The 70,762-nt window shown below is 45.0% G+C and overlaps 4 protein-coding genes across 6 annotated transcripts in view; 1 reads left to right on the top strand and 3 right to left on the bottom strand.

Moving 5' to 3' along the window:
* The window catches only part of LOC105494459 (olfactory receptor 10H3-like), a 5,787-nt gene extending 2,101 nt beyond the window's left edge, over positions 1-3,686 (bottom strand). The window contains exon 1 of the mRNA XM_011762926.3: positions 3,377-3,686. Coding sequence (XP_011761228.2) covers positions 3,377-3,398 — 22 coding nt within the window. The 5' untranslated portion in view covers positions 3,399-3,686. The remainder of the gene's footprint in view (positions 1-3,376) is intronic.
* An 11,285-nt stretch (positions 3,687-14,971) lies between these two features.
* LOC105494514 (cytochrome P450 4F11-like) lies at positions 14,972-28,621 on the bottom strand. The gene is made up of 10 exons (XM_071085930.1): positions 28,580-28,621; positions 27,991-28,189; positions 24,952-25,090; positions 22,946-22,999; positions 22,727-22,854; positions 20,522-20,643; positions 19,494-19,764; positions 18,241-18,366; positions 18,008-18,102; positions 14,972-15,451 (listed from the first exon to the last, which is right to left on the bottom strand). Exons 2-10 carry the CDS (start codon positions 28,186-28,188, stop codon positions 15,418-15,420), a joined length of 1,167 nt encoding a protein of 388 aa, XP_070942031.1. The 5' UTR covers position 28,189; positions 28,580-28,621; the 3' UTR covers positions 14,972-15,417.
* Positions 28,622-45,257: 16,636 nt separating this feature from the next.
* On the top strand, positions 45,258-46,282 carry LOC105486795 (olfactory receptor 10H3-like). Its single transcript, XM_011749848.2, has one exon. It carries the CDS (start codon positions 45,258-45,260, stop codon positions 46,224-46,226), a length of 969 nt encoding a protein of 322 aa, XP_011748150.2. The 3' UTR covers positions 46,227-46,282.
* Positions 46,283-48,591: 2,309 nt separating this feature from the next.
* Positions 48,592-70,184, bottom strand: CYP4F12 (cytochrome P450 family 4 subfamily F member 12). Of its 3 annotated transcripts, XM_011763722.2 has the most exons (13): positions 70,116-70,184; positions 69,524-69,721; positions 66,041-66,185; positions 64,147-64,200; positions 63,925-64,052; positions 61,923-62,044; positions 60,686-60,956; positions 59,556-59,622; positions 59,242-59,371; positions 49,672-49,805; positions 49,516-49,580; positions 49,224-49,306; positions 48,592-48,831 (listed from the first exon to the last, which is right to left on the bottom strand). In XM_011763722.2, the coding sequence occupies exons 2-13, from the start codon at positions 69,719-69,721 to the stop codon at positions 48,654-48,656; spliced, it is 1,575 nt and encodes a 524-aa protein (XP_011762024.2). In that variant the 5' UTR covers positions 70,116-70,184; the 3' UTR covers positions 48,592-48,653. The 3 variants fall into 3 exon arrangements, with proteins under 3 accessions (XP_011762024.2, XP_011762101.2, XP_011762193.2); XM_011763799.3 differs by lacking the exon at positions 70,116-70,184 and having other exon boundaries at positions 69,524-70,085; XM_011763891.2 differs by lacking the exons at positions 48,592-48,831; positions 49,516-49,580 and having other exon boundaries at positions 49,639-49,805.
* Positions 70,185-70,762: the final 578 nt, after the last annotated feature.

Below are 70,762 nucleotides of genomic sequence, written 5' to 3'. Positions count from 1 at the left end.
AGGAGAGATTCCAGGACATAACCAGTGAATGCAACATAGGGGACTAGTTGAATCTTGATCTACGTAACCAGCTGTAAGTATTTTTAAGGCAATAGAGAACATTTTGATTATAGTATGAATGAATGATTAGGTATGAGTAATAGTAAAGCATTATTATTGATCAAGTTATGAATTTTTTTAGAGATAAGGTCTCACTATGTCCACCAGGTTAGAGTGCTGTAGTAGGATCATGACTCACTGCATCCTGGAACTCCTGGGCTCAAGTGATCCTTCTCCTCAGCCCCCTAAATAGTTGGGACTACAGGTGTGTGCCACCTAATCTGTTTAATTTAATGTGTTTTTTTGTTTTTTTTTTTTGTTTTGTTTTTTCATAGAGACAGGGCTTTGTTTTGTTGCCCAAACTGGTCTCTAACTCCTGGACTCAAGCGATCTTCCTGTCTCAGCCTCCCAAAGTGCTGGGATTATACACGTAAGCCACCATGCTCAGTTAATTATTTTTTTAAGTTTTATCTGGTTATTTTGACTATGAAGAAAAATGTTTACTTTTTCAATGTATACTAAGATTTTTAAATCACACACACACACATGCACACACACTAAGGGACAGAGAATAATATTTATACCCATTAAAAGAACATAGCAACTAGCATAAATACTATATATAACTATATATCCTGGAATATTAATAAATAATCAACAAAACTTCAGTGAGATAGATAGCAATAGCCAAATCAACATCAGATTGATTTTTTTTTTTTTTTTGAGACGGAGTCTTGCTCTGTCATCCAGGCTGGGGTGCAATGGTGCGATCTCGGCTCACTGCAACCTCCTCCTCCCAGGTTCAACTGATTCTCCTGCCTCAGTCTCCCTAGTAGCTGGGATTACAGGCGCATGCCACCACACCCAGCTAATTTTTGTAGTAGAGGCGGGGTTTCACCACGTTGGCCAGGCTGGTCTCAAACTCCTGACCTCAGGTGATCTGCCCTCCTTGGCCTCCCAAAGTGCTGAGATTACAGGTGTGAGCCACCACAATCTATATACAGGCAGATAGATTATTATAGTTAGAAATTGTAGCAGAGTTAGGAAATGCAATTTATTGATTATTAATTATAAGGCAATTAATAATATCCAGACATTATCTGTGGGAAAAGAAAGAGCGATCAGACTGTAACTGTGTCTATATAGAAAGAAGTAGACATAAGAGACTCCATTTTGTTCTGTATTTGAGATGCTATTAACCTGTGACCCTACCCCCAACCCTGTCCTTGCAAGAGACACGTGCTGTGGTGACTCAAGGTTTAAGGGATTTGGGGCTGTGCAGGGTGTGCTTTGTTAAACAAGTGCCTGAAGGCAGTATGCTGGTTAAAAGTCATCACCATTCTCTTAATCTCAAGTACCCAGGGACATATACACTGTGGAAGGTCGCAGGGACCTCTGCCTGGGAAAGCTAGGTATTGTCCAAGGTTTCGCCCCATGTGATAGTCTGAAATATGGCCTCGTGGGAAGGGAAAGACCTGATCGTCCCCCAGCCTGACACCCGTGAAGGGTCTGTGCTGAGGAGGACTAGTATAAGAGGAAAGAAGGCCTCTTGGCAGTTGAGATAGAGAAAAGCATCTGCCTCCTGCCTGTCCCTGGGCAACGGAACATCTCAGTGTAAAACCCGATTGTATGTTCTATTTACTGAGAAAGGAGAAAACCGCCTTAGGGCTGAAGGTGGGACTTGCTAGCGGCAATGCTGCTCTTCATGCACTAAAAAGATTTATGGAGATGTTTGCACATGCATATCAAGGCACAGCACTTTTCCTTAAACTTATTCATGTCACAGAGATCTTTATTCATATGCCTTACTGCTGACCTTCTCCCTACGATGATCCTATTATCCTGCCACTTCCCCTTTTCCAAGATGGTAAAGATAATAATCAATAAATACTGAGGGAACTCAGAGACCGGTGCTGGCGCGGGTCCTCTGTATGCTGAGCGCCAGTCCCCTGGGCCCACTTTTTCTTTCTCTATACTTTGTCTCTGTGTCTCATTTCTTTTCTCAAGTCTCTCGTTCCACCTAATGAGAAGTGCCCACAGGTGTGGAGGGTCAGGCCACCCTTTCAATTATCTATTAGATATATTAGACTCTTCACCAAAAAGAAAATTAACATTTTTTTCAACCACTAAGTGACTTTTACAAAAATTGACATTTAATTAGGATATAAACATTTATTTAATTCCAAAGCATAATAATGTGATATAGATTATAATGAATTAACATTAAAAATCAATAGGGGAGAAATAGCTTTACAAATCTCATGTATTTGGAAGATAACTGTATAATTAAATAATCTTCAGTTTCAACAGTAAATTATAAAATAGTGGAATATTTAGAATTAAATGATAATTTAAATATTGAATGACAATATTTTAACCTAAAATAGTACTTTGAAGGAAATACACAGTTCAAAATACCTTTATCAAGAAACTGCCTCAAGAAAAAAATCATGCTTAATAAAATCAAGATCAAGTTATTGGAAAAAATTAATAAGATAGAAATAAACAAGGAGAAGGTACCAATAACAGAACCCAAAATTACAAATGGGAAATAATGACAGAGACAATGGTTATTTTTAAATTAATAAAAACAGTAAAAGAAATAATAAATTTACATTGTAGATGAAATGAACAAGTACTTAGAAAAATATAAAATTCCAAAACTGGTGTAAGAAAAAAGGGATCCTATATGCTCAAATAAGCTTTAGAGAAATTGAAATGGTAGTCAAAGATCATCTCTCTCTAAAATCTTTGCCCCAGTGGATTTTATTAAAGTGTGGTAAGTACTATTAAACTATTAAGAAAACAGTTGGTTAGTATCTTATACATGATCTCCAAAAAAACAGAAGAGTTAGGAAATCTGACCAGCACACCTCCTCAGGTTAATACAATCTTGGTCTAAAATCAGGTAAGAATCTTTACCGAAAAAAGAGACAATTATACGCCTACTTCACCTATCCAGGCAGATTTAAAATTCCAGAATAAAACATAACCTGGTCAAATCTAATGGTGTATTAAAAATAATTTACCATGATCAAGTGGTATTGGTTTATTCCATAAATGACAAGATTGGTTAACATCAGAAAACCTATCATACAGTTTATCACAGGAATCGATTTAAAAGGAAAAATCACGACTATTTCAATCAAGGCATAAATACATTCTCTAAAACTCTATTCCTATTATGATTTTTTAAAAAACACTTCACAACACAAAATCCAGGGAGGCTTTCTTAGCTAGATATAGAATATACAGCACAAAATCAGCAAATACAACTCTAAAGAAGAAAGCTTTCAATGCATCACTTTAGGATCCAGAAAAAGCCAAGGATACTCACTAACTCTGCTGTTCTTTAACATGGAGCTGAACGTCGTGAGTGATGGTATAAGGCAAGAAAAAGAAACCAGGCATCTAAGGTATCTAAGGACTGGAAGGGAAGAGACGTGATCATCTACCTAGAAAAGATAAAAGAATGATGACATCATCTGTTAGAACAATAACAGAGCCCAGTGATGCAGAAGGCAAGGTCAGCTGGCAAAAATCACGGTGTTCCTCCTAGTACCACACCAGTAACAAGCATTTAAGAAGTAGAATTTGAATACAGAGAAAGAGAACATTCCCAATAGCAACACAAACAATTAATATAAAGAAACATCGCTCGGGATCCCTTTACACCTCAAAGTTACTAAGCACTCTAAAGGGCTTTTGTTTATGTGGTTTAGAACTATCCATTTTTACCATATTGGAAATGAAAATTGAAAATCATTAAAAATATTTAGTTATTAGTATATTTAAAAGAGCACTCCCAGGCATGACGGCTCATGCCTGTAATCCCGGCACTTTGGGAGGCTGAGGTGGGTGGATCATTTGAGGTCAGGAGTTTGAGACCAGCCTGGCCAACATGGTGAATCCACGTCTCTACAAAAAATACAAAAATTAGCTGGGTGTGGGAGCATGCGCCTGTAATCCCAGCCACTCGGGAGTCTGAGCCACGAGAATCACTTGAACCCTGGAGGAGGAGATTGCAGTGAGCGGAGATCACGCCACTGTACTCCAGCCTGGGCAACAGAGTGAGACTCCATCTCAAAAAAATTTTTTTAAAGAGCAGTAATAAATCTATTGCATACTAATATAAGAAACATTTTCAGGCAAATAACCACAGTAGGAAAAAAGCATTTCATGAGAAGAGTGGCCTTGTTTGACATTTTAGCAAATGCATCATATGTCCTGGCTTGACAGGAAACAGTTTGATGCTTTAATCTGCCTCTTCATTCAGTCTGCGTCAATATGTTGAGGCATATTATGAAAATATATTCTCACATGTAAATTTGAAAAATAAGGACTTCAGGGACCACCCTGCAGAGGTCCTCTTATCACACTTTGAAAAAATCTACTATAACATATCTAGGAATTAACCAAAAACATGCCATAACTCCAAAGAAAAAAATTTAAATACATACTAATAAAAATGTAGAAGATGATCTGAACACGTGGGGAGCAGTGTACAGTCTTGGCTGGGATGGCCTGACATGCTAATGATGTCAATTCAACCTCAAATTATAACCTCAATACTTAATCATACTCAATAATATAATATTGTATTATATTTACAATTCCAGTGAATCAACTCTAAATTTGATAAAACTATTTGAAAATTCCTTCAGAAAAATAAATGTCAAGCCAGGCACGGTGGCTCAAGCCTATAATCCCAGCACTTTGGGAGGCCAAGTTGGGCAGAACACTTGAGGTCAGGAATTCAAGACCAGCCTGAGCAACATGGCGAAACCCCGTCTCTACTAAATATAGGAAAATTAACCGGGCGTGATGGCCCACTTGTAATCCCAGCCACTTGGGAGGCTGAGGCACGAGAATTGCTTGAACCCGGGAGGTGGAGGTTGCAGTGTGCTCCCTGGGCAACAGAGTGAGACTCTGTCTTAAATAAATAAATAAATAAATAAATGTTAGTGCAAAGCCATACTAATATTATAAAAATGGAATCAAGAGAAGAGCTGTTCCCTCCCACATGCTGAGACACACAATAGAGTCATAGTCATTTTTAAAATTATGAAACGTGGAACAGACATAGATCTGAATAAGCTGACTGGAAATCTAAGAAAATAACCCTGCATTGTTCAAAACCTAATACAGTACATGATAAATGTGCTGGCACAAATCAAGAGGAAAAGGTAGATTGTTCACTCGTTGTGGTGAGAAAACTGCTCATTTTATGAAGCAAAGTAAATACTAATTTCTGCCTAACAGCACATACAAAGGAGGATCCAGATGCATTCAAGAAATAAATACCAAATATCAAAGTATAAATTTAATAGAAGAAAGTATAGGAGAATAACTTTGTGGTCTAGGCTTGAGGAAAGACTTCCTAAACAACATTTCCAAGGCACAAACATTAAGATGATTTTTTAAACATGAAAAAAAATCAACATTGAGGATTTCCACTTAACAAAGGATTTCTGGGATGAAGTTAACAGGTAGATGGGAAAGGGGGAAAAGATATTTGCATTGTCTGAAACCGACAGGAGCGCATCCAAGTCATGTGGGGAGTTTCTTAAAAACCGACAAGGGAATAATATCTAGAACAAACAAGAAACCAGTTATATCAAGAAGAAGTCGGTACCTTAATGCAAAAAGCAAAAGATGTGAGAAGATTATGCACAGGAGTTACTCAGGCAAATGAAAGGATGCTCACACACAGAAAAAATAAAACAAAAAGGAAGAAAAGAATGGAGGGAAGGGGAAAATGAAAGACAGCAGTGGAATTTCACTGTATGCCTATGCAATTCTCCAAATTATAAAATGTCCAATATTGGTTGGGCTATGAGGAGAAAGAAATAATTTACACACTATAGGCAGGGAATGGTGGCTCACGCCTGTAATCCCAGCACTTTGGGAGGCCGAAGCAGGAGGATTACATGAGGCCAGGAGTTTACGATCAGCTACGCCAACATGGCAAAACCCCATTTCTACCAAGAATACAGAAATCAGCCAGGCTGGGAGTACACATTTGTAATCCCAGCTACTTGGGAAGCTGAGGCATGACAATCGATTGAGCCACAGAAGGTGGAAGTTTCAGTGAGCTGAGATCCCACCCCTGCACTCCAGCCTTGGCCACAGAGTGAGACTCCATCTCAGTAATAATAATAATAATACTAATAATAATAATAATAATAAAGAGAAGAAGAAGGAGAAGGAGAAGAAAAAGAAGAGGAAGAGGAAGAGGAGGAAGAAGAAGGGAAAGGGGAGGGGGAGGTGAAGAAGAAGAAATACTTATGCACTATTAGTGGGCATGTAGAATGGTGGAAATTAAAATTTTTAATGGGATTCATGCTCTGTGTACCAGCAAACTTGCTACTGTGTGTCTATCTTGACTTCTGAAACCTGTTTACAGTGGGACATGTAAGAGAATGGTCCCTGCAGCAGTTATTTCAGTGGGGGTGTTGGATAACCCTGCTTGTTCCTAATTGGAGAGAAGGCAGGTAAAAGATATAGCGGCAAACAACGGATATGAAAGCAAAAGGATATAGTGCTTTTAGCAGGAGTTTGATGCCCACATAGTAATGTAAGTGAATCATTAAAATAATATTGAGTGAAAAAAAACAAAAAACAGAATGAACTCTTTAGCGTAATTCCATGTGGACACATTAAGAATATATGTACATGAAATGATTCTGAATGATATAGTGATAATGAACCCAGGTCATTTGTCAAAATCCATGTACACAATGCAAAGAGTATAACCTAATATAAACTATGGAATTTAGTTAATAATAATGCATCAATATTGGTTCATTGATTGTAACACAGGTGCTACAGAAATGCAAGATATCAATAATAGGAGAGATGACCACACATGCAGGGGTGAGACGTATGTGAGAGCTCTCTATACTTTCTGACCGATATTTCTATAAAGTTAAAACTTCTCCAATCAAATTAAGTCCATTAATTTACCATTTAAAAGCAGTCACATTAAATTTTGTGCAGACAGAAAGCAATGTGTATCTTATAAGAACACATACAAATCAAAAAATGCATGGTAAGTATATGAAAATGCCTGTCACACAAAGAATGGAAACAAAGTGAACCAAAGGAGATAAACAAATGAAATAAGAAAAGGATCTTGCATAAACCAGTGTCAATCAAAAGCCACAAACTGGAAATATCATGGCCTCAAACTTCTGCACCTGAATTCTGCCATAAAAGAAAACAGAAATATTTTTATGAATAATGTGAGCCACATTGCTACAAGAGTTTCTGAAATCCTTCGTTCTGGATGGGCCCATCCATCATTACACCCCCTACTAGTCTCACTAGGACATTGTCCCCAAGTATCCCCCCCACCAAAACAGGAGTCAGCCCAGTGCTTGGAAAACACAGAATCACCCGGACTGTGAGGAACTTTACTGGCGTGAGGATGACGTATCCCACATGAAAAGACCACACTTATGACATGGAAGGAAAGTCTTCTGACCACGCAGCCACCCTACCCGGAAACCATCCCCCAGCATCAGCCACCTTCCTTCCCCATCCCTCCCATTGCCGGGCATCCTCTCTCCTACTAAGCACTTCTCCATCTGCTCCGCTCCTCTCCATCCCCTCTCCTGGGCCACCGCCCCATCCTCCTCCTTATCTCCTCTCCTCTGCACGCACTCCACTCTGGCTTCCAGAGAGAAATTTCTGAAATGCTTACAAGTTGCAGAGACATCAGACCCAGGGTGGAAACCCCAGCTCTCACTGTGTGTCTTTGGAGAAAGGACTTTGCAGCTCTGAGGCTCCTCTCCCCAAGTGAAAAACAGGAGTAACCAGAGAACTGTGAGAGTCCACCTTGTAAAAGTCATTGTCATTGACTGATAATGATTTTGGTCTTCTGAGCTGGTTTGTTTGTGTCATTCTGTACCAGATGTCACTCATTGACCCCATTCTAGGCTAATTCTCTGACCCCAACAGAGTCCTCAGTATTTCTGGCAATGACACGAAACAGTGTCTGATCCAACCAAGAGTCTGATCTAACCTTCTCCCTCTCTCAAGCCCCTATCTCACCCCTGCAGTCCAACATCCCGACTACTGCTTGCTGGAGCAGCCACAGCTCTCAAGGCCAGGCTTCCCCATCTCCTCTGACAGGTGGCCAGAATTCTGCCTACTCTGGTATCATTGCAGATGGCTCACACATAGGCACTGAGCAAACATCTCACAGCACTAGAGTGTATCCTGACCTCCCACAGAGCCTTGCCCCCAGGTTAGCAGGGGCACAATAGTGAAGACAAAATATACCTAGAATAGGATTTCTCAATCTCAGCACTAGTGACATTTGGGGACCAGGTCATTCTTTGTGGTGGGAGCTGTCCTATGCATTGTCTGACATTTAGCGGCATGCTTGGCCTCAATCCCTTAGATGCTAGTAGGAAAATCCCCCCAAGCCCCATACACAAGTCCTGACAACCAAACTGTCTCCAGGCATGACCAACTGTCCCCTGGGGACCAGAATCATGTCCAGTTGAGAAGTGATATGGGTACCTGGGCTCACTAAACAACCAGGCATCTTGAGTGGGCAAACGAAGAAGGCCCCATGCAGTCACCTAAGGCTGAGATCTCTCTCTTTTCCCCATCTCCCCAGTTCTGCTCCCCAACTCTAGGCTGGGCAGCTCCATCCACAACTCTCTGACTCTGCCCTTGTACCCTCCTTTTCTTGGTCTCCCTCCACCTGGGGCTGCCTTCAGTGAAGTGGCTATAAAAAAAAGGCACAAAAAACATGCTTTTAAGTGTTTTCACAGGTCACCTGTAGGCAAGTGTAGGAGCCAGACCCAGGGCCTCCTTGAACTGGTGCTGTGAGCTTTATTCCTGCAGTGGCCTTCCCAGCAGGTCATTCCCATGGGCCTCTCCAGGAAACCACCCTGGAAGGGCTGTCCTCTAGGTCTGGAGAGGCCAGGAGGAGCCTCAGGGGGCGTTCAGGAACCTGCAGCCTCCACCTCTTCCTCCAGCACACAGGGCTCACTACTGCCTCTCTGCCCAGGGAGACTTTAGCTCGTGCAAAGGATGGGAAGATTCCAGTCTCAAAGGAGATAGGGATGGAGATAATTCTGGTTAAAGATTAATATGTAAGGGACATACTGAGGGATAGCTGACCTCTCCTTCCATCATAGCTGGGAACTTGATTTTTAAGATTTCTCTGGGGTTCCTACGTTCAAGAGGGTGTCTGTTCACTTGGTTGGAGGCCTTAGGATTTTATTTTTATTTCTCAAAATCCAACAGACCCAGTGGTGCTCTGAGCAACTGGAAGATGAAGATGTTGTGTAAAACCTTGCAGGGCTCAATGGGAGATCCAGAGTGGAAACGTTTAATATATTAGAGTGAGAAATCACTATTCTTTCCTGGGACAATAAGTCTTCACTCACTACTGAGCCCCATTAAGGACACAACCCAATATGCTTACCCTGGAGTAGGCATGTTCTGTTCACAAAGTCATAAAATTAGGTGCACAGTCCAACTTGTCACCAAGTACAAGTAGTATACAGCAAACTAGGCTTGAGGCAGTCTTTTTTTTTTTTTTTCTGAGACAGGATCTCACTCTGTCACTGAGGCTGGATTGCAGTGATGTTATCACAGCTCACTGCAGCCTCAATCTCTTTGGCTCAAGTAATCCTCCCGCCTCAGCCTCCTGAGTAAGTGGGACTAGAGGCTAGCGCAAGCCTGCCCAGCTAATTTTTTTTTGTAGAATTGGTGTTTCCCTGTGTTGCCAAGGCTGGTCTCAAACTCCTGAACTCAAGGTATCCTTCCACCTAAGCCTCTCAAATAGCTAAGATTGCAGGCATGAGCCACCATGCCCACTTTCCACAGCTTGCATAGAGAAATCTTTTTCTAGAGCTCAATCTCCCTCAAAGCCATTGAGAAATTATAAATAATAAGCAATTTTTGCTGGCACACTTGTCTTTTTACCTGTTACACAGTTTTAGAAGTGAAGAGATGATCTATGAAGGGTACTGAACATAGTATACAGCTCAACATGTAGTAGACACTCATACAGTGGCTACTATTATTATTTTACTATTGCTGTGCAGCAGCATGGGAAGCAACCTAATAGCTGGGAATGAAGCATCTGTTTACTAATAATTCAGTCTGAATGATGTATCTGCCTAGGGCTGTGTGTGTGTGTGTGTGTGTGTGTGTGTGTGTGTGTGTGTGATGATTTCCTCTTCCTTATAAACTTATATAATCACAGACATAGGTCACTGATGGAAGTTCACAGACAGGATTCGTTCAACCACACTGAACCCAGCCAAAACTAAGATTAGGCCCCTACCTCACACCACACACAAAGTTTGACACTCAAAATATATCAAAAACCCAAATGTAAGAGCTAAAACTACAAAACTCTTATGAGGTAACGTAGATGTTCATGACCTTATATAAAGCAATACAATGCTTTTTGAGATGTGACACCAAAAGCACAAGCAACAAAAGAAAACAATATGTACATTGATGTTATCAAAATGTAAATCTATTGTGCTATAGGAGGACACCGAAAAGACCATGAAAACACAACCCACAAACTGTGAGGAAATAACTGAAAATCACAAATCAGATAAAAGAGTCTTAACTAAAAATGTAAAGTTTTCTTAAAACTTAACAACAAAAATACAAACAACCCAGTTGGAAAATGGGTGGAGTATCTCAAGAGCTATTTCTCCAAGAAGATCTCTAAATGGCCAACAAGCACACGGTGAGATGGTCAACATCCTTACTCACTAAGGAAATACAAATCAAAACCACAGTGAGATACCACTTCACAACCACGAAGATGGCTATAATAAAAAAGACAGTAACAAGTATTGGTGAGGTTGCGGGGATCTAGACCCCTGCAGCATTGCTAGTGGGAATGTAAAATGATACACAGACTTTAGGAAACAGCTTGTACGTCCTAAAAAAATAAACATAGAAATACCATTTGACCCAGCAATTTCACTCTAGATCCTTGAGGAATCGCCACACTGTCTTCCACAATGGTTGAACTAGTTTACAGTCCCACCAACAGTGTAAAAGTGTTCCTATTTCTCCACATCCTCTCCAGCACCTATCGTTTCCTGACTTTTTAATGATTGCCATTCTAACTGGTGTGTGTGAGATGGTATCTCATTGTGGTTTTGATTTGCATTTCTCTGATGGTGAGTGATGATGAGCATTTTTTCATGTGTCTTTTGGCTGCATAAATGTCTTCTTTTGAGAAGTGTCTGTTCATATCCTTTGCCCACTTTTTGATGGGGTTGTTTTTTCTTGTAAATTTGTTTGAGTTCTTTGTAGGTTCTGGATATTAGCCCTTTGTCAGATGAGTAGATTGCAAAAATTTTCTCCCATTCTGTAGGTTGCCTGTTCACTCTGAGGGTAGTTTCTTTTGCTGTGCAGAAGCTCTTTAGTTTAATTAGATCTCATTTGTCAATTTTGGCTTTTGTTGCCATTGCTTTTGGTGTTTTAGACATGAAGTCCTTGTCCATGCCTATGTCCTTAATGGTATTGCCTAGGTTTTCTTTCAGGGATTTTATGGTTTTAGGTCTAACATTTAAATCTCTGGGCCAAAATGAGATGGGAGCATTTTCAGTATGTGGGGCTCTAGCTCACCCCATTTTCTCTTTTTAAAATTTTTAATTTTTAATTTTTTTTTGAGACTGAGTCTCTCTCTATTGCCCAGGCTGGAGTGCAGTGGCATGATCTCAGCTCACTGCAACCTCCACCTCCTAGGTTCAAGCAATTCTCTTACCTCAACCTCCCGAGTAGCTGGAACTACAGGCATGCGCCACCACACTGGCGTAATTTTTGTATTTTCAGTAAGGACGGGGTTCCACCATGTTGGCCAGGCTGGTCTTGAACTCCTGACCTCAGGTGATCCGCCCACCTCAACCTCCCAAAGTGCTGGGATTACAAGCGTGAGCCACTGTACCGGCCTGTAACTTTTTTTTGTTTTGTTTTTTGAGATGGAGTCTCTCTCTGTCACCCAGGCTGGAGTGTGGTGGCGTGATCACATCTCGCTACAAGCTCTGCCTCCTGGGTTCAAATGACTCTCCTGCCTCAGCCTCCCAACTAGCTGGGACTACAGGCACATGCCACCATCCCAGGCCAAGTTTTGATTGTTGTTGTATTTTTTAGTAGAGATGGGATTTTCGCCATGTTGCCCAGGCTGGTCTTGAACTCCTGACCTCAGGTGATCCACCCGCCTTAGCCTCCCAACGTGCTGGGATTACAGGCGTGAGCCACTACACTCGGCCTGTCACCACATTTTCCTGTGCCTCCCTCACTTCTCACTCCCATCTGCCTCAATCGAGTGATCTCAAGCCTCACATCGTCTCTCCCAGGAAGCCTCCCATGGCTCCACCACCCTGGGCTGAGTCACGTGGGCTGAGCTTCCCCCACCACACAGTGTGGTCACTGCCTGGTTACCACTCTGTGTCTCTTGCTAAACTGTAACATCCTGAGGGCAAGGACAGCATCTTATTGGGTCTGTGCTGTGTTTCCAACACCTAGAAAAGTCCTGGCATCTAGTAAATATTCAAGAAATGTACATTGAAGAAAATAATGAATGAAGGGCGTGTATGATGCCATGATACTCCATAAGGCAGGTGAGAAAATGGGAAAGGTGACATTTGCACTGAGCTTGAAGGATGAGGAAGGGTCCCTAGACACAGTGGCAAGCAGGGCATCCCAGCCCGAGGAATCAGCTTGAGTGCCCACAACAGGGTAGGGGAGCTGGAGAAGTCATATTGGGGCCAGACTGTGAAGGGCGTTGGAGGCATCTTAGAATCATTACTCTGGGCCCAAGGGGAGGAGGGTAGGCTGGAAGGAGAGGCCAGGAAGGGGCTGGGGCCTCGAGCTTGGCAGGGACAGATGCCAGCCTGGACTGAGGGTCCGGCCAACACTTTCCTCCAAGCCCAGCCTCCCAGGACAGCAGAAGACCCAGAATTTGGAGAAATTGGGCTGGACCTGCAGATATTTTCCCCTGAGACATTTCTTTGGCACAGCTCGAACCAGGAAGGGACATCAGAGGGACAGATGTTAAGCTGAGAGATGGAGCCAGGACTAGGAGAGAAGTGTTTTGTTGCTGCTTCTGGATGCCCAGAGAAATGAGGACGTGGGGCTGGGTTAACAGGAAACAAGGGGAGTTGTGAGCCAGGAGATGAGGTGGGAGGACCAAGGTCACAGTTCCAGCTGCATCTTGCGGCCCTGCCTGGTGGGGGCGCCGTGACTCTGGACCAGTGGCTTGGCCTCTCTGGATCTCATTTTCCGTTTTGTAAAATGGGGCTGGATTATTCCAGGAAGAGACACATTATGTGTAAGGATCTTGTCCCAGAGTAGGTGTTTGGTCGGGGTGAATGCCACTTCCTCTTCCCCCATTTCATTTTTTTTTTTTTTTTTTTTAGATGGAGTTCTGCTCTTGTTGCCCAGGTTGGAGTGCAATGGTATGATCTCAGCTCACCCCAACCTCCGCCTCCCGCATCCAAACGATTCTCCTGCCTCAGCCTCCTGAGTAGCTGGGACTACAGGCATGCGCCACCACACCCGGCTAATTCTGTATTTTTAGTAGAGACAGAGTTTCTCCATATTGGTCAGGCTGGTCTCGAACTCCTGACCTCAGGTGATCCACCCGTCTTGGCCTCCCAAAGTGTAGGGATAACAGGCATGAGCCACTGCACCCAGCCTTCATTTTTTTCTTAAACTGTGCGTGTTATTCCTTCATTCACCCCACAAATATTCGTTGAGCGCCTACTATGTGCCCAGCAGTGAGTGGCAAATAAGCAAAAAGTCTCTTTGACCTTCAACCTTGTGGCTCAACTCAGCTTTTCTGCCAGGCAGGGCCCTTGCATTTCTGAATGCTTCCACTGGGCTTCACCCAGGGATGACCAAAAAAATATGAGTTCCAGAAAATGCATTCCCCAAACGTGCATCAGCCCTTCCTGTGCACCAGAACCTGGGCTCACAACTGTGAGGAGGTGTGGATCAGAACCCATCCCTCCCTCAAGAAACATCTTCTTTCCAAAAAATACAAAAATTAGCTGGGAGTGGTGGTGGCTGCCTGTAATCCCAGCTACTTGGGAGGCTGAGGTGGGAGAATCAGTTGAACCAGGAGGTGGAGGTTGCAGTGAACTGGGATCAAATCACTGCACTCCAGCCTGGGTGACAGAGTGAGAATCCATCTCCAAAAAATAAAAAAATAATAATAATAAAATAAGAAAGAAGGAAAAGAAAAAGAAACATTTTCTCCATCTACTTCCCTTCACTGCATTCTGCCCTTGAGTAAGGGACTGTGAGACAATTTCCTCTGTTACTTCCATTTGATCCCAAATACATGAAATCTGGCAGATACTCATTTTTTTAATTGGCAAAATGTGTATATATTTATACTGTATGGCATGATGTTTGGATATCTGTATACACTGTGGAATGGTTTATTCAAGCCTGTTAACATACGCATTATCCCACATACTTATCATTCTTTTCTGTGATGGCAATATTCAAAATCAACTTTCAATAATTTTCAAATATACAATAGATTGTTATTAATTATAGTCATGCACAATAGATCTCATGGTCTTCCTGTCTAACTGAAATTTCATGTTCTTTGACCAACATCAAAAAGATGAAAGATAAAAAGAATGTTGGCAAGAATGTGAAGAAAAGGGAATTCTTGTAAACTGTGGGTGGGAATGTAGGTGAGTACAGCCATTATAGAAAACAGTAGAGAGGTTCCTCAGAAAATTAAAAATGGAATTATCGTGTAATCCAGCAATCTCACTTCTGGGTATGGCATATACCCAAAGGAAATGAAATCAGTATATTGAAGAAATATCTTCACTCCCACGTTCACTGCAGCACTATTCACAAAAGTCAAGGGATGGAATCAACCTAAGTGTCCATCAACGGATAAATGGATGAGGTAATGAATACACATGGAATACTACTCAGCCTTGAAAAAGAAGGAAATCCTCTCATTCATGACAACATGGATGAACCTAGAAGACACTGCATTAAGTGAAACAAGCCAGGCAGTTTCTCTTTAGTATTAATGGTAATTTATTCTAGATGAATTCCCTTTTTGGATCTTTTCACCTCAATGAGTTTCAGAGAAGGGAAAGGAGCTGTAAGCAGGAGTCTGCAGTCTGCAGCATTTTCATTGCATTTATCTTGGGGTATCTGAATGATTAATGCACTGGTCTGTCTCCCTTCTCTGTCCAGAAGCTCTTAGAGGTGGAATCCAAGTCACAGTCACCATTCTAGCACATTTTAGGTGTGTCATAAATATTCATAGGATAATATTTTCACTAAAGATTGGAAGGCTGAGTTGGGTTGAAGGGCTCTTCAATGCCTTGGTCAACTTCTTGCTCAAGAGGTCTCCTCCATCTGAGATGAGCACTGCCTGAAAATAAATATTAGTAGAAACAGGAAACCTCATGCTTGGTCTGCTCTTTGGTGACATGGAGAAATAGAAAGAGCCACACTGGCTGCTTAAGATGGTGACACTGACCAGCCTCAACCCCTAAAGACTGTGCATGAGGTAACCTTTATCTCCAGCTCAGAGGAACTTCAACCTCAGCTACCACCCATTTAACAGATGTATCCAGAGCAATGGAGCTCATCACTGAGCCAGGAGCTGGGGAGACTGCAATGGCCATTACAGATTTAGTGCCTGTTCTTGTGGACTTTACAGTGGAGGAGAGAAGGTGGATGATGAATAACTGAATGTCAGACAAGAGCAGGAGGAGCATAAGGAGGGGATGGCAGTGGCTATAGGAGTAGACAAATGAATCCTCAGAAAGCAAGGCAGGCTGATAGGAGAGGACTTCACGGAGGAGGTAGCATTTCATCTGAGTTATTCTGCAGAGGGAGAGGAAAGGTTGTGCACCAAGCAGAGAGAAGGGCATGTGCAAAGGACTTAGGGTGGGGAAGTAACTCTTCATCCAAGGAGCAGAAGGCCAATAGGAGAGGGACCTTGGGCAGAGGAGTGAGGAGTGTTTCATGGAGCCTAAAAGACAGGCAGAGGTTTGCATCCAGTGGACCTTTCCCCATAATCTATCAGACCTGAGATGACACTCATCTACACAGGGGATGTACACATAAGGGCAGGTGGGTTCAAATGATGTCAGCCACATCTACAAAATGAATTTCAGATTAACTAGAGAATAGCCACATTTTGGAAGGGTTTTGCAACTCACAGACATGGAATGGGGTTGCAATGAGAGAGTCATTTGCTTGTTTTCTCTGTGAATATTTACTGAGCATCTATTAGGTGCCAGGCAGTGAGGACACAAAGTTGAGCAAATACAGTGTGGTCTTATCCTCTTGTGGGGAGTGTTGAGTAGAGAAAGACAGTAAGTATGAATAAGTCATTTATATAATAAGGAGAGTGTGGTAAGTGTTAGGATGGAGGAAGCGGAAACCTGGCCCACCTCGGAGATCTGGAGACCTTCCCCTCCATCCCCTCCAGCAGTGCAAAATGTTCACAGGAGCCACTCTTGGCACCAAGTGCTTTGCATGCTTTGGTTCTGACAGCCAAGATGCTGTGGTGCTTTCTGTAACATTTGGCTACGTGGAGCTCTGGGACTATAGTGTCTTGGGGAAGAAAGAGCCACTTCCAATGCCTACCTACGTCTCTTGCTGCTAATCAGACACCTAAGTTTGGACCTAAGGCTAAGTGGAAAATTCCCTGGGACCATTTCCCCAGAGTGAGATGAGCCTGTGTTTCCGTCTCCACCTCATCCCTGAGCTATGCATTCAAACCTAATCTCCCTGCAGCTCTGTAGCTGATCCTTAGAGACTCTTTCATTTGCACAAAAAAAAAAAAAAAAAAAAATGAGGTGGAGATGGAAATTGTGTGTCAACTTTTAATGAGCCCCCAGGTGTCAGTGAAAGTCCCATGGCTTGTTCACTAATAAAACTTAGAATTGGCTTCCTGGGGATTGTTATGCAGTGGAGTTTGGCGAGTTGTGCAGACAGTTGTCCCACTGGGATCTTTAATACCAATCAAGGCTCTAACCATGTTCTTCTCTGTTGTGTCTACCAGAAAAGATACCTGGGGGCTTTGAGCGATGGGCACTGAGAGTCTTAGAGCAGGGCTGGAGGTGGCAGGTTCAGATACATTTTACTAATTGCTTGGTTTGGAGACCCCATGACATCACTTCAATTGTATGCTCCAGGGGCTTTTCTTCTTCTTAAAACAGAGACCAGCTGATCACCACTGTGAATTGTTCGTTTCTCTTCAGTCTTGTAAACACAGATTAATGATTAGGGGGAGACTTGTAGCGTAGTCTGGATAGTTCCTTGCTTCACAGCACTGACTCATATCAGACAGACTCAGGTTCAATTCCTGGCTTATCCACTCCCTGGCTGTGTGGCTTTGGTAAAGTGAATTGATCTCTCTGTACCTCCATCTGCCAATTGGGAGGCTAATGTTAACAGCACCTGCTTTCATTTCAGTGTGCAACTCTGGACTGGACTGTCGGATCACGGGTGCATCACCCCACACATGAGCAATCTTGCAGGGTCAAGGGCTTGATCTGACTCACCTTTGAGTCTATAGTGCCCAGGTCTTTCTGGCCCAAAAGCCTCCAAACCATCCCCTGCTGGTCAGGCTGGGTATTAAGCCCTGCGTCTGGGATTTGCACTGACTCCCACTAAGCAATAATGGAAGAATTGACAAAAAACAACTCCTCCCCCACTCCCCCACCTGAGGAGCGGGACCAATGGGAAAAGATCAGGAACAGGCCAGCACCTGCGCTCACCATTCAATCTCAATAGACTCACATTGGGAGTTATACCTGATGTAAATGACGAGTTGATGGGTGCTGACGAGTTGATGGGTGCAGCACACCAACATGGCACAAGTATACATATGTAACAAACCTGCACATTATGCACATGTACCCTAGAACTTATGTATAATAATAATAAATAAATTAAAAAAAAATAGACTCACGATCCTTCAGAAGCTCTCGCACTTCTTGCCGGCAGCGTTCCTGGTATTCTGGGTGCTTTGCGAGGTGGTATAGGACCCAGGAGAGACCATATGGCCTGAGGGGCAGCCAAGCAAAACTGGGTTTCTGGGCTGCTTCAGCACCAGAGGGTGGACAGCACCCATACACTGAGGCTCTCGGGAGAATGTAGGGAGGGGGAGGATGGGCAGAATGGAGTGACACAGGGTCCACTCACCACGTCGCTGGGATGGAGAGGCCCCTGTGCCCACTGTAGTCCCACACTGAGACCCTCACCCCCAAACATGAAGGTGTCAGCTTCTGCTCTTATGTCCTCATCAGACAACTCCTTCCCGTCTTCATCCTGGAGAGAAGGCAAGACAATACCCCTGCCCCAAATCACACCAGCTCTGGGGGCTCTTGAGTCAAACCTAAAACAATTTCTGAAGATCCATCCTCCTTCCAGAAAACCAAGCCCATCGTGCACTCCTAGATGTCTCTTGGTAACCACCTTCAGAGCCCACCAACCACGGGCTTTCCCGCTGAATTCTCCTATTTGGCCCTGCTGGGAAGAGTCAATGACCTATGAATATTATCTTGTCTCTGAATAATGAGGACTTTTGGAGTGAAACATTACTGGCAACCTGGGTTACAGCATATTTCAATGGCAGTTTGGCTTGGAAGTTAGAAATTGAGTATTGCTCTGAAGATATTTGCTCACATTCTAGAGTGGTAAACTCAGAGAATCCTTCTTATCTTTCCAGAAGGCATCTGGGTTATAAACCTATAACACCACCACCTACGTTATAAATCTATAACACCATGCACTTACGGGCATGGACATCTCCCTGGAGAGGAGTAGATTTTACTCCAGAACAAAGCAAACATTCTCTCTCTCTCTCTCTCTCTCTCTCTCTCTCTCTCTCTCTCTCTCTCTCTCTCTCCCCACCCCCCCCTCTCTCTCCCATTCTCACACTCACCATGGAAGGAAGAAGGGGCAGATGTGCTAGCTATCCTATGTAAGCTCCAAGATGTATAATGTGGGGCCCCCTCTCTGCAGTGCATTCTGGTGTATTTACAGGTAAAAACATTGTGCTACCCTAGGAGGAATATGGGAATGGAGAGCCAGCTCTACAATCCTACTCTGGTGGCTGCTATTGGCTGTGAATGATTAAAACAGGCTGCTATGATCCAGGGGTTTGGTGCATCTGTCATCATAGATATAGACATAGACACATAGATATGCATAAAAATGTGTCAGACTGACTTACTAACATGTAAGTAAAATCTCAGGCTCCTCACTATTTCAAACTTAGCGGTCCCCTGCCAGCTGAATTCCACAGAGTCATCTCTCAAACCTATCTCTGACCTGTCTTTTTCAAGCATGTTCCATGGCTCCCACTGCCCTCTGGATCAAGTCCAAGTTCTTTCATTTGACATTGGCATAAATCTCCACTCTGTGACTTGAATTCACATCCCAGAGAAGCCCACCTTGCTCAGCAGAAGCACATCAATGAAGTCCAAAGTCTTGGACTTTGCCTTGTTCTTGAGGAAATCATCAATACCCTGAGTGTGGAGGGTTCGGCGCCGCTCCTGGATGATGGCATCTGTGAAGTCATGTACCAGGCGGCAGGACCTGCAGAAGCGCTGCCCATCAGGAGTGAGATGATACAGGAAGTCCGTGTGCAAGAGAATCTGCTGGTTTCTTTTTTCTACAAATGCACTGAGCTCCAAGATAGTGGCAATATATTCACTGGGCTTCCTGCATGAGGGAGGTAACAACTTAACATATGCAAAGTCCCAGGAGCACCTCTCACCAGCAGCTAGAAGTTACTGTCCACCAGGAAATTGAGTATCCGGAAACAGCCAGGAGACTTGACTCTCCAAACTCCCTTCTCTCCAGGCATCCCATCTCTGAGAGCTGCTTCCATGCACCTAGGTACCCAGAGCATAGCTTGGACACCATGATTCTCTCCTGTCTCTGCCACCCAGTATCCAGTCAGGACTCTTTTCCTTCCAAAAACTGTTCACAAAACTCAGACCTCACTGTCTTCCAGCTCTTTCTGGCCCAGCCCCCACCATCACCGACTTGCATCCAATGTCAGCTCCGTGTCGTGTCCACATGACAGGCAGACCTCCACAGAGCTCAGTTGTGACTGCACCGGTCATCGGTCTAACTCCCTTCAAAAGATTCCTGGGAACCTCCTGATAAAGTTCATGCCACTTTTCCTGATTTTCAGTGTCCTGAAATCTATTCCCTGTCTACTTCCACAACCTGATCTCTACTGTCTGCTGCACACACTTGCCTCATCCTAGTCTTCTTGCCTATACTCAAATATTTCTACCTACTTGAAAGGACTGTACTTTCTCTCTCCCCTTCCCCATCCTTCAAAGCCCAGCTACGACACATAGAAAGTGCCTTCAGAAAGACACTTCTGGTTACCCCAGTCAGTCATCCTTTTCCAACCTACTCCCTTGGGTTCGTGGCCCAAGTTCTCAGGCGATAGGAAAGGACTCACTCCTGACAATTGCTTTCAAAGTTGAAGACACATTTCTGCAGACTGTCCAAGGTCATAAGGCTGAGGTGCTCAAATATGTCCAGTCTGGCGCTGCTCTCCGAGGCCAGGCGCTGCCACTTGTCCTGGCCAGAGTAAAAACAGAGTTGAAGCTGGGAACTGCCTCCTGTGAGTGCCTTCCCAGACCCAAACACCAAGATGGATCCCCTGCAATCATCCTCCTGGTCCTCTGCCCCAGGCACCCATCCCCAGGAAGGACCATCTTGGATAGGACTGGAAACTGTTACTATTAGGAGATAAAGACTCATGGCTGGGAGTCGAGAGACCTGGGTTCAAGTCCCAGCTCAGCCTCCTATGGTCTGTGTGCTCTTGGTCAACTTCCTGCACTCCTGTAGGTCCCATCGATCAAATCTTCAGTAACAATTAAGACAACATGCTATGGGGCCTGATAACTAGGGTGGAATCACTGCTCCACCACTCCTAGCTCACTTACTATCTGTTTCAATTTTGGTGAGCTCCCTAATCTCTCTGGCCCCCAGTTTTATCACCTGCAATAGGGCAAAACCAACCACAACCTCACACAGTTATTAAAATTAAATTAGAAAAAGTGTATCCTGGAGCTGGAAAATGGCACTGTTTCTGGCACATGGTGAGTGCTCAGTAAACGTTGGTTTTACTCATCTCCATTGCCACAGATTCATTTCAAAAATATCCCTGTTGTGGGAGAGGAACTTTACACACTGGGGCCTGTCAAGGGGTTGGGGGCGAGGGCAGGGAGTGCATTAGGAGAAATGCCTAATGCATACGGGGCTTACAACCTGGATGATGGGTTGGTGGGTGCAGCAACCTACCATGGCACATGTATACCTATGTAACAAGCCTGCATGTTCTGCACATGTATCCCAGAACGTAAACATATATATACACACATATATATTTATATAATTTATATAAATTATATATATATACATTTACACACACACACATCCCTGTTGTGAAAGGGACTCCTCCATCAGATCTGAGCATCTCTCTGGGTATGCCAAGAATGCCAGACCTGTTTTTCTTACTTGGGCCACTTCTCAGAGTTGTTTTGCAGACAAGGCAATGGCTCCCCCTGGACCAAAATCAGGCTTGCTTATGCTTGCTATAAAAGCAGATTCCCTAAGCCTAGTGCTCCTTTCCTCCCATGCAATGCACTGCATGAGCAGGCAACTACTGAAACCTCTCTGTGGCACCCCGTGGGATTTGGGTGGTTTGGAGAAATGATGCAAACCAAGAACATACTGCTTGCTATGCCATGAGTAATAAATAGCCATTGGTCTCTGACCCAGGACTCTCATATCTCCTGGCAGAATCCATGAAGTATTAACAAAGCTAGCTTATCAGCTTGCAAGTAAGTAAAACATCCTAAGCACTTCACAAAATACCGACTCCCAATTCTTCACTTCTCCCTGTATTCACACTTTGCACTATGATTTTCCAGCAACTTCTATTAAGACATGGAGCCTGTTTTATGTCCGTTTGAGTCTGTGCAGACCTAAGCCTGGTTGAACTTTGAAACATTGCAGAGAGAATGTCCAGAGACATTGTAGTGTCCTCACAGTCTCTCAGAACCCAGTCTATGCCATGTGAACAGCAGGTGCCTCCTGGAGGCAGAGAAACACATGGAGAAAAGTCCAGGTATCACAGCTGAGGCCATCCTAGATTAACCTGAAGCTAGTGAAGCTCCAAACAAACACGTGAATAAACTGAGCCAGGATCAGCAAAGCTGCCCACCTGACCCACCTGACTTGCTCATGTACCAAGAGTGATCCCATCCACATGCAGAAGAACCAGCCACCTGTCTCACACACTTGTTAGGTATCATAAACCCTTATTGCTCTAAACCAATGAGTTTTGAACCGGTTTGTACTCAGCAATTGTGACTACACAAACTTCACCTTTACTCTCTTGAGTTTGAAGGGTTTCTGTGAGAGAAACATGGAAACTCACACCTCTGAGACCTACCATGTGCCAGGGACACGATTCCATTATGTCATCTTACCACCTTTTAAGTAGAGATTATTATCCCCGTTTTACAGATAGGGAACCCAAGGCTCAGAAAGGAAGAGCATTGGCCCCAAAGCACAACCAAAATTCCAGACCAGATATGCCTGTAGTCCCTCTGCCCTGAGGCTCCAGCTGGGACTCAGAGTTCAAGGGACTCACGTGCATGATGTTCACACTCTTGTTGAAAATCTTCATATAAGGCTTCAGGATGTTGAAATGGAAGGCAGGAGTCAGCATGCGACGGTGGTGGCTCCACTTGCCACCACCACTCAGCAGGAGCCCATCCCCTAGCAGGGCAATCAAGAAGAGTGGTCGAGGGCAGCACCCTCCCTTATCCCTAAAGGATATCCCCAACCCCACTCACCTGCAATTACTCACCCAGCCAGGTCTTCATGAAGCCATAGAAAATCATATTTTTGGGTGCAACAGCAGCTGACATGATTGAGGGCCTTCAGGGGCCGTGGAGAGGGGTAAGAGAAAGACTTTGAGTATGGAGGAATGCTCCCAGCCAGGGGTGTGTACTTCCACTTTTCCCACCCAGCATAGCAGGAAGAAGTCCAAGGGTAGAGGAAGAAAGGAGGATGGTGGAGGAAGGAGAGACTAGACCAGGCTGCAGCAGCACAGCAATAACACAGTATGCTCCAGCACACAATGACATATCTCCTACATGGTCCAACATGTTCTGCAATACCTGAGCATAGCTCAGCACTCTACAGAATGCATTTACAGGGATCTAGGACACCCTGTATGTCCCCAGCACTCTCTGCTATCTTCTGAAATGGATCTGGGACCTGGGATATTGCCCTGATATGTCTTAACATTCGTGACATGGCCAAAATACACATGCCAAACCCTAAATGACACAACATGCTCTCCCATGAGCCTGAGATGGTGTAATGTGACCTCTGTGTACTCCAATGATGGGTCCAGATAACTTTTAAATATGATGCCATGAATGTCCTAAACATGGCCCAGGCGTAACCAAGCCTATTCTTCAGGCATAATTCAAATCTACCCTAAGACCTAACTCTACTAAGACTCAAATAATACCTCACACAGTTCTCAAAGAGACCCTGGGTCCTACACCTTGGACAAGCACCAAACATGGCCAAGACATGTGAAGCAGGATAAAAAGACAACCTCACACTACATCTCAGACAAGAACCAAAAAGACTCTGACATGCCCCAAATGTCCTCAGCCACAGCTGAGCCCCACACATGATGACTTCTCTATGTGATCAGGTGGAAGCATATACCAGATACAATCAAATATAATGTAGAAAACACAGGCTATCTCGGACCCTTGGGAGAAAGGTGGGCTTTCTGATAGGAATTGGGCTTCTGAGACTCATCATTGATACCATATGAAAAGGCAGAGTGACACAGAGAATGGTAAAACCAAGAGGAGACAGATTCCCAGTGATGTGGATTGACACCTGGATCCAACTATGCCTGAAAACCACTCTCTCCAGACTTTATGGCCCACTGATTCTCTTTATTTGCTTAGACCACATGGGCTTGAGTTTCCATCACTCGCAATTGAAAGAGACTTCAGCAGCCAGAGAGAGCTGAGGACCTGCCCAGAGTCACTCAGCATCTTGAGGTTACAGCCATAGTTTCTGTGGGATGCTGCCCCTGCCCCTGTTTGGCTTGGCCTGTTCAAAAACAGGATGAGCAAAGGGAAAGAAAGGGCCCCAGACTGGGGTGGGATCTCCTACTGGAGATTCCTGGGGCCTGGAGCAGGAGAGCCATGAATAGGTGGATGAGTGACAGAACAAGGTAGAAGGAATAAACTCACCAGAGGTGAACATCACATAAATCGCAGCCCAGATTCTCCACCAGCCTCGAATCCTCCTAGTGTAGTAACTTAGGGACAGCCAAGGCTGATGCCAGGTCTGGTAGGGGGATCTGGATACTAATGATGTCCACTGCATCACCCTTCCCTTGCTTTAAAATCTTTTTACTCATTTTTCCAGCAACCCCTCCTCCAGGAAGCCTTCCAGCCTGCCCCAGCAAAGACCTTGTTCTCTGGGTTGTTGCATCCATCTCCTTCTCTCGATTCCTGACTCCACAAAGTTTGAGCTGTCTCTGTCCGCATCCATTTCCTCAAGCATGGGGGGCTACTTCGAGGACAGTGCTCTCAATTGAGGCTTCTTGGGCCCCCAGTGGTGCCCAGCACAAAATGGCAGGGACAGATGGCAGTGGACGGAGGAGATGCTGACATGGGGGTTGGTGAATACACAAAGGAAAGAGGAACATGGCTGAGAGAGAAGCAGGAAGAGGGGCCTGGACCCTGCAGGGCCCACATGGAAGCTTGGGGGAAGAGAGGATAGAAGGCCTCGGATATTTTGCAGCCCTCATCATCCCAAGCTCTGCATGGGTACCTGAGGCACTGGTGATAGAACGGATGATTTCAGGGTTGCATAAAATGAGGAAGGGGAAGGTAGGACCCAGCCACAACTTAAAGCCTTGGGTGGCCACCAGCTGGACGAACTTCTTTATGCCCTCTTCCATGGGGGTGACCTGAAAGCAAGGCAGAGGCCGTCAGCCCTTGTGATGGTAATTCTAGGTGTCCTGAATTAACTATGAATTCCATGTGACTGAGCCAAGAGATGCCCAGATAAAACATGCTGGTAAAACATTATTTCTGGATGTGTCCATCGGTGTATTTCCAGAAGAGATTCACATTTGAATAGGTAAACTGAGGAAGGATGATCCACCTCCCCAGTGGGAGTGGGTGTCATCCAATCCTTTGATGGTGCGGATAGAACAAAGAGGCAGAGGAAAGGGTGGATGTGAGCTCTCTTCTGGAGCTGGCTCATCCATCCGCTCCTGTCCTTGGACATGAGAACTCCAGGTTCTCAGGCCTTTTGGGACTCCGACTGAATTTACACCACCAGTGTCCCTGGTTTCTGGCTTGCAGATGCTATATCATGGGACTTCTTGGCCTCCATCATCACATTTTCCAATTCCTATAATAAACTCTCTCTCTCTCTCTCTCTCTCTCTCCCCCTCTCTGTCTCAGTATATGCATGAGAGATAAGAGGAAGGATATCCTGTTAATTCAGTTTCTAAAGAGAACCTGAGTAACGCAACTCCCCACCAGGAGCCACAGCAAGTTTCCCCCCGCAGCCTCCAGATGTGGTACAGCCTCTGCCCTCAGCAGCGTGTCTGGATTCTGAACAGCTGCAGAGAATCTCTACTGATCCCTGCTCCTTCTCTCTTGGAACTGTCCCCAAGATCCAAAGATAATGGCCAGGCACAGTGGCTCGTGCCTGTAATCTCAGCACTTTGGGAGGCCATGGTGGGCCGATCACCTGAGGTCAGGAGTTTGAGACCTGCCTGGCCAACATGGTGAAACCCTGTCTCTACTAAAAATACAAAAATTAGCCAGGTGTGGTGGCTGACACCTGTTGTCCCAGGTACTCAGCAGGCCGACGCAGGAGAATCACTTGAACCCAGAAGGTGGAGGTTGCAGTGAGCCTAGATAGCACCACTGCATTCCAGCCTGGGCAACAGAGCGAGACTCTATCTCAAAAAAAAAAAAAAAAAAAAAAAAGAGAGAGAGAGATCCAAGGGTAAATACCAAGGCAGAGGGAGAAGGCAAGCTGTCTGCTCAAGAGGATATATTTTCTCATCTTGGAAATGGTTTCAACCTGGGGACGGCCACACGGAAAAGTCCCCACGGAAGGAGGTTTGTAGACAGCAGTATGGCCTCAGGACGTGTCCCTGTGGCTGGTTCCCACATCCCTCTCACATCCCGGCTGGTCTGCATGGGCTGCTGCTGTTCCCACACTGGGGACCTTCCGTTCTCAGCAGCCTCCAGGACACAGGAGTGACTCTAACTGTCCACAGTCAGCCCCTCCCACAGGCCAGGCTCCGTGCTAGTGCATCGTGTACACCCTCCACTGTGCCCGTGGACACGCCCATCAATCATGCCGTTTACAAGTGAGCAGACAAAGGCCATGTCCCTCAAATGGGAGAGCAGGTCTAAGTCAGAGGCCAAAGTCTGCAGAGTCAAGGGCAGCTTCTGAAAAGAGCAGGGAGTGACCAGCTTTTATTCAGGCAGGCAACAAGGCTGACTGGGACATGTTAGTGAGGAAGAGCAAGATAGGAGGAAGGCATCTCCAGGAAAGAGGCAGCGGGAGACTGCCCACACTTCTCTTCTGGCCCTGCTGCATAGGGAAAGGGGCTCAGAGCTAATTCCTGTGGGAAAGCAGCAGCCCAGAGATGGACAGACACAAGCAAATGGGCCAGGCAGGGAGCAGCCCCTGGACAGTGGGCTCAGGAGGCCTCAAGTCCAGCAGTACAGAAGGCGCAAATGCCAGGAGATCTTTGCTCTGCGCACCCACACCACGCCCACAGGAGCCCCTGAGAGGTGCAGTAACACAGGGAAGACAGGCAGGAAAAAGATCCAAGCAGGCTGGAGTGGGAGGAAAGGGAAGTGAGAACGACTTGGGGTGGTACAGCAGAGGAATGAGTGAGTGAGGAGAGGAGTGAGTGAGGAGAGGAACGAGTGAGTGAGGAGAGGAATGAGTGAGTGAGGAGAGGAATGAGTGAGTGAGGAGAGGAATGAGTGAGTGAGGAGAGGGATCAGTGAATGAGGAGAGGAATGAGTGAGTGAGGAGAGGAATGAGTGAGTGAGGAGAGGAATCAGTGAATGAGGAGAGGAATGAGTGAATGAGGAGAGGAATGAGTGAGTGAGGAGAGGAATCAGTGAATGAGGAGAGGAATGAGTGAATGAGGAGAGGAATGAGTGAGCGAGGAGAGGAATCAGTGAATGAGGAGAGGAGTGATTGAGTGAGGAGAGGAATGAGTGAGTGAGGAGAGGAATGAGTGAATGAGGAGAGGAGTGAGTGAGCGGGTAGAGGAATGAGTGAGTGAGGAGAGGAATGAGTGAGTGAGGAGAGGAATCAGTGAATGAGGAGAGGAATGAGTGGATAGAGGAACGAGTGAGTGAGGAGAGGAATGAGTGAGTGAGGAGAGGAATGTGTGAGTGAGGAGAGGAATCAGTGAGTGAGGAGAGGAATGAGTGAGCGAGGAGAGGAATGAGTGAGTGAGGAGAGGAATGAGTGAGTGAGGAGAGGAATGAGTGAGTGAGGAGAGGAATGAGCGAGTGGGTAGAGGAATGAGTGAGTGAGGAGAGGAATGAGTGAGTGAGGAGAGGAATCAGTGAATGAGGAGAGGAATGAGTGAGTGGATAGAGGAACGAGTGAGTGAGGAGAGGAACGAGTGAGTGAGGAGAGGAACGAGTGAGTGAGGAGAGGAATGAGTGAGCAGAGGAATGGGTGAGCCATCTCCCTCTCTTCTCTGTGTTCCCAGACCCCAGCCACCCTCAAAACCCAGCTCCCTGAACCGCTTTCCTGCCCCTCAGAAACTCCATCCGCCCTGAGATCCCAGACCTGTCCTGCTGCCAAACTCACCAGGCCCTGGTGTCCCCAAAGCCAGTTCCATTTTGGGGACCGCAGGAAACACTGGAGGTGGCAGCAGTTGTCATAGAAGGTGTAGGTCCAGGCCAGGACACGGGCCAGGATCCAGGAGCCCCCAACCAGCAGCTGGAGCAGCCACGGGGATGCTGCCACGGGCCCGAGGCCCAGCCAGGACAGGCTCAGCGTCAGCATCCTGAAGGGGAGACGGGATGGAGGGTGAGACACTGAGGCCCAGGGAAGGGCCCAGGAAGTTCCAGGGACAGTGGAGAGGGGCAAGGAAGGGCAGTGATGGAGGCAGATCAGGGAAGGGTCTGAGACGGGTAAACAAGAGCTGAGATCTAAAGTCCAGAAACACCCAACGGAAACCAGCAGCCAAGTGGCCTCCAGTTACACAGAAAGGGAGAGATTGAGGCTCATTAGAATCCAGAAAGGCCCAGCCTGAATCAGTGGGAGGTTGCCAGGGGTCCGGTTACCAGGAAATCACATTTCCCAGGTCAGTAGCCTGGACCCACCCCAGCCTTGGGCAGTGCCTCTCCCCATCCCAGGCCAAGATCTTCCAGCCCTGCCACCCCCAGCCTGGCACCTTCTGTCAGGACCAGCTTGTCCCACACAATCTCCTCTCCCCACCTGCTAGGAGGTCTTTACCTCTGGCCCCTGATGTAGGGAAGGCTGTGGGAGGCTGGGTTAGGCTGGGCTGGGCTGGGCGAGCCAATCCCCATAGCCTGGGTGTGTCTTCCGTGCCTGGGCAGCCAACCAAAACCTGGCATCAGGCCAACTGGGTGCAGAGGATCCAGCTGAGGGTGACACAGCATGGACTCTGGTTCTGCAGGTCTCAGCACCTCCCAGGTGGGTGAGAGGGGATCTTGAGGTGCAAAGGTGACTCTGAGCCCCAAAGTTGACAACCACCCTGCCCTTCCAAGGCCAAGGGTGTGGCAGATAAAGGCATGAACTTGAGAGTTCAGGCAGCAGGTGAGCAGGGCCAGGCCAACCCTTGTTCCAGATCATCTTCTGAGCTCCTCTCCACGTGTGGTCCAGGAGTTCGCTCTGCACCATTTCTCAGTGCAGACTTAGGAGATTCAGGGACAGAAGCTCCTGGCCTCTGGCTTCACAGCCTGGCAGGAGTTCAAGTCCTGCCTCCAGGTAACCCAGGGCCTGGGTCGAGACATGACTGACAGGAGCAGGAACAAACTACCTAACTGTGCCGGGGATTACCCGGTCTGATTCCAGAGATAAAGAGCTCTGCTGGAGGAGAATACCTGGAGGCTGGACTCAGAATAGGACAGAGATGGGGCATGGGAGGTAAGGCTGAGAGGGGCCATGAGCAGATGGGGCCAGGGAGGGCCGAGCCAGGAGACCCTGAGTGGAGTCCTTATTCTGGCCTCTCCTTGCTCTAACTGTGGGCAGTGAGCCCCTCCTGGACTCAGGCTTCTCATCTGGGAAATGGGACGTCAGATGAGGCCTTAGAGGGGGACAGAGGAGGGATCACAGGAAAATGGGCCTTAGACGGGGACAGATGGATTCTGAGGGAGCCTGAAAAACAGGGAATGAAGGGAAGGGGCTGGCAGCTAGTACTTTAGCTGCTGCGTGTCAGTCTCTGCTCTTTGCAAAAGACAATATGCGATATTGCAATATCCTGTGGGCTGGACTCTACATAAAGCACGCCTACCCTGTGCCAGGTACTCTGTATACATGTCGTGTACCGTGTGCCAAGTGTTCTATGTAAAGTGTGCCCAATGTGTGCGGGGCGCTCTACAGAAAATCTTGCTTCTGTGTTCTCGGTCCTCTACATAAAGTGAAATTTGTGCAGAGTAACTTATGTAAAGTGGACTTACTCTGCGCCTACTGCTCTGTATAAAGCACACCTACTGTGTGTCAGATGCTGTACATAGAGCATGTTTACTACGTGCCTGGTGATCTATGTAAAGTGCACCTACTGTGCGCCAAGTGCTCTACACAAAGTGTGCCTACTCTGGGTGCTGGGCACTTTTCATAAACTCTGACTCCGTGTGTCCCATACTCTACATAAAACACACCTACTGTGTGCCAGATACTCTACATAAAGTGTTCTTTCTGTGTATCGAGTGCTCTACATAAAGTAAAATTACTCTGTGCAAAGTTCTTGACATAAAGAATGCCTACTGTGTGCAGGGCACTCTCCACAAAGCACTCCTACTGTGTGGCAGGGGCTCTAGGTAAAGCATGCCTACTGAGCTCCACCTACTCTAGGTCAAGTGCACCTGCTCATGTCAGATGCTCACCTGCATCACCGTGCCCAACGCCTTCACACCAACCTCCCCTCGGTTCTCTGAGCCAGAGCCCTGGGATTGTTGGAGAGACCCGAGTGATGGCATCCAGAGAAGGGAATGTGTCCATTTAACACAAGGGCAAACTGAGTCTCAGAAAGGGCAGGCCTCTAGCCCAAGTTGCAGAGCTCACAGGAAGCCAGGTTTGTGAGACCCTCAAGCCCAAACCTTTTTCCTCTGCCATGCTGTTCTGCACCCATTCGTTAGGGTCAATGTCATATTGATACAGGGACATTAATAACGAAGGAATCTCAGGCTACGTAGTGGCCCCGGAGGGAAAATATCTGGAGGCCCTTGGATCAGCACGTGGCTCCTCCTCCCACACGCAGAATGCTCCGCCCACAGACCCAGGGCCCCCCTCCTGGCTCTCCCTGGATCCTGTCCAGAACTGCCCTGCGGGGTGGACTCAGGAGAGGGGGTGCTTGAAGGAGGGGGCTCCTAGCAGAGCTACTGAGAAGGGGGATGGGGAAGACAGCGCTCCTGACACTGGCTGGGTGTTGGGGAGCCCCCAAACCTCCCCCACCCCACCACCACTACCAGCTCATTCAGCCAAGGGATTCAGGCAGCTGGCCCTACAGCCTCAGTGGGGTAGGGTGCATCCCCCAAAATCCCCACTTCCTCTGCAAGGACAGACCTCACCTGCTGGCGGTTCCACCCCTATTAGGCTCAGGGAGCAAAGTCAGAGTTTGATGAACCAGGCGGGGTTCTAGGGACGAAGAAGAAAGCGTCCTCAGCGGCTAGAGGGGCTCCGCTCACTGTAGACCTGCTGTGTGCCTGGGATGAGCAGGCAGCCTAGAGCCGGAATGGTGACCACCACCATTTGCCCACATAACTCACACAGCCTGTTTTAAGTCCTTTAAGTATATTAACCACCTTGTTTTCCATTTTACAAATGAATCATTAAGCCTGCAAGATATTTAAGTGACCACCTATAGTCGCACAGCTGGTGGAGCCAGGCTGGTTACCCACACCACCCACCCAGCCTCACACTGTGCCACCCCCACCACCGGGCTGTACTCCTTCATATCTGTATGTGGGCGTTTCAGTAGCACTCGCCTCACATGGCTGTCGTAATACTTAAAACAGACAATGCAGGCAAAATGCGCAAGGCAGACTAAAGGCTCAGCAAGTGCAACTCGCTGTTCCTGCTGTTGCTGTGGGTGCTGTGTAAGCTGGATATGGGGTCTGACCCGGATCCCGCAGCGGGCAGAGACATGGCCTTGCACTGTATTGGAGAAGGGCCCCAAAGGTCCACCCTGCCCTCACCACCTGCTCTCTTTGGCTGTAGATTATGGCTAGGGGAGCAACCTCCTAGACACAGGAGCCTTGGCCTGAATCCAGAAGAGTTATCTGTGGTGAAGCAGCAACAGGAAATTTGAACACCTGGTAGGTGTTAAGGCAGACTCACAGGTGGATTCTTCCCGGGGAGATGTCAGCTGTTCTGTGTCTGGGAACTGAACATCCAGGGAGCCCAGCCGCCCATCCAATGAACACGTGAGCTCTGCAGAGCCCAGCTACTGCATCCCGGATAGTCTCTGCTTGAATGCTCCGCAGCATGGAGACCTCAGCGTGCATGCACACACACACACACACACACACACACACACACACACACACACAGCCTATGCCTTTACAGCAGTGGTCCCCAACCTTTTTGGTACCACGGACCAGTTTCGTGGAAGACAACTTTTCCACAAACTGTGGCAGGGAGAGGAGAGACAAAGATGGTTTCAGGATGATTCAGGCGCATCACATTTATTGTACATTTTATTTCTATTATTATTACATTGTAATATATAATGAGGTAATTATACAACTCACCATCATGTAGAATCAGTGGGAGCCCTGAGTTTGTTTTCCTGAAACTAGATGATCCCAAGTGGGGGTGACGGGAGACAGTGACAGATCATCAGGCATTAGATTTTCATAAGGTGTATGCAATCTTGATCCCCTGCATGTGCAGTTCACATTAGGGTTTGCACTCCTATGAGCATCGAATGCTGCCACTAATCTGACAGGAGGCAGAGCTCAGGCGGTAATGTGAGTGATGGTGAGTGACTGTAAATACCGATGAAGTTTCGCTCACTCACCCACCGCTCACCTCCTGCTGTGCAGTACAGTCCCTATCAGGCCACAGACCAGTACCTGTCTGCTGCCCGGGGGTTGGGGTCCCTTGCTTTACAGAATATTAGAGGGTAGATACTCTATGGAAATGAGCCTCAAACTCAACCAGTTCGAAATCAACAAGAAGGGGATCATTTAAAATGCATCTTTCTCTATGTGCACACATTCAAGGGAGGCAAGGTATGAGGCTAAGAGAGTGAGGTACAGAACAGCAGGTATGTCTGCTAGATATTCACAGAAATGAGGTGGACAGTGCATAGAGGCATACACTTCTATCCATCATATTTGTATAAATAAACTCTAGCATGAGTAGTTTTAAAGCTTAGAACATAAATATTTAGGGCCGGGCACAGTGGCTCATGCCTGTAATCCCAGCACTTTGGGAGGCCGAGCTGGGTGGATCACCTGAGGTCAGGAGTTCAAGAACAGCCTGGCCAACGTGGTGAAACCCCATCTCTACTAAAAATATAAAAATTAGCTGGACATGGTGGTGGACGCCTGTAATCCCAGCTACTTGGGAGGCTGAGGCAGGAGAATCGCTTGCACCTAGGAGGCGGAGGTTGCAGTGAGTCAATATTGCACCATTGCACTCCTGCCTGGGCAACAAGAGTAAAACTCCATCCAATTTAATAATAATAATAAATGTTTATGTACATATAACTATTTATACGTTTATATATTTCACTTGTGTGGTTTGTTTTCTCCTCTGTGTGTACAGCCAGTAATCCTCCCAGGTCTCCACTCTGTGGGACCCCACAAAGCTCCCACTTCTTGGACTCTGTGCTCTGGGAGTGTGTGGGATGCACCTGAGCCACAGCTCCCTGCAGGCTCAGAGGCCAAGGAGTCCCTGGGTGGCTGCTGTCTCTGGTCCTAAGCCCTCTATGGAATAGGGTCTCTACCGGAATAGGGAGCTGGGACCAGAACAGCAGGTCTGCCACCTGGCTGTGAGTCTGTCTGCCTTCTCAAAGCAACCCTTCTAGGTCTTGGGTTTCACAAATGCCTACCTGAATCCCAAGACACTCCAAAAGTCACTTTTTCCCGTGGATGGCTGTGAAATTATTGTTGTTGTAGGGGGATCCAACTGGGGGGGACCTCCTATCCCACCATCTTGCTGATTTCACTCTTACAGAAGTCTTGAAGCCAGACAGTATACGTATTCCGACTTTGATCTCCTTTATATAATTAACTTTTTCTATTCTAGGTCATTTGCATTTTCATATAAATGTTAGAATCAGCTTATCAATTTCTACTAAAGCTTTCCAGCAAGTTCTCGCATGACTCAGCTTTCAGCTTAATTTTTTCTTTTTGGGAGAGTGAATTGGGGTCCCGCGATTTTATTTTCCTTTTATGTTATGCATCAATGTTTGTAGCAGAACTATTCATAATAGCGAAAGAGTGGAAGCGACCCAAATGTCTAATAATGGATGGATGGATAAACAAAATACGGTGTATCTATCCAATGGAATATCGTTTGGCTGTAAAAAGGAACGCAGTACTGAAACTGTAACATAGATACTAACACTGTAACATAGATACTAATGCTGTAACATAGATACTAACACTGTAACATAGATACTAATGCTGTAACATAGATACTAATGTTGTAACATGGATACTAATGCTGTAACATAGATACTAATACTGTAACATAGATACTAATGCTGTAACATGGATACTAATGCTGTAACATAGATACTAATACTGTAACATAGATACTAATGCTGCAACATAGATGAACTTTGAAAACATGATGCCGAGTGAAAGAAGCCAGTCAAAATAGTATGTGATTCCATTTATATAAAATGTTCAGAACAGGCAAATCCATAAAGACAGAAAGAGAAAACAGATCTGTGGTTGTCTAAGTCTGGGTGGAAGCAGGCAATGGGGAGTGACTGTTAATGGGCATGGCGTTTATTTTACAAATAATGAAAATGTTCTAAAATGAATTGTTGCCATGGTTGCACAATTCTGTGACCATACTGAAAAAGCATTGAATTGTACACTTTACATGGATGAATTTTTGGCTGTGAATTATATCGGAATAAAGAATTTTTTTTTTTTTTTTTGAGACAGAGTCTCACTCTGTTACCCAGGCTGCAGTGCAGTGACGCAATCTTGGCTCACTGCAACCTCTGCCTTCCAGATTCAAGCGATTCTCGTGCCTCAGCCTCACGAGCTGCTGGGATTACAGGCTCCCGCCACCACACAGGCTAATTTTCGGGGTTTTTTTTATTTGTTTGTTCTTGGTTTTTTGTTTTGTTTTGTTTTGTTTTTTGAGACGGAGTCTCGCTCTGTCGCCCAGGTTGGAGTGCAGTGGTGCGATCTCGGCTCACTGCAAGCTCCGCCTCCCAGGTTCAAGCCATTCTCCTGCCTCAGCCTCCCGAGTAGCTGGGACTACAGGCGCCTGCCACCATGCCCAGCTAATTTTTTTGTATTTTTTAGTAGAGACGGGGTTTCACCATGTTAGCCAGGATGGTCTCGATCTCCTGACCTTGTGATCTGCCTGCCTCGGCCTCCCAAAGTGCTGGGATTACAGGCGTGAGCCACCGCGCCAGGCCAATTTTTGTATTTTTAGTAGAGACCGGGTTTCGCCATGTTGGCCAGGCTGGTCTTTGACTCCTACCCTCAAGTGAGCCACTGGCCTCCGCCTCTCAAAGTGCTAGGATTACAGGCATGAGCCACTGTGCCCCAGCCAAGATTTTTTTTTTTTTTAAGATGGGGTCTCACTATGTTCGCCAGGCTGATCCCAACTCCTAGGCTCAAGCAATTCTCCCACCTAGGCCTCCTAAAGTGCTGAGATTACAGACGTGAGCCACCGTGCCAGGCTTGAATATATATATTTTTTACAAAACAGAATTTCAGATGTTTTTAAATCAATAAACCAAATACTTACATCTGAGAAAAAAGAAAAAAAAAAAAAAAAAAAAGACTGGTTTGAGTAGCTGAGCTCAGTGGCTCATGTCTGTAATCCCAGCACATTGGGAGGCTGAGGCAGAAGATCGCTTGAGTCCAGGAGTCTGGGGACAGCCTAGGCAACACAGTGTGACCCCAATTCTACAAAAAGTAAAATAAATTAGCTGGGCATGCTTGCACCAGCGTGTAGTCCCAGATACTTGGGAGGCTGAGGCAGGAGGATCACTTGAGCCTAGGAGGTTGAGGCTGCAGTGAGTTATGATCACACCGTAGCACTCTAGCCTAGATGACAGTGAGACTCCGTCTCAAAAAAAAAAGAGACTGGCTTGAGCCCAGCTTCGTATATACCACTTGTATTTGGTGAGAAGTTGGATTGTGCACCTAATTTTATGGCTTTATGAAGAGAACACACCTAGTCCAGGATGAACATGTTGGATTGTGTCCTTACTGGGGCTCAGCAGCGAGTGAAGACTTATTGTCTCAGTGAAGAACAGTGATTTCTCACCCTAACATATGAAACATTTCCACTGTGAATCCCCTATTGTGTCCTGCAAGTTCTTATGCAGCATCTTCATTTTCCAGTCTCTCAGAGCACCACGGGGTCTGTTGGATTTGGAGAAATAAAAATAAAATCCTAAGGCCCCCAATCAACTGAGCAGCCATCCTCTTGAACACAGAAACCCCAGAGAAATCTTAAAAACTGAGTTCCCAGCTATGATGGGAGGGGAGTTCGACTATGCCTCAGTATGTCCTTTCCTGATTAATCTTTAACCAGAATTCTCTCCAGTCCTATCTCCTTTGAGACTGGAATCTTTCCATCCTTTGCAGGAGCTAAAGCCTCCCTGGGCAGAGAGGTAGCAGTGAGCCCTTGTGTGCTGGAGGAAGAGGTGGAGGCTGCAGATTCCGGAACGCCCCCTGAAGCCCCGCCTGGCCTCTCCAGACGCAGAGGACAGCCCTTCCAGGGTGGTTTCCTGGGGAGACCCATGGGAATGACCTGCTGGGAAGGCCACTGCAGGCATAAAGCTCACAGCACCAGTTCAAGGCTCCTACGCTTGCCTGCAGGTACCCTCTGAAAGCACCTTAAAAGGGGCCTTTTTCTGCGTTTTCCTTAAGACCACTTGATTGAAGGCAGCCCCAGGTGGAGGGGAACCAAGAGGATATGGGTACAAGGGCAGAGTCAGAGAGTTGTGGATGGAGCTGCCCAGCCTGCAGGTGGGGTGCAGAACTGGGGAGACGGGGAAAAGAGAGAGATCTCAGCCTTAGGTGGCTGCCTGGGGTGGTTTTTTCCCACGCAAAGCGCCTGGCTTTTCAGCCAGCCCAGGTGCCCGTTGCAGCTTATAGGTCAGCGGTCCTCAACTGAATGTGATTCTGGCCCCCAGGAGACATTTGGTCATGCCCAGAGATACTCCGGTTGTCAGGACTTGTGGGGAGGGGGGGATTTTCCTACTAGCATCTAAGGGATTGAGGTAAAGGCGCCGCTAAATGGCAGACAATGCACAGGACAGCTCCCACTACAAAAAATGATCCGGTCCCAAATGTCACGAGTGCTGAGATTGAGAAACCCTGTGCTAGGTGTATTTTGTCTCCACTGTTGTGTCCTTGCTAACCTAGTTGCAAGAGGTAGGATGGAGCTGGATGCATTCCAGTGCTGTGAGATATTTGCTCTGCACCTGTGTGTGAGCCATCCGCAGTGATACCAGAGTAGGCAGAATTCCGTCCACCTGTCAGAGGAGACGGGGGACCCCAGCCTCGAGAACTGTGGCTGCTCCAGCAAGCAGGAGGCAGGATGGTGGACCGTAGGGGTGAGGCAGGAGCTTCCGCAGAGGGGGAAGGTTGGATCAGACTCTTGGTTGGATCAGACACTGTGTTGTGTCATTGCCAGGAATGCTAAGGTCCCTGCTAGGGTTGGAGACCATGAGTCTAGAATGGGGTCAGTGAGTGACATCTGGTACAGAATGATACAAACAAACCAGCTCTGAAGACCAGTATCATCATCAGTCAATGACAATGACTTTTACAAGGTGGACTCTCACAGTTCTCTGGTTACTCCTGTTTTTCACTTGGGGAGAGGAGCCTCAGAGCTGCAAAGTCCTTTCTCCAAAGACACACAGTGAGAGCTGGGGTTTCCACCCTGGGTCTGATGTCTCTGCAACTTGTAAGCATTTCAGAAATTTCTCTCTGGAAGCCAGAGTGGAGTGCGTGCAGAGGACAGGAGATGAGGAGGAGGATGGGGCAGCGGCCCAGGAGAGGGGATGGAGAGGAGCGGAGCAGATGGAGAAGTGCTTAGTAGGAGAGAGGATGCCCGGCAATGGGAGGGATGGGGAAGGAAGGTGGCTGATGCTGGGGGATGGTTTCTGGGTAGGGCTGCTACGTGGTCAGAAGACTTTCCTTCCATGTCATAAGTGTGGTCTTTTCATGTGGAATACGTCATCCTCACTCCAGTAAAGTTCCTCACTGTCTGGGTGATTCTCTGTTGTCCAAGAGCCAGACTGACTCCTCCTGTGTGGCAGGGAGTCGGGGGCAGATACTTGGGGACAATGTCCTAGTGAGACTACTATGGGATGTAATGATGGATGGGCCCATCCAGAACCAAGGATTTCAGAAACTCTTGTAGCAATGTGGCTCACATTATTCATAAAAACATTTCTGTTTTCTTTTATGGTAGAATTCAGGTGCAGAGGTTTGAGTCCATGATATTTCCAGTTTGCGGCTTTTGATTGACATTGGTTTGTGCAAGATCCTTTTCTTATTTCATTTGTTTACCCCCTTTCTTTCACTGTTTCCATTCTTTTCTTGACAGGCATTTTCACATACGTAATATGCACCTTTTGATTTGTATATGTTCTTGTAAGATACACATTGCTTTCTATCTGCATATATTTCTTATGTGACTTTTTTAAAATGGTAAATTAATGGACTTAATTTTATTAGAGGAGTTTTAAATTTATAGAAATATTGATCAGAAAGTATAGAGAGTTCTCATATATGCCTCACCCCTGCATGTGGGGACCTCTCTCCTATTGTTGACATCTTGTATTCCTCCAGCACCTGTGCTACAATTGATGTGCCAATATTGACACATTATTAACCAAGTCCTACAGTGGTATCTCCTATTGTTGACATCTTGCATTCCTGTAGCATCTGTTACAATTGATGAACCAACACTGACACATTCTTAACCAAGTTCTAGAGTAGTTTTTCCTTTTGTTGACATCTTGCATTCCTGTGGTACCGTGTGTTCCAATTGATGAACCAATATTGATGCATTATTATTAACTAAATTCCATAGTTTACATTAAGTTATACTCTTCGCATTGTATATATGGATTTTGACAAATCACATGGATTCATTATTACTATATTAGTCAGAGTAGTTTCATGTAGATGTATTTTTAATGTGACCACATGGAATTATGTTAGAGAGTTCATCCTGTTTTGTGTTTTATTCACTCAATATTATTTTAAAGGTTCACTTACATTACTCTGTGTGCATCTAACTCCTGCCAAAAGCTCTATATCCTTTTGCCTCTATATCTATTGTTTGCCTCTATATCCTTTTACCTGCCTTCTCTCCAATTAGGGACAAGCAGGCTTATCCAACACCCCCACTAAATTAACTGCTGCAGGGAACATTCTCTTACATGTCCCACTGTAAACAGGTTTCAGAAGTCAAGATAGATACACAGTAGCAAGTTTGCTGGTATACAGAGCATGACTCCCATTAAAGATTTTAATTTCCACCATTCTACATGCCCACTAATAGATATTTCTTTTAATATTATTATTATTTGAGATAGAGTCTCCCTCTGTCACCAGCGGGCTGGAGTGCTATGGTGCGATCTCAACTCACTGCAGCTTCCACCTCCTGGGTTCAAGCAATTCTCATGCCTCAGCCTCCAGAGTAGCTGGGATTACAGACGTTCACCACCACACCTGGCTAATATTTGTATTTTTGGTAGAGACGGGGTTTTGCCATGTTGGCCAGGTTTGTCTCAAACTCCTGGCCTCAAGTGATCCTCCTGCCTCAGCCTCCCAAAGTGCTGGGGTTGTAGGCATGAGCCACCATGCCCAGCCCATAGTGCATACGTATTTCTTTCTCCTCATAGTCCAACAAACACAAGACATTTTATAATTTGGGGAACTGCAGGGGTATACAGTGAAATTCCACTGCTCTTTTTCATTTTCCCCTTTCCTCTATTCTGTTCTTCTTTTCTTCCTTTTGGTTTCCTTTTTTTTTTTTTTTTTTTTTTTGAACATCCGTTCATTTGTCTGAGTAACTCCTGTGCATCATCTTCTCACATCTTTTGCTCATTTTTGCATTAAGGTACCTACTTCTTCTTGATATAACCGGTTTCTTGTTTGTTCTAGATATTATTCCCTTGTCAGTCTTTAAGAAATTCCCCACACAACATGAATGTGCTCCTGTCAGTTTTAGACAATGCAAATATCTTTTCCCCATTTCCCATCTACCTGTTAACTTCATCCCAGAAATCCTTTGTTGAATGGAAGTCCTCAATGTTGGTTTTTTGTCACGTTTTAAAAATCATATTAATGATTGTGCTTTGGAAATGTTGTTTAGGAAGTCTTTCCTCAAGCCTAGATCACAAAGTTATTCTCCTATACTTTCTTCTATTAAATTTATACTTTGATATTTGGTATTTGTTTTTTGAATCCAGCTGGATTCCTCCTTTGTATGTGCTGTTAGGCAGAAATTCAGATTTACTTACTTTGCTTCATAAAATGAGCAGTTTTCTCACTACAATGGGTGAACAATCTACCTTTTCTTCTTGATTTGTGCTAGTACATTTATCATGTACTATATTAGGTTTTGAATAATGCAGGGTTATTTTCTGAGATTTCCAATGAACTTGCTCAGATCTATGTCTGTTCCACGTTTCATAATTTTAAAAATGACTATGACTCTATTGTGTGTCTCAGCATGTGGGAGGGAACAGCTCTTCTCTTGATTCCATTTTTATAATATTAGTATGGTTTTGTGCTAACATTTATGTATTGTATGTATGTATTTATTTGAGACAGAGTCTTACTCTGTCACCCAGGTTGGAGTGCAGTGGTGCCACCTCCACTGATTGCAACCTCCACCTCCCGGGTTCAAGTGATTGTCCTGCCTTAACCTCCTGAGTAGCTGGGATTACAGGCGCCCAACACTATACCCGGCTAATTTTTGTATTTTCAGTAGTGATGGGGTGTCGTCATGTTGGCCAGGCTGGTCTCGAACTCCTGGCCTCAAGCAGTACATCCTCATCAACCTCCCAAAGTGCTGGGATTACAGGTGTAAGCCATCACACCAGCCTGACATTTATTTTTCTGAAGGAATTTTCAAATAGTTTTTATCACATATATGGTTGATTCACTGGAACTGTAAACACAATTGTATTAAAGTTACTATTTGAGTATGAATTGACATCATTAGCACATCAAGCCATCCCACCCAAGACTAAACTGCTCCCCATATCTTCAGATAATCTTCTACATGTTTATTAGTATGGATTTAAGATTTCTCTTTGAAGGTATGGGATGTTTTGGGTTAATTCCTAGATATTTTATAGTAGAATTTTTCAAAGTATGATATGAGGACCTCTGCAGGGTGGTCCCTGAAGTCTTAATTTTACTAATTATATGTGAGAATATATTTTCATCATATGCCTCAACTAAGACATCATATTGCCACAGACTGAATAAAGAAGCATATGTGAGCATCAAGCTCTTTCCCGCCAAGCTGGCACATACGATGTTTTTCCTAAAATGTCGAACAAGGCTACTCATCACATGGAATGCTTTTTTCTTAATGTGGTTATTTGCCTGAAAATGTTACTTATATTTGTAAGCATTAAAGAAACAGGAAAGAAACACAAAACATGGCTTGGTGGTTAAAGACAGGTTTACATCTAGATAAAACCTGAGAAGGACTTCTGGCCAATTTCAGTCAGGAGCACTTTCTCTTACAGACTAAGAGTTTATATTGGTTTTAGGGTGAGGGACTTATTACAAGCTTGGAATGTTCTGTGTGGGGGAGAAGTTTTATGGCAGGATTGGAATGTCTCTGGGAGGAGGGGAGGTTATCTTGGGGCTGACATCTTTCTGGCCGGGTGGGGGTTTTTTGAGGCTGGCATCTTCCCAGCCGGAGGAGGCTTATCTAGGGGCTGGCGTGTCTCTGATTGGGGAGGAGTTCGGAATATTTCTGGCTGGAGATGTTATTTGTGGTTTATGGTTGTACTGACCTTAGCCATTAGCTTGACACCCTTTGGATTTAGGTGAATTTTAGAATGAGGGGCTTGTCCAAGATAGTGATGCTCCTGCTCTGTCAATATTACCATGCAATAGGTTTATTATTGCTCTTTTAAATGTACTAGTAACTCATATTTTAAATAATTTTCAATTTTCATTTCCAATATGGTAAAAATTGATCTAAACCACATAAACAAAAGCCCTTTAGAGTGCTCAGCAGTTTGGGGGTGTAAAGGAATCTTGAGACATGTTTCTTTATATTTTTCTTTATATTTCATGCATTTGAAATTTTGCTTAGGAAGCCTTTCCTCATGCCTAGATTACAAAGGTATTATCCTACACTTTCTTCTACTAAATGTAAAGATAATGGCAAAGACTGCAATTACTTTTGCACCAACCTAATAGTTTGTGTTGCTGTTGGGAATGTTCTTTCTTTGTATTCAACTTATATTTATTGGATGTGATACTAGGAGGATTACCAGGATTTTTGCCAGCTGACCTTGCCTTCTGCATTACTGGGCTCTGTTATTGTTCTAATAGATGATGTCATCATTCTTTTATCTTTTTCTAGGTAGATGATCTCATCTCATCCCTTCCAGTCCTTAGATACCTTATTTCTTTTTCTTGCCTTATACCATCACTCATGACTTTCAGCTCCATGTTAAAGAACAGCAGAGTTAGTGAGTATCCTTTGCTTTTTCTTGATCCTAAAATAATGCATTAAAAAGTTTCTTCATTTAGTATAGTATTTGCTAATTTTGTGCTATATATTCTATATGTAGCTAAGAAAGTCTCCTTGAGTTTTGTGTTGTGAAGTGTTCTTTAAAAATCATAAATAGGAGTAGAGTTTAAGAAAAATGTATTTATGCCGTGACTTAAATAATGATAATTTTTAAAAAATCAATTCCTATGATAAATCATATGATAGGTTTTCTGATGTTAGTCATCCTTGTCATTTACTAAATAAACCAATACCACTTTATTATGGTAAGCCATTTTTAATACACCGTTACATTTGACTAGGTTATGGTTTTATTCTGGAATTTAAAATCTGCATGGAGAGATGAAGTAGGCCTATAATTGTCTCTTTTTTCGGCAAACATTCTTACCTGATTTTAGACCAAGATTGCATTAACCTGATGAGATGTGCTGGTCAGATTTCCTAACACTTGTCTATGATTTTGAAGCTTATGTATAAGATACTAACCAACTATTTCTTAGCAGTTTAATAATAATTACTACACTTTAACAAAACCCACTGGGGCAAAGATTTTAGAGAGAGACGATCTTTGGCTACCATTTAGATTTCTTTAAAGCCTATTTGAGCATACAGGCCCCCCATTTTTCTTGAACCAGTTTTAGAATTTTATATTTTTCTAAGTGTTTGGTCATTTCATCTACAACCCAAATTTATTATTTTTTAAAGGCTTTTATTAATTTAAAAATATCCATATTTACCATTTTTAATTTTGGATTTTGTTATTGGCACCTTCTCCTTGTTTCTCTCTATCCTTTCAATGTTTTCTAATGCTTGATTTTGGTTTTATTAAGCATGAACTTTTCTTAAGGAAGTTTCTTGATAAATCTACTTAGTGCTGTATATTTCCATCAAAGTACTATTTTAGGTTAAAATGTTGACACTCAATATTTGAATTATCATTTAATTCTAAAAATTTCTTAAATTTATAATTTACTGTTGAACTTAAAGATTATTCAATTATATAGTTAGCTTCCAAACATATGAGATTTGAAAAGCTATTTCTTCTCTATTAATTTTTAATGTTAATGCATTATAATCTATACAACATTTATACTTTGGAATTAAAGAATTTTTTATATCTTAATGAAATGTCCATTTTTACAAAGTACCTGTGTGCTTGAAAAAATATTTACTATCTGTTTCGTGAAGAGTCTAATATATATGATAGCTAATATCTGAATATTATTAATTGCATTGAAATTAATAATAAATTCCATTTCTGAACTCTGTTAAAATTTCTAACTATAATATCTATCTCTCTGTCATTGATTTAGTTATTTATATCTATCTCACTGAAGTTGTGTTGACTATTTATTACTTAATATTTCAGGATACATAGTAATGTAGACTTATTATATTTATGCTGGTGGCTGTAATGTTCTTTTAAATGGTATAAATATTATTCTCTGTCCTTTAGTGTGTGTAATTTAAAAATTTTAGCATGCATCAAGAAACCATACATTTTTCTCCATAGACAAAGTAACCAGATTGCACTTAAAAAAAATAATTAGCTGGGCATGGTGACTCATGCCTATAATCCCAGCACTTTGGGAGGCTGAGATAGGAAGATCACTTGAGGCCAGGAGTTCGAAACTAGTTTGGGCAACAATGTGAGGCCCTGTCTCTAAAAATTTTTTAATTAGACAGTTGACGTGGCACACACCTGTAGTCTCAGTTATTTAGGAGGCTGAGGCAGAGGATTGCTTGAGCCCAGGAGTTCCAGGATGCAGTGAGTCATGATCCTACTCTAAGCTGGGGAACAGAGTGAGACCTGTCTCTAAAATAATTGGTAATTAGATCAATAATAATGCCTTAATATTACTCATACCTAATCATTCATTCATACTATAATCAAAATGTTCTCTATTGCCTTAAAAATACTTACAGCTGGTTATGTAAATCAATATTCAACTAGTCTCCTATGTTGCATTCAGTGGTTATGTCCTCGAATTTCTCTTGTCCTTTGAATGAGCCTTTATCAATGAGACCAGACCAATTGTTCTGTGGAATTATCCTTCTGAATTTTTCTGAAAGCTTCTTCATGGTGTAATTTAGCTTATTCCTCCATCTTCTGTACAATGATTATCCTTTTTGGCTAGTGGGCATCTTTTCAATCTAGAACCTCCAGGCTTTTAATATTACCCCATTACTTAGTGGAAGTTTCATTTCACACTGGTACAAGGTGTTTAAGGCTTTTTTCTGTGTCCAGACCACAGATCAGCCATGTCTCAAGGAACTCTGGTTCCCTGGAGTGGCATATGGTATTAGAGACATTGTGATCATTGTTTCCATAAATTCCGCCTTTTATTATTATTAAGATTGCAACCTCAGCTTTCATTTGGTGCATATTTGTCTGACAGGTATGTATCCAGCCTTTTCTTTCAAATTTTCTATTCAGATTTTTTAGAATGGCAAATATACAATTTGAGATAGGATGGCATAAATGAGTATCAATAAATCAGTATTAAAATAAAGGTAATTGAGTTAAATAAGCAACTAAAAGATAAAGACTCTCAGGAAAAAAACTTTTAAACCCCAAGATCAAAATATATGTTTTCTAGAACTGGCACATTATCAAGAGACTCTGACCCTGATCATCTATGCCTGTCTCTAATGGCTCCAAGTATTGAACCTTTCCTTTATGTCAGTCGGTGTTAATAGAAACCCAATTAGTAGCCAAAATCTGACATGATCATCTAATATATTGATCTCATCTGATCTTTGTCACATTGCTGAATGTTAAGAACTATTATTGTTTACTCCATTTTACAGATGAGGAAAGTGAGACCCAGAAAATTCTGCCAGTTGTTGAATAGCACAGAGCTGCTGAGTTGCCATTTGGTCTGTGCTAGAGTCTGTGTTTTAACCACTGTCATTTAATTTTGTTTCTAATCTCACCAGATGCAGTATCCATGCCTGGTCAGAACTACAGCACCATGTCTGAATTTATCCTCTTTGGCTTCTCAGCCTTCCCCCAGCAGCTCCTGCCTGTCTTGTTCCTGCTGTACCTCCTGATGTTCCTGTTCACATTGCTGGGCAACCTTCTCATCATGGCCACAATCTGGATTGAACACAGACTCCACACACCCATGTACCTCTTCTTGTGTGCCCTCTCCAACTCTGAGATTCTGTTCACTGTTGCCATCACCCCTCGCATGCTGGCTGATCTGCTCTCCACCCATCGTTCCATCACCTTTGTGTCTTGTGCCGGTCAGATGTTCTTCTCCTTCATGTTTGGCTTCACTCACTCCTTCCTTCTCATGGCCATGGGCTATGATCGCTATGTGGCCATCTGCCACCCACTGCGTTACAATGTGCTCATGAGCCCCCATGACTGTGCCCATCTTGTGGCCTGGACCTGGGCTGGTGGCTCAGTCATGGGGATGATGGTGACAATGATAGTTTTTCACCTCACTTTCTGTGGGTCTAACGTGATCCACCATTTTGCCTGTCATGTGCTTTCCCTCTTGAAGTTGGCCTGTGGGAACAAGACATCATCTGTCATGATGGGTGTGATGCTGGTGTGTGTCACAGCCCTGAAAGGCTGTTTATTCCTCATCATCCTCTCCTATGTCTTCATTATGGCTGCCACCTTGAGGATTCCCTCTGCTGAGGGCCGGCAGAAGACTTTCTCCACATGTGTATCCCACCTCACTGTGGTGGTCGTGCACTATAGTTTTGCCTCCCTTATCTACCTCAAGCCCAAGGGCCTCCATTCTATGTACAGTGACACCTTGATGGCCACCACCTATACTGTCTTCACCCCCTTCCTTAGCCCAATCATTTTCAGCTTAAGGAACAAGAAGCTGAAGAATGCCATAAATAAAAACTTTCACAGAAAATTCTGTCTTCTAAGCTCCTGCGTGCCAATTTGGTGGTGATAAAATATAATAGAAGAGCTGAAGATAATGTCTGTCTCCATAGGACTGTTGTAAGGGTTCAGGTATGTGAAAATATCTATTTGATACATACTAGCTATTGTTTCTTATACCTTTTTGCTTAGCCTCAAGTGATCACAATCTCTTGTTTATGAGCCATTGTGATGAACTTTATCCTATTATCTGTGCCTAGAAATGTGTTTTCTATCTATGGACAGGTGAAGATCATCACATTGATGTGTCTGGGCACTTATGAACGTGATTCTTCTTGAATGGACAGGCAAAAAAGATTTTATTTTCCCCTAGTGTAAGAAAAAGTAAGAATAACATGATAGTCATAAATGCCACCAAGCATTAAGCTTTTTCAATGTATCGGCACTGTGTCCAGTGTTTTATAAATATTATCCTTTTAATTAGAAGAAATGTACAAAGGAAAATAAACTACTTCCCTCAGAGAAACTGGTTCTTATATAAAGTTCCTCACTGTCTTTGGGAGAGATATACCCTAAGTTTGGGTGTGGATATTAATATGTGGAGTTGAGTGAAGGATGTCAGAATGCAAAAGTAGAGAGAGACCAAGAAGGAGAAAGAGAGAGAGATACAGAGACAGAGATAGAAGACAGAGAGAGATACAGAGACATAGACAGAATAAAGAGAGAGAGAGGAAGACAGAGAGAAAGCAGGTGTCAAGTAAAAAGTGAGTTCTTTAAATTTTTTTTATCTGTACAGGAAATGTAATAACTAAGAATTTGGAGCAAAATCTGGCAAAGGGAGGAAGAGAGAAAAAAGGAGGTTGGTAATAGGGCTTAATATATCTTAATAATAGGTCTGTAATATGTCCTGATAAGATAGCCTCATCTCTCCTCCAAGCATTTTTGACACAGTTGCTCTGCAATGTCAATGGGTCATTCTAGGATATGTACTCCCTTGCCTCCAATGGATGCATCATTTTTTTGGTTTTCTGGTTATAGCCATTGGTTCCACTAACTGAGGAATGAATATTATTTTTACAGTGTGAATTCTCTTCTAATGCTACTCATAGTGCCCTCGCCTGTGCTTCCTGCTGGTGCTGGAATGTGGTCAACACTGAAAGAGATTTCATTCTAGAAAAGTAGAGATCATGGACTCGCAAGGTCAAAAGGTGACATGGTTGGAAGAAGTTTTAACCTATGTTTATGCTATAAAATTCCAAACAAAAAAAACACTATCTTTTGCCTTATCCTGCATACTCTAGACAACACTTGCATGTGTGCTTATCATCAATGAAGCACCATGGCAACCAGGAGCTTATTCAAGGAGCACAAATATCAGAATTTTTGCCTATGAGTTCCAAGACAGTCTTTAAAGTCATGGTAGAAAAAAACTATCTCGAAAGGCAACATGCTTTATTAGCCAGACTTTCTCAGAGAGAAGGTAATAATGGCCACATTTATTAAGCATCCAATGTGCACCAGGCACAGTTCCGAGTTCCTCAAACTTTGTCTTCAGAACAACCCTGAGGTAGGTTGTTGCCCGCATTATATGTTGGAGGAAACTGAAGTGCATAGAGGGGAATTAACTGGCTCAAGTCACACAGCAAATGTGAGACTTCAGCACCACAGTCTGGCTCCAGATCCCATATGTTTGGGATGGTGTTTTGTTTCCAATCATCTGGCTTTGAATCTCAAGGGTCAAAAGGGAAGGTCCTGACCCCAAGACGGGTGAGTGATAGGAATGAAGGAGGAATCTAGAGGTGAAAGGGTGAGGACGTGCCCAACATCTGACACTTGTGGAGTGCCTGGCACATAACAGAAGAGAGTAGGGGGAGGATTCAGGTAGTACCTGATGGACGGGCTGCCTGGGCAGAGTCAGATGGCTCAAAAGAGGAAAAAATGGAGCTGCCTGAAGTTAGGGAAAGGGGGTCAGAAAAGTGATCAACTGGAAAGGGGAGACGTAGGGTGGGAGGTTGGCAAGAAAGGAAATTGAGAATTCCTGAGAGCCTGCCAGGGTAAAAGCTGCACCCTTCTATCCCTATGTTCTGAATTGGCCAGGGACTTCGGTCTTGGGACACTCCCAGATCAGAAGAAAGGATCTGCCTCTATGGTTGCTTCTCACTGACTGAGCCTCCGTCTCGCTTCTTAAATCCGTTCTTAATCCTGGTCCCTCTCCTGCTCAAAAACCTCCCATGGCTCCTATTGTCCACAGGATAAAGTCCATACTTGGGCTCTGAGAGACCCTGCTATAGGCATGGAGGCCCTATGCTCAGCCAAAGAGGTAGTCAGTTTCTTGGGGTCAGGGACAACACCCCGCCCAACCCACCGAGGTTAGACCTCACCCTGAAGCCTCCCAATCCCCAAGAGCCCCCTGTTGGCAGTCAGTGAGGCCCAGGCAGAGGTGACAGCACCGTTTTATTCATGAGAATCTGCAAAATAAGGTGGATGGATCACAGAGTCACTGCAAGCCTGCGCTCAGGGGCTCCACCCGCAGCCAAAGCCCGCCCTCGGCGCGCAGGATCAGCTCCGGCTTCCGGCGGGGCTCAGTGTGGTCCGGCAGGAACCGGAAGTGCAGCAGCATCAGTGCCAGGACCGTCTTCATCTCCGCCATGGCAAACGCCTGCCCGATACAGTTCCTGCAGGCAGGAGAGTGGACTGTGACTGTGCCCAAGACCCTCATTTGGGTCCCATCACTCCAGGAGCCTGACCCGGGACCCCCCAACCACACCCAGCTCAACCTGAGAGATATAGAGAGGGGCTAAGCATGCCTGGGACCCCCATGTGGGCTTGCATGTCCTGGAGTCTGGGCCAGACTCCAGGTCCCAGGTCAGACCAGCAGATGGAGAAGGGGATTTTGAGCACTCCACGGACTCCTCTAGGACCTACTCATCCCCATTCCATGGACGTTTTCCCATAAACTGTGAAGGAGTGGAGGGAAGAGCTGGAACTGGGACCATCTACAATGTCCCCCTTTTTCGACTCCCGCACCCATCACCCCATCCCTGCCTCAGGCACAGGGCACTCTTACCTGGGCCCTGCGGAGAAGGGAATAAAAGCCAGAGGTGACCTCTCCTTGCTGTTCTCTGGGTCGAAGCGGTAGGGGTCATAGACCTGCAGGTGAGATAAAGGTTTGCTGGGTGGGGTCTCCTAGGTCCAGCAACCTTGTTGGAGAGACAAATGTGTGTGTTGGGGCGAGGTGATGTTGGATTTTCCTCATCAAAACCCTGACCCCTCCACTAGGAACATTGGAATTGACAAAAAAACAAAACAAAAAAAGAGTAGAGGATGGGAGTGGTGGTGGTGAATGAGGAAGGCAGCACCTCAGGATCCGGCCACACGGTTGGGTTGTGATGGACACCTGTAATATTGATGACGCAGATAATGCCTGTGGGAGAGAAGGGGGCAGTCAGGACCAGGATCCCCTGAAGGGCCCATCTTCCTACCTGGGAGGCTCCTCCCCCTGAGGCTGTGGGCACCTTTTGGGATGACTCGGCCATCTGGGAGAACAATGTCCTGTGTGCAGTGTCGGGAGATGAAGGGAGCTGGGGGATGTAACCGCAGGCTCTCCTTCAGGCACATGGTCAGGAAGGGCAGCTGGGCCAGGTCGTCCCTAAGGAAACACCCCAGCCCCAATCATTATCAAGGGAACGAAGACACAACTCTCCACCTTTTCTATTTCCAGATGAGACCTTTTCTCCCTGTCACAAAATAAACTCCATGGGGATCAAACATTTGAGAATTTTCAAAAGCAGAAAACAATTAGAGAAGCAGACAATTAGAAAAGTATCAGAGAAAATTTAGCCAAGCAGTTAAAAATAAATACTCTGATGAAAACACCAGAAGCCAGCGGTAAAAGGTTAACAAATTTGCATAAAAATAAACATTTTCTGTGGCAAGAAAGCAAACTCAAATGCAAATGAGTGACAAAATACCCAGATCCAATGTTTTGCTCTTATTTGGCATGGTACTACAGATACCAGAAAGTTCAATTAGGCAAGGGAAAAAAAGAGTCATGCAATTTGAAATGTGGGAGCAAATGTATCATTTTGGCAGATAATGATTTTACACTTAGAAAACACTAGAGGCCCCACTGGAAAATGTTTATAAACATTTAAGATCCAGCAAAAGAGCTGAATTCTCTGCTTAATCTTTCTTCTTTTGCAGTGGCTTTTTAAAATTTTAATATTGTGTGCACGTATTTGGTTCAGAATTTGAGAACTTTAAAACATAATCCACCTCTATGGCCCAATGCCATTTACTTCTCCCCACACGTTGCCAGATTATTATCTTTTTAATGTGTGCTTTCTGGGCTAATTTTTAGCATCTTAAAAAATTATATGGGAGCACAGCGTCTACTATAGACACTATTATGTATCCTTTATATGGGAGTGGGGGGCTAGAATGGAGTCACTGTTGCCCTGGCTGGAGTGCAGTGGCACAATCTCGGCTCACTGCAACCTCCACCTCCCAGGTTCAAGTGATTCTCCTGACTCAGCCTTCCAAGTAGCTGGGACTACAGGCATTCACCACCATAGCCAACTAATTTTTTTAAGTTTTAGTAGAGACGGGGTTTCCCCATGTTGACAAGACTGGTCTTGAACTCCTGATCTCAAGTGATCTCCCCACCTTGGCCTCACAAAGTACTGGGATTACAGGCATGAACCACCATGCCTGGCATGTATCTTTTCTCATTTAACAGTGTATCACTTTTTCATAGCCCCTGGGATTTATGTCAAAATAAGGTTATCCCTACTCTGGAGCTATGAAATAATTTTCTCATGGTTCCTTCTAGAGCTTTTAGGACTCTTTTAGAAAAAAATGATTAATCTGAACGTTATCTTGTCATAAGACACGAGAACCAGGTTCAGTTGCCTTTTTTCCAGAAGGCTTTCCAGTTGTCCCAAGAACTTTTACTTAATTATCTATATTTTTTCTCTTGATACACAACACCATCTTTAGCATGTACTGTGTTCATTGGGCACAGAATTTATTTGCATAAATCGTTAGTTTTGCCATGTAGAATTAACCATCAACTGAAAAGATAATAAAAGAAAATATACTAGTCAAAATAATATAAAATACCTGGATTAAACTTAAAAAAAAACATGAAATCTCTGTATTTCATTATAAATTTCCCTCAATCCAAATAAAACACACACATTGCCATGCAACAAACGTTTGTAAGGGTTGATTTAACAACAACAAAAAAAGCCAGTCTGCCAGATGTTAAAACCTATTAGAAAATCACAGTATTGGGAAGCCGAGGTGAGTGGATCACTTGAGGTCAGGAGTTTGAGACCAGCCTGACCAACGTGGTGAAACCTCATCTCTACTAAAAATACAAAAATTAGCTGGGCGTGGTGGACAGTGCCTGTAATCCCAGCTATTCAGGAGACTGAGTCAGGAGAATTGCTTGAACCCGGGAGATGGGAGGTTTCGGTAAGCCGAGATCGCACTACTGCACTCCAGCTAGACTCCATCTCAAAAAAAGCAAAAAGAAAAAAAAAGTCACAGTAATAAAAATAGTATGGCAATGCCATAAAAAAGGATGCATTCAAACAACTAAAAAGGTTAGAGACAGACGTGTGAATAAGTGAAAACTTCCCATCTGCTAAAGGAAGCCCCACAAAACTCTGGGAAATAGATGGATAGTGTGATACAAAAGAAAATATGGACAAATGTAACTTCATAAAAATTAACTAAAGCACCCCCCAAAAAAGTCAAAAGGCAATCTTTTGCAACAAAAGACAGAAAAAAATCATTAATTGTGATACACATTCTTATAAGTAAATAAGAAAAAGAACCCAAAGAAAAACAGCAGAAAATATAAGATGATCACTCCCATAGAAAGAAAGTAAGTGGCTTATCAACTTGGGCAAAGGATGCTCTTTCTCACTCTTATTTAAGAAAATGCTCATTAAAAGATGAAATGTGAAGACTGACAAAAATTTTAAATTTAATAATACAATAATACTATTGGCAAATTTGTGGGAAAGCTTGTGCCATCAAACTCAGCAAATATAGAAATGGATTTGCAATCATTATTACAATTGTAGAATGCAAATGGTCCTTGATTCAGCAATTGCATTTTTGGGAATTTGTCCTGCAGAGATGCTTACACATATGAGCAATGGTCACTGTAGACACATGCCAATTGCACAGGTTTAATTTAGCAAAAGGATGAAACAAGCCAAATATACATGGATAGGGAGACGTTTAGATAAATATCTATTGGGAGAACCCACCCCAATATTTCAATGTAGGTTATTTCTATTTTCCATAAGTGTCAGCCAGCTGAGAAATAAAGAGAGACAGTATAAAGAGAGGAATTTTACAGCTGGGCCACCGGGGGTGACATCACATATTGGTAGGACCATGATGCCCACCTGAGCCTCAAAACCAGCAAGCTTTTATTAAGGATTTCAAAAGGGGAGGGGATGTAAGAACTGGAAGTAGGTACAAAGATCACATGCTTCAAAGGGCAAAAAGCAGAACTACTAATAAGGGTCTAACAAAGATCAATTCTGAGGGAACAGGACAAAGGGCAAAAGCAGAACTACTGATAAGGGTCTAACAAAGATCACAAGGCAAAGTGCAAAAGCAGAACTACTGATAAGGGTCTATGTTCAGCAGTGCACGTATTGTCTTGATAAGCATCCTAGACAACAGAAAACAGGGTTTGATAGCAGAGAGCTGGTCTGACCACAAATTTACCAGGGCAGAGTTTTCCCCACCCTAGTAAGCCTGAGGGTGCTGTAGGAGACCAGGGTGAATCTCAGTCCTTATCTCAGCCACATAAGACAGACATTCCCAGAGCGGCCATTATAGGCCTCCCCCCAGGAATGCATTCCTTTCCCAGGGTATGAATATTCCTTGCTAAGAAAAGAATTTAGCAATATCTTCCCTACTTCTACGTCCATTTGTAGGCTCTCTGCAAGAAGAAAAATATGGCTCTTTTTGCCCAAACCTGCCGGCAGTCAAACCTTATGGTTGTCTTCCCCTGTTCCCTAAAAATTGCGTTATTCTGTTCTTTTTCAAGGTGCACTGATTTCATATTGTTCAAACACACATGTTTTGCAATCAATTTGTACAGTTAACACAATTATCACAATGATCCTGAATTGACGTACGTCCTCACCTTATGAAGATAACAGGATTAAGAGATTAAAGACAGGCATAAGAAATTATAAAAGCATTATTTGGGAACTGATAAATGACCATATTAAAATGAAATCTTCACAATTTATGTTCCTCTGCTGGGGCTCCAGCTGGTACCTCCATTCAGGGTCCCTGACTTCCTGCAACAAACATCCACAGAATGGAACACTGTAGAGCTACACTAAAGGAGAAAATGAGGATCACTAGTCCTGTCACACAATGCAGGCCGGAAGGTAAATCAGTACAGAGACTCTGGAAGGCAAATTGACCATATCTACAATGATTGGAAATGTTTATACAAGTGTCTTCAAGAAAGGGATGGGACAAATAAAACATGGAATGCTATTCAGCACTCAGAAAAAATAGCTATCAGACACACTATTAAGTGGGAAAAAAAACATGTTCCGAAATGTCCATAAATGTAAATACCATAGGACAAAAAATATATGGAACATAAAAGGATAGAGATGATAGAAAGATATGTAGATAGGTTGATAAACAGACAGACAGTTAGATGACAAATCAGTATCTCTACAGGCCCCCTTGGAGAAAGGGAGATTAGGTGGGGTAGCAGGAATGTCAAGGATAACCCTTGTCTTATCTGTAATGTCTCATTGAGTGCAAGAAGAACCTGTTCTCATCATTGCTTTTGTAATTCAAAACTCATTTTCCATGTGGTATATATACAGAACGGAGTGCTATTCAGCCTTAAAAACAGAAGAAAATTCTTTCATTTGTGACAACATGGAAGAACCTGGAGGACATCATGCTAAGTAAAATAAGCCAGGCACAAGAAGACAAATAGCACGTGACTTTAATTACCTGCGAGATCTAAAATAGCTAACACAGAAATCATAGAAACCAAGAAGAGAATGATGGTTACCAGAGAAGGGAGGAAGAAAGAATGGAAAGACATTGGTCAGAAGGTACAAGTTTCTGTTACACAGGAGGAATAAGTTTTGAGATCTATTACATGCATGGTGACTATAGATGATAATAATATATTTCTCAAAATTGCTAAAAGAGCAAATTTCAAAAGTTCTCACTACAAAAATGATGAGTATATGAGATGATGGGTATGTTTATTAAATTGACTTAATCATTTCACATTGTATACATATATCATAACATCACGTTGCACCCTATAAATATATATAAGTAAAATCTGTCAATTAAAAATAAAAACAAATATTCCAAAACTCATATTTTGAGAAAAAGAAAAGCTCCCAAAGATATATTGTTAATGTGAAGATATGTGTCTACTTTATTTCTTTCTATTTCAATAGCATTTGGCGTACAAGTGGTTTGGTTTTATGGATGATTTCTATAGTGGTGAATTCTGAGGTTTTAGTGCACCCATCACCCAAGTGTATACTGTCCCCAATATGTAGTTTTCTCCCTTACCCACCTCCCAACCTTAATCTCCGAGTCTCCATAGCTCATTATATCACTCTGTATGTATTTGTGTCCTCATAGCTTAACTCCTACATATAGGTGAAAATATATGGTATTTTGTTTTCTATTCTTGACTTACTTCACTTAGAATAATGGCCTCCAGCTCCATCCAAATTGCAGCAAAAGACATTATTTCATTCCTTTTTATGGCTGAGTAGTATTCCATGGTGTATATATGCCACATTTTCTTTATCCACTGATTGGTCAATGGGCACTTAGGTTGGTTCCGAATCTTTACACTTGTGAATTGTGCTACTGTAAGCATGTGTGTGCTTTTGTCTTTTTCATGTAATGACTTTTCCTTTGGGTGGATACCTAGTAATGAGATTGCTGGATGGAATGGTAGCTTTACTTTCAGTTCCCTGAAGAATATCCTTACTGTTTTCCACAGAGGTTGTGTTAATTTCATAGCAGTGTATGAGCATTTCACTTTTCACTACATCCACAACATGCATCTTTTGTTTTTGAACTTTTTAATTATGGCCATTCTTGTAGAAATAAGGTGGTATCTCATTATGGTTTTAATTTGCATATCCCTGATGATTAGTGATGTTGTGCATTTTTTCACATGTTTCTTGGCTGTTTGTGTATCTTCTTTTGAGAATTATCTATTGGTGTCCTTTGCCCACTTTTTGATGGAATTTTTTTTTTTCTTGCTGATTTGTTTGAGTTCCTTGTAGATTCTGGATACTTGCCTCTTGTCAGATGGATAGTTTGCAAATATTTTCCCCCACTGTATAGGTTGTCTGTTAACTCTGCTATCATTGTTATTATTATTATTATATTATTATTATTATTTTGTTGTACAGAAGCTTTTTAGTTGAATTAAGTTCCACTGATTTATTTTTGGTTTTGTTGTATTTGCTTTTGTGGTCTTGATCATGAATTATTTGCCTAGGCCAATGTCCAGAAGAGTTTTTCCAAGGTTATCTTATAGAATTGTTAGGCTTTCAGGTCTTAGATTTAAGCCTTTGATTTTTGTACAAGGTGAGAGATGAGGATCTAGTTTCATTTTTCTACATATGGCTATCCAGCTTTTGCAGCACCATTTATTGAATAGGGTGTCCTTTCCCCTATTTATGTTTTTGTATGCTTTGTCAAAGATCAGTTGGCTGTAAGTATTTGGCTTTATTTCTGGGTCCTCCTTTCTGTTGGTCTAAACGCCTACTTTTATACCAGTACCATGCTGTTTTGGTAACTGTAGCCTTGTAATGTAATTTGAAGTCCAGTAATGTGATGCCTTCAAATTTTTTCTTTTTGCCTGGCATTGCTTTGACTACACGGGCTCTTTTTTGGTTCCATATGAATTTTAGAGTTGCCTTTCCCAGTTGTGTGAAAAATGATGAAGGTATTTTAATAGGCAGTGCATTAAATCTGTAGATTGCTTTGCACAGTATGATCATTTTCACAATATTGATTCTTCCAATCCATGAACATGGGATATGTTTTCACTGGTTTGTTTCATCTATGGTTTTGTCCAGCACTGCTTTGTAGTTCTCATTGTAGAGAGCTTTAACCTCCTTGGTTAAGTATATTCCTAGGTTTTTTTGTTTTTTTTTTTTTTGCAACTTTTTTTTGTTTGTTTGTTTTGCCCTGTGAGAGTCAGAAGGTGGTTCTCAGGTCACTGGGGTAATGTTCCAGAGGTAAGTATAACTGCCCCTACCTCACAGAAGAGTTTGCCAAAGGAGTGGAGAGTAGCAGGTGGCAGTAAACCTCATCCAGCTCCCATGCAGTTGGCACAAGGTGGGTCTCACACCTGCAGTGTTCCACTCATAGCACTGGATTTAGATCCAGGTAGTCTGTGAACAGAACTAAGACTTGCCCCAGGCAATAAGCTTTTCCCACAGAAATAGCAATGCTTTCAGGGCACGCCCTTTTTTGTCCCTGTCCAAGGCCAGGCACCCAGCTCCTGAACTCCTGTCTACAGCACACTTCCTGCTTGCCTTCCAGGTTCTGTTCAAGGGAGTTCATTCCCACTCGAGGTTTTATCAAGAAATTCAGTTGGTCATTTCGTTCAACCTGTGACCCCTGCCTGAGCTAGTTGTCTGACTTCCCCAAGGCCCCCTGTGAGATACAATAAGGAATGGCTTCCCTCAGTCCATGCTGGAAATTGGGAATGCCTGAAAGGCACTTCCTACTGCTGCTTCTACTTTTATATTTCTCACCACTCCTTAAATCAGTTCAAGCCCTGGGTAGAGTTAAGGCCTTCCCCTGTGGTCTGGATTTTCAGATTCCTCAGTGAAAATGTGTATCCTCGAGGCAGTCTCTCCCCCTCTCACAGTCTGGGGATTTACAGTTTTTCACCTGTCTTACAGAGTAGGATGCAACCTGCAGCTTCTGTTGAAGGATCTGTGGATTCTTTTGGTTTTCCTGTTAAGTCCCCGTGTTGTTTCTTGGGAAAAGAAAGTTCACAGTGTGAATCTCTACATACTATTCTGTCCTTCCACATGGGAGAGCACACTGACATTGCCTCCAATCCACCGTCTTGGGAAAAAATACTATGTCTATTTTATACGCTCTTATTTGTATAGAAAAAGTGTGTGTTCATATAAAGTGGGCATCAGGATAGCCATTTTCTGGAGGGACACACACAAAACCATTCATGGTAGAAACTGCTAGGGTGAGACTTAAGAAGGAAGCTCCTTTTGATAAATTTTTGGACACTTTTTTTTTTTTTTTACAAAGTGCACAATATTACTTGATATTTTGGTTTTTAAAAGCACAAAAAGTTTTGCCACCTTTCAAGACTGCTGTGCTGAACAAAGATTTCGATGGGAAGACACTGCCTCCAAAACACCTGTCCAGTCCCTTGCCTCCTCTCCATCCCCAGCCCCTGGCCTGGCTCGGGTCCCAGAAGGTCTTCACTGGGACTTCATTCTACAGCTTGTCCTCTATCCACAGTAGCCCTGAAAACATTTTTCTGGCGCCCAGATATGACCTGTCACTCCCCTGCTGAACCACTTGTTACGGCTCCCCATTGCCTTTGGGTTAAAATGGAAGCCATTACCATTTTCCCATGCCTTCCACAGCCGGACTCTGCTTTCAATGCCATGGTTATTATCTCATCATAACTCAGTTCCTTCCTCTCTCATTCTCTCTCTGTCTTCTTCTCTCTTCCCTCCTCTCTTTATCTTGCTCTCCCTCACTTTCCCTCCCTCTTACTTCTTTCTCCCTTTATGACCATCTCCTTCCCCCAATGCACAAACCTCTCTTTCCCTCTTCTCCCTCTCTCCCACTCCTCCTTTCTGCATTTTTGCCCAGCTTGTCTTTTTCACCTAGAGCACTACAGCATCCAAACATCTACTGATCATCATTCAGGGTTTCAGTTGCACTTTATTATTTTGGTTTTTTACTTTTTTAGAAATGGGTTCTTTCTGTATTGTCCAGGTTGATCTTAAACCTGACCTCAAGTGATTCTCCCACTTCAACCTCCTTGGTACTTGGTATCACGAGTGACAGCCAACACATCTGGCTTGAAACACTTTCTACACTCCCAGCCATGCTTCTCTTGCTCTCAACTCCATCCTTGCCCATGTGGACTGGGAATGCCCTGCACTGGGACTGTTCCCGCTAAGCTGGGAGTACCTGGAAGACATATCCATAGGCAGGGTTCTTTCCAGGTCTCCAGAGCACAGAAAGGTGCTGGGAACAGAACTGGCATTGGAAACGTGTATGGAAGAGTTTGCTGAATGAAGACTGAATGGATGAATGATACAGGTGTTCTAGACAAAGATACATGACTTTTACCCCCAGGTCTTCCTTACAACTCCCTGGACTGGACTGGAGGGTGGGAATTAGTGAACAAAAGAGCAAACTTTCAGGAAGTAAAGATGTTCAAAAAAATGCTAATTCAGAGAAAACAAGAAAGAAGTGAAGGTAAAATTCATTGATTGAACATGTCTAGGTGTCATCATCTGCCTTCATATATTGTCACTAGTTCTCTCAGCAGACTAGGACACTCTGTCCCAAAAGCCTGAAAATTTTCCCCTGCCAGCCAGGCTAGATACCAAGTTCTGCCTCTGGGCTCTACTACTAGTACTGCTAGGCAATAATGGAAGAATTGACAAAAACAACTTCCCCTTCACCAGCTGAGCAAACATTCAAGAAGTGAGGATGCTCGAAAAATATGATATTTCTTGGAGAAAAGAAAGAGAGTGGAGGGAAAGTTCATTTGTTGAACATGTGCAAAGTGGCATAATCTCTCCTTACATACTGTCACCAATTCTCTCAGCAGCCCAGGTCTTTCGGTCCTAAAGGCCTGCAACCTTTCCCCTGACAGCCAGGCTGGGTATCAAGCCCTGCCTGTGGTCCTCTGCTTTTATACCCACTATGTAATAGTGGAAGAATCAACAAAACAACTCCTCCACCCCTCCTCACTTGGGGAGCAGAACAAATGATGGGCTCAGGAACAGGCCAGAAGAACCTGCACTCACCATTCAATCTCTTTAGGATCGCGATCCTTCAGGAGCTCTTGCACCTCCTGTCGGCAGCGCTCCTGGTATTCTGGGTGCCTCGCAAGGTTGTACAGGATCCAGGAGAGACCACTGGCCGTGGTGTCATGGCCTGAGGAGCAGCCAGGTAAGCTTGACTTCAGCACCAGGGGTGGACAGCGCCCAGACATTGAGGCCCTCAGGAGGATGGAGGGAGGGGGAAGATGGGCAGAATGGAGTGATCCAGGGTCCACCCACCCGGATCCTGAGATGGAGGGACCTTTGTCCCCACTGTAGTCCCACACTAGGACCCTCACCTGCAAACATGAAGGTGTCAGCCTCTGCTCTTATATCCTCGTCTGACAATGCCTTCCCATCTTCATCCTGAAGAGACAGCAAGACACACACACACACACACACACAAATTATACTATCTCTGAGACTTCAAAGTCTAACCAGAGATAATCTCTGAAGCTCTGGTCTTCTTCTAGAAACTCAAATCCACTCTGCACGTCTAGATCTCTCTTGTTCACCGTCACCAGAGCCCCAAATTCAAGGGCTTCCCCCAGCTCCTTTGCCTCCCCTTTGGACCTTGGTGGCAGGAATCAATGGCTCTCGAATGTTTTCTTTTTCTGCATAATACAGACTTTCAGAGAAAAAGATACTGGCAACCTGGGGTACAGGATATTTGAATGGCAATTTGTGTGGGAGGTTAGAAATTATGTATTGCTCCAAAAATATTTGCTCACATTCTAGAGTGGTCAACTCAGAGAGTCTTATCTTTCCAGAAGATATTTGGGTTATAAAACTATAGAAATTGCCATCTCACAGTAGAGGAGTAGTTTATACTCCAGAACAAAGCATTCTCTCTCTCTGTCTCTTTCTCTCTCTCTCTCTCTCTCTCTCTCTCTCTCTCTCTGTCTCAACTTTCACCCTGTAAGAAAGAAGAAGCATATGAGCTAGCTGTCCTATATAAGATATAAGACTCATCATGGGGGGGGGCCCTCTCCTATGGTGCAAATTCTTGTGCATTTACAGGTAAAAACATTGTGTTGCCCTAGGAATGGAGAGCCAGCACTACAATCCTACTCTGCCTGATGTTATTGCTGTAAATAGCTAATGGGCTGCTATGATCCAGGGGTTTGGTGCATCTGTCATCATAGATATAGACATAGACATAAACATACAGATATACATAAAAATGTGAAAGACTAACACAATAACTTGTAAGTCAAGTAAAATCTCAGGCTCTTCACAGTTTCAAAATTAACAGTGCCCCGTGAGCTGCATGCAATAAAGTCATCTCTAAAACCTGTCTGTGACCTTCCCTTTCTCAAGCATCTTCCATGGCTCCCAGTGCCCTTTGGATCAAGACCAATTTATTTCACCTGACATTTGACATCAAGCTCTATTCTCTCACTTAAATTCAGATCGTAGAGAAACCCACCTTGCTCAGCAGAAGCACATCAATGAAATCCAGAGTCTTGGACTTGGCTTTGTCCTTGAGGAAATCATCAATACCTTGAGTGGGGAGGGTGCGGCGCCGCTCCTGGATGACGGCATCTGTGAAGTTGTGCACCAGGCGGCAGGCCCTGCGGAAGCGCCGCCCGTCTTGGGTGAGGTAATACAGAAAATCCATGTGCTGGAGGATATGCTGGCTTCTTTTCTCTACAAGGGCACTGAGCTCCAAGATGGTGGCAATATATTCACTGGGCCTCCTGCAGGCCAAGGGCAGAAAGGGAGGCAACAATGTAACATATGCAAAGCCCTAGGAACACCTCCCACCAGCAGCCAGGAGCTACCTCCCATCAGGAAACTGAGTATCTAGAAACGGATGGTCCTAGAGATGCATGGTGGGTATCAGTCATGAGATTGACTCTCCAGACTGTCTTCTCTCCCTGCGTCTTATCTCTGAGAGAGTAGTCTCCATGCACCAAGGCACCTAGAGTACAGCTTGGACACCATGTTTCTCTCCTCTCTCTCCCACCCAGTATCCAGTACTGATCATTTTCCTTACCAAAAGTGTCCACACAACTCAGACTTCATCCTCTTCCAATTCATCCCTGCTCCAGCTACCCTCCCCCCACCCCAATAACCAACTGTCTCTCTTCTCTCTTTCTCCCTCTCTCTCTTTCACCATGTAAGAAAGAAGGAGCAGCCAGGCACAGTGGCTCACGCCTGTAATCTCAACACTTCCTGAGGCCAAAGAGGGCAGATCACCTGAGGTCAGGAATTCGAGACCAGCCTGGACAATATGGCGAATCCCCTCTCTACTAAAAATACAGAAATTACCTGGATGTGGTGACGGGCTATCAGTTTCCCACACAGCTCAACTCTTACCACATTCATCATCAGCTGAAATTACAAAAGCTCTCCGGAAATCTCTTGATAAACTTCATACCACTTTTCCTGATTTTCAGGGTCCTTAATATCTAGCCCCTACTTCCACAACCTCGTTTCTACTGTCTCTTGTACATGCTTGGCTCATCCTAACCTTCTTGCTTTTGCCCAAATATTTCTACCTACCTGGAAAGACAGCCCTTTCTCCTCTTCCTCGACCTTCAAAGCACAGCTGATACAAATCCTCCAGAAAGGTCCTTCTGGTTACTTTGCTCATTCCTCCCTCCCCAACTTACTCCCTTTGGTCCGAGGATTCACATCCCAGGCCCTGGGAAGGAACTCACTCCTGACAACGGCTGTCAAAGCTGAAGATGCATTTCTGCAGACTGTCCAAGGTCATCAGGCTGATGTGCTCAGACATGTTCAGACGACTGCTGCCCTCTGAGGCCAGGTGCTGCCACTTGTCCTGGCCAGAGAAGTGAAGAGAGCTAGAGCTGGGCCCTGCCTCCTTTGTGCTCCTCCCCAGCCCCAAACATCAGGATGGACTCCCCCACAACCAGCCTGCTGGTCCTTTGCCCCAGGAACCCATTGCCAGCAAGAACCAGACTTGGATGGGAGCAGAAGCTGTTTGTATTAGGAGATGAAGACCCATGGCTTGGAGTCAAGAGACCAGCATTTAAGTCTAGCTGTGTCTCCTGTGCTCTATGTGCCCTTGGTCAACCTATTGCACTCTTCTAGGTCCCACCTGTCAAATATTCAATAAGATCAAGATGATCTGCTTTGGGGCCAGATAAACCAGGATAGAATCTCTGCTCCACCACTCCTAGCTCACTTCCTGGCTGGTTGAACTGTGTCCAGCTCTCTAATCTCTCTGGCCCTCAGTTTGTCTATCTGCAATAGGACAAAAATAACCATAACCTAACAGAGTTATTAAAATTAAATTAGACAACTTATATCCTGGCATTGGGACATGACATTTTTTCAGGCATATGATGAGTGCCCAGTAAATGTTTGCTTTATTCATCTCCATTGCAATAAATTTATTTCAAAAATATCCCTGTGTTGGAAGAGGCACTTCTTCATCAGCCCTGAGCATCCTTGCTGGGTATGCCACCAATACAAGACCGTGATGTTCTTACTTGAGCCATTTCTCAGAGTTGTGTTTGCAGAAAACAACCCGGAGAGACAAGGCAGTGACTCCCCCTGGAGCAGTATCAGGCTTGTACTTGCCACTATTAAAGCAGATTCCCTAAGCCTAATGCCCATTGTCTGTCGTACAATGTACTGCATGAGCAGACTACTATAGAGGCCCACCAGTGTCACCCCCATGGAATTTAGGTTGACTCAGAAAAAGGATACAAACCAACAAGAAGTACATGTCACTTATTGTGCCATGAGTAATCAACTACCCTTTGTCTCTGACCCAGGAGTCTTGTGTCTTGTGTTAGAATCCATGAAACAGTAACGAGCCAACTTATCAGCTTGCATATTTAAAAAAGTCCTAGACACTTCACAAAATCCTGACCCCCAATTCTTCACTTCTCCCTGTATTCACACCCTTTGCACAGTAATTTTTCAGCAACTCCCATTAAGAGATGCATTCTATTTTACACCCCTTTGAGTCTGTACTGGACTTTTGACTTCCTTTGGCCAATACAGTGTGATGAAATGATGGTGTAGTAACTCTAATAGACCCAAACCTGGTTGAACTTTGAAGCATTGCAGAGATAATGTCCATAGACATTGCAGCCTCCTCTCAGTTTCTTGGAACCCAGTCTCTGCCATGTGAGCAACAGGGTGCCTTCTGGAGGCAGAGAATCACATGGGGGACATCCAGGTGTCACAGCGGAGGCCATCCCAGATCAGCCTGAAGCTAGTGAAGCCCCAGACATGTGAATGAACTAAGCCAGGATCAGCAAAGCTGCCCACCTGACCCACAGCTTCTCATGTGCCAAGAGTGATCCCTTCTACATCCAGAAGAATTGGCCAGCTGTCTCACAGACTCGTTAGAAATCATAAACCCTTTTTGCTCTAAGCCAGTGAGTTCTGAAGTTGTTTGTACTCAGCAATGACTACTACGCAATCTTCACTTTTACTCTCTTGAGTTTACAGGGATTCTGTGAGAAAAACACAGAAATTGACACCTTCTGAGAACCTACTACGTGCCAAGTAAACGACCTTTTAAGTAGGGATTATCCTCCCCATTTTACAGATGAGGAAACTAAGGTTCAGAAAGGAAGAGCAATGGCCCAATGTCATCCAGAAGAGCCAAAATTCCAGACCAGATCTGTCCATGCTTCCTCCACCCCAAGACTCCAGCTGGGACCCAGAGTTCAAGGGACTCACGAGCATGATGGTCGCACTCTTGTTGAAGATCTTTATATAGGGCTTCAGGATGTTGAAATGGAAGGCGGGTGTCAGCATCCGACGGTGGTGGCCCCATTTGTCACCGCCACTCAGCAGTATCCCTTCTCCTAGTAGGGCAGCCAAGGACAGTGGGCAAGAGCAGCACCTTCCCCCACGCCTGCCCAAGGTCACCCCCAACCCCTTCCACCTGCAGGTACTCACCCAGCCAGGGCTTCAGAAACCTGATGGAGAGAGCATCCTTGGGTGCAATGGCAGCTGGCATGAATGAGGACCATCAGGGGCCATGTAGAGGGCAAGAGAGGAACTTCAGGTGTAGGGCAAGGCTCCCTACCCGCACTTTCCCCACTCCATGCCCAGCATAGCGGGAAGGGGGCCAAGGGCAAAAGACGAAGGGAGGATAGAGGAAGAAGGACCAGCCCAGGCTGCAACAGCACAATTGCAAATGACACAACCTAACGGGGCATAGCACAGCCCAGCACTCCTTGACATGGCTCCTATATGTCCCAACATGTTCTGCAACAACCGAGCACAGCTCCACACTCTACAAAATACCTTTAAAGGAGCCCAGGACACCCTGTCTGCCCCAGCACTCTCTGTCATCTCCTGACATGGACCTGAGATAGTCTGACATGACCTCTGTGTACCCCACAGACAAGCCCCAGATAGGGTTTAAATATGATTTCTTAAATGTCCCAGACATGTACCAGGTGTAACCAAGACTTTTCTTCAAGCATAATAGGAATGGATTTCGAAACCTGGCTCAGGAAGACTAAAATAATGACTCTGACAATTCCAAAGAGACCCTAGCTCCCAGACCTTGGACAAGCTACAAACGTGGCAAAGAGATGACAAGGAGGAGAAAAGACAATTTCAAATCACATGTCAGAGAAGAACCAGAAAGTCTCTGACATACCCCAAGTGTCCTTGGCCAAAGCTGAGCCACACACATGATGCCTTCCCCATATGATCCCAGGTTAAACAGAAAGGATACAACCAGGTATAATATTGAAACTATAGGCTGTTTATGGGACCCCTGGGGGAAAGGTGAGCTTTCTGACAAGACCTAAGCTGCTGGGACCCATGGTTGACACCATAAAGAAAGACTGCCTTAAAAGAAAAATTGATGCAGAGAAATGGTGAAATTAAGAAAAGGAGACAGATTCCTGATGATGTTCATTGACACTTGGTTTCAGCCATGCCTGAAGACCACCGTCCCTGGACTTTACACTCCTTTGATTCTCTTTATTTGCTTAGAGCACACAAAGTTGAGTTTCCGTCACTCACAACTGAAAGAGACCTCAGCAGCCAGAGAGCTGGTGACCTGCACAGAGTCACTAAGCATTTTGGGGTCAGAGCCATAGTTTCTGTGGGATGCTGCCACTTCCCTTGCTCAGCCTGGTGTGTCCAAGGATGAGAAGAGCAAAGAGCAAGGGGAGATCAACCAGCTGGGGTGGGTTCTCCTATTGGAGAATCCTGAAGCCTGCAGGAGGAGGGCAGTGATTGTAAGGTGGATGAGTGACAGGATGAGGTAGAAGGAACAGACCCATCATAGGTGGACGTCACATAAATAACAGCCCAGATTCTCCGCCAGCCACAAGTCCTCCTACCACTCTGGGCTGAGGGATGGACAAGGCTGGTGCCAGGACTGGCTGGACCCCCAAATACCAATGATGCCCACTGCATCATCCTGCCACACACTTTAAAAACATCCCACTTATTGGTCCAGACTCAGCTCCAACAACTCCTTCTCCAGGAAACATTCCAGCCTGCCCCATCAGACACCCAGTTCTCCTCTAGGTTGTCACATCCATCTCTCTCTTGCCCATTCCTGACCCCATGAAGCTGGAAATGTCTCTGTCTAGACCCGTCTCCTCAAGCATGGGGGTTTCTTCAAGAAAGGGCCCTGAATTGAGGCGTCTTGGGGCCCCAGTGGTGCCCAGAACACCAAGGCAGGGAGCAGAAGGCAATGGAGGGAGAAGACATTGAGATGGAAGTCTCAGTGATGGGCATGAATACTCAAGGAGGGGCCTGGGTACTGCAGGGACCACACAGAGGCTTGGCTTGGCACCCACCACCACAAACTCCGCATGGGTACCTGAGGCATTGGTGATAGACCGGATGGTGTCAGGGTGGCATAAAATGATGAAGGGGATGATGGGACCCATCCATATCATAAACCCCTGGGAATAGGTGGCCGACATCTGGGTCAAGTTCTTGAAGCCCTCCTCTGTAGGAGTGATCTGAAAGCAAGTCAGGGGGCCGTCAACTCCTGTGATGGTTAATTCTAGGTGTCCACTAGACTGGGCTAAGGGATGCCCAGATAGCCAGTCAAACATTATTGCTGTGTGTGTCTGTGAGGGTGTTTGAGAAGAGATTAGCATTTGAAGGTAAGCAGGATGGAAATAGTAGGTGCAGAGGAATGAGTGAGTGAGGAGAAGAATGAGTGAGTGAGGAGAGGAATGAGTGAGTGAGGAAAAGAGTCAGTGAGGAGAGGAATGAGTGAGTGAGGAAAAGAGTCAGTGAGGAGAGGAATGAGTGAGTGAGCAGAGGAATGAGTGAGTGAGGAGAGGAATGAATGAGTGAGGAGAGGAACGAGTGAGTGGGTAGATGAATGAGTGAGTGAGGAGAGGAATGAGTGAGTGGGTAGAGGAATGAGTGAGTGAGGAGAGGAATGAGTGTGAATGTGTGAGGAGAGGAATGAGTGAGTGAGGAGAGGAACAAGTGAGTGGGTAGATGAAAGAGTGAGTGAGGAGAGGAATGAGTGTGTGGGTAGAGGAATGAGTGAGTGGGTAGAGGAATGAGTGAGTGAGGAGAGGAATGAGTGAGTGAGGAGAGGAATGAGTGACTGAGGAGAGAAATGAGTGAGTGGATGTTGAAATGAGTGAGTGGGTAGATGAACGAGTCAGTGAGGAGAGGAATGAGTGGGTAGAGGAATGAGTGAAAGGGCAGAGGAATGAGTGAGTGAGGAGAGGAATGAGTGTGTGGTAGAGGAGTGAGTGAATGGGCAGAGGAATGAGTGAGTGAGGAAAGGAATGAGTGAGTGGGTAGAGGAATGAGTGATTGAGGAGAGGAATGAGTGATTGAGGAGAGAAATGAGTGAGTGAGTAGTGGAATGAGTGAATGGGCAGAGGAATGAGTGAGGAGACGATTGAGTGAGTGAGGAGAGGAATGAGTGAGTGGGTGTTGAAATGAGTGAGTGAGGAGAGGAATGAGTGAGTGAGGAGCAGAATGAGTGAGTGAGGAGACGATTGAGTGAGTGAGGAGAGGAATGAGTGAAGGGGCAGAGGAATGAGCGAGTGAGGAGAGGAATGAGTGAGCAGAGGAATGATTGAGCCATCTCCCTTGCTTCTCCGGGGTCCCAGACCCCAGCCACCATGAATACCCAGCTCCCTGAACCCCTACTGGAAGTCCCACCCCTCTGGAAGTCCATCTACCCTGAGACCCCATACCCCATCCAATCCATTGAGGGCATGAACAGGACAGAAAGGCAGAGGAAAGGAAGAACTTGCTCACTCTTCTGCAACTGGGACATCCGTCTTCTCCTGCCCTCAGAACTCCAGATACTCAGGCCTTTCTGGACTCTGGCTGAATTTACACCACCAGCATCACTGGTTTCTGACTTGCAGATGGTATATCATGGGAATTCTTGGCTTCCATCATCACATTATCCAATTCCCATAATAAATTCTTATCTCTCTGTCTCTTTCTGTCTCCATACATACATGCACTAGAGGTAAGAAGAAACACCCTATCTGTTTCTAAGGAGATTCCGTTTCTAGGAAGAACCTCGAATAATGCTCCGCCCTAGAAGGAGCCACAAGTCCCCCTGCAGCCACCGGATGTGGTGCAGCATCTGCAGTGAGCCGCGTGTCTGGATTCTGAACAGCTGCAGGGGATTTCTGCTGACCTCTGCTCCTTCTCTCTTGGGGCTGTCCCAGGATCCGAGGGTAAACACCAAAGCAGAGAGAGAAGACAAGCTGTCTGCTCAAGAGGATGTGTTTTCTCGTCCTGGAAATGATTTCAGTCTGGGGATTGCTATATTGGAAGGTCCCCATGGGAGGAGGTTTGTGGGCAGCAGTGTGGCCTCAGGACATATCCCTAGGGCTGGTTCCCACATCCTTTTGTGTCCTGGCTGGCCCACATGGGCACTGGTTCATCCCACAGACTAAGAGTCTGCATGTTGAGGGCCCTCCATTCTTAGCAGCCCCCAGGGGAGCGGAGGTGACTCTAATGTCCATCATGATGGCAGCTCCTACCTGGGAGAGCCTCCCTTATGCCAGGCTCTGTGCTAGTACCTCCTGTGGACATGTGGACATGCCCATCAAACCTGCCACTTGTAAGTGAGCAGATGGAGGCCACATCCCCCAAAGGGGAGGACTGGTTCAAGTCAGAGGGCAAGGTTTGAGAGTGTCAAGGACGGCTTCTGAAAGGGGAAGGGAGTGGGCAAATTATATCCAGGTTGGGCTACAGGGCTCATTTGGACATCTTAGTGGGGAAGAGCACATTGTCTGTGGAAGGGGATGGGGTGGGAGACTGCCTGCTTCTCTTCTGGTCCTGCTGTGTCCTTCCATGGGGAAGGAAGTCAGAGCTAATTCCTGTGGGAAAGCAGCAGCCCAGAGATGGGCAGATACAAGCAAATAGGCCAGTCAGGGAGCAGCCTCTGTATAATGGGTTCAGGAGGCCTCAAGTCCAGCAGAGTAGAAGGTGGGAATGCCAGGAGAGCCCTGCTCTGTGCACCCCACAGCCATGCAGGAGCCTCTGGGAGGTGCAGTAGTGTAGGGAAGACAGGCAGGAAAAGGATCCAAGCAGGCTGAGGTGGAAGGACAGGGAGGTGAGAAAGGATTGGGATGGAACTGCAGAGGAATGAATGAAAGAGGAGAACAATGAGTCCGTGGGTAGAGGAATCAGTGATTGAGGAGAAGAATGAGTGAATGAGGAGAACAATGAGTGAGCGAGGAGAGGAACGAGTGAGCGAGGAGAGGAATGAGTGAGTGAGGAGAGGAATGAGCGAGCGAGGAGAAGAATGAGCGAGCGGGTAGAGGAATGAGTGAGCGAGGAGAGGAATGAGTGAGCGAGGAGAGGAATGAGCGAGTGAGGAGAGGAATGACTGAGTAGGTAGAGGGATGAGTGAGTGGGTAGAGGAATGAGTGGGTAGAGGGATGAGCGAGTGAGGAGAGGAATGAGCGAGTGAGGAGAGGAATGAGTGAGTGGGTAGAGGAATGAGCGAGTGAGGAGAGGAATAAGTGAGTGGGTAGAGGAATGAGTGAGTGAGGAGAAGAATGAGTGAGTGAGGAGAGGAATGAGCGAGTGAGGAGAGGAATGAGCGAGTGAGGAGAGGGATGACTGAGTAGGTAGAGGGATGAGTGAGTGGGTAGAGGGATGAGTGAGTGGGTAGAGGGATGAGTGAGTCAGGAGAGGAATGAGTGAGTGGGCAGAGGAATGAGTGAACAATTGCCCTTGCTTCTCTGGGGTCCTACGCCCCAGACACCATCAATACCAAGCTCCCTGAACACCATTCCTGCTCTTCTGGAAATCCGTCCACCCTGAGACCCCAGACACATTTTGCTGTCACACTCACCAGGCCCAGGTGACCCCAAAACCAGTTCTGTTTTGGGGGCTGCGGGAAACACTGGAGCCGGCGGCGGTTGTCATAGAAGGCGTAGGTCCAGGCCAGGACGCGGGCAAGGAGCCAGGAGCCCACAACCAGCATCAGGAGCAGCCCTGGGGACGTTGCCACCGGTCCGAGGCCCAGCCAGCGCAGGCTCAGCAGTGACATCTTGCAGGGCAGAGGGGATGGAAGGTGAGGTCCTGAGGCCCAGGGAAGAGCTCCAGAAACAGTGGAGAAGGGCGGGATCAGGAACTACTGAGGGCAGGGCAGGGAGGGCTCAGAGGTGGGTAAACAACGGCTGAGATCTAAAGTCCAGAAAGGCCCAACCAAAACCAACAACCAAGTGGCCTCCAGTGATCTGGTAACCACACAGAAAGGGAAAGAGATGGGCTGATTAGAGTCCGGAAGGGCCCAGCCTGAGTCCTTGGGAATTTGCTAGGAGTTCAGTTACCAGGAAACCACCAGTTTTCCATGCCAGCAGCTTGTAGCCACCCCAGCCTTGGGCAGTCCCCTCCCCATTCCAGGCCAGGACCCTCTAGCCCGGCCACCCCCAGCCTGGCACCTTTTGTCAGGAACAGCCTGTCCCACAGAAACTCCTCTCCGCTTCTGCTGGGAAGTCTTTGGCCCTGGTCCCTGACCTAGGGAAGGCCTTAGGAGGCTGGGCTGGGCTGGGATGGGCTGAGGCAGCCAATCCCCACAGTCTGGGTGTGTCTTCCGTGCCTGGGCAGCCAGCCAAAACCTGGGGTTGGGCCAGCTGGGTGCAGCTTAGGGTGCTCCAGCACGAGCACTGAATTCTCAGGTCTCAGTACCTTCTTGGCAGTGTGCAGGGGAAGTTGGGGGGTGGTTAAAGGGGAATCTGAGCCCCAAGTTTACCTCCACCCTGCCCTTCCAAGACAAGGGCATTCAGATAAAAGCATATACTTACCGTGAGAGTTCGCAGCCAGCTGAGCTGAGCCAGGCCAACCCTTGTCCCAGATCATCTGGGCTCCTCTCCAAACATGGGCAGGGAGGATGTCAGGCACCATATCTGGTGCAGACTTAGGAGATTCAGAGACAGAAGCCTCTCATCTCTGGCTTCACAACCTGGCAAGAGTTCAAGTCCTGCCTCCAGGCAGCCAAAGGCCTCAGCTGAGACCTGACTGCCGGAAGCAAGAAGAAGGAATGCAGCCCCAACCCCACTGAAGATTACCAGCGTCGGATTCTGAGGAT

Source organism: Macaca nemestrina, chromosome 20 (genome assembly GCF_043159975.1).
Source record: "Macaca nemestrina isolate mMacNem1 chromosome 20, mMacNem.hap1, whole genome shotgun sequence".
Lineage (NCBI taxonomy): Eukaryota > Metazoa > Chordata > Mammalia > Primates > Cercopithecidae > Macaca > Macaca nemestrina.
Note: the sequence above shows the minus strand (reverse complement) of the source record. Positions and strands in the feature narration are given on the sequence as shown.

What these genes read in the sequence shown, in the direction of transcription:
- CYP4F12 (XM_011763722.2), bottom strand. Translation starts at nt 69,721, where the DNA reads ATGTCACTGCTGAGCCTGCGCTGGCTGGGCCTCGGACCGGTGGCAACG. An exon ending in TTTGGGGTCACCTGGGCCTG is followed by an intron (nt 66,186 to 69,523) that starts GTGAGTGTGACA and finishes ACTTGCTTTCAG; the next exon opens with ATCACTCCTACAGAGGAGGG. An exon ending in TGACACCTTCATGTTTGCAG is followed by an intron (nt 59,372 to 59,555) that starts GTGAGGGTCCTA and finishes GCTGCTCCTCAG; the next exon opens with GCCATGACACCACGGCCAGT.
- LOC105486795 (XM_011749848.2), top strand. Translation starts at nt 45,258, where the DNA reads ATGCCTGGTCAGAACTACAGCACCATGTCTGAATTTATCCTCTTTGGC.
- LOC105494514 (XM_071085930.1), bottom strand. Translation starts at nt 28,188, where the DNA reads ATGCTGACGCTGAGCCTGTCCTGGCTGGGCCTCGGGCCCGTGGCAGCA. An exon ending in CTTCATGAAGACCTGGCTGG is followed by an intron (nt 22,855 to 22,945) that starts GTGAGTAATTGC and finishes TTGCCCTGCTAG; the next exon opens with GGGATGGGCTCCTGCTGAGT. An exon ending in AGAGTGTGAACATCATGCAC is followed by an intron (nt 20,644 to 22,726) that starts GTGAGTCCCTTG and finishes TACTCTGGCCAG; the next exon opens with GACAAGTGGCAGCGCCTGGC.